Source organism: Macaca fascicularis, chromosome 9 (genome assembly GCF_037993035.2).
Source record: "Macaca fascicularis isolate 582-1 chromosome 9, T2T-MFA8v1.1".
Classification (NCBI taxonomy): Eukaryota; Metazoa; Chordata; class Mammalia; order Primates; family Cercopithecidae; genus Macaca; species Macaca fascicularis.
Window position 1 is genome coordinate 31,066,313 of NC_088383.1, and position 72,089 is coordinate 31,138,401.

Here is a 72,089-nt window from a genome sequence, read left to right on the forward strand (position 1 = left end):
TTACAAAGTAATAAACAGTGCACACTTGAGGGCAAACCACATATTGAGCTAATGAAGACATCACCATGATTAGAATTTGATCAAACATAATAGCAGAACATAAGCCAATTTTACCTGAATTCTGTAATGAATGTACATGCTGCAATAACATTAAAAAAGCATGGCGGCCTATTCCAAACCCAAGAATAGTTTTGTGCAAATAGTGAGTCTTTGCGTGTTTGAATTCCCACCATGTAAGGGCAAACTCAATATGCATTCTCATGACCTACAATTATCAAATTAAAAAAGAAAAATGCTAAGGGATGCCAGAGTGAACATCAGGGAAAGACCCACTCTCCTTTAATTTTTTACAAATAAATGTAAACTATACATTAGAAACACAAACAATCATGAGTGGCTCTAAGGTTCGAATGAAGTAAATGAATTGTGTAGGAGATTAACCCCATCACTTTTTTTTCTTTTTTAATTTCTTGGCCAGCTCTTAGATGATGGTGATGTTTAGCTCCCTGTTCTTGGCAGCCTGAAAAGAATGGCATGAAGGGGTTGCTGTCCAAGTCTGGGTGCTCCTGGGGGTCCTGCATCTCAGGAAGCAGCTGCATGAGCTGCTGTGCAGTGGGGTCGTCGTGGGGACAAACCTCCCTGGCCACTCCTGGTGCAGGCTCCAGGCTGTCAGCTCACCTCACAAAAATCTTCGGAGAGAGGAGAGTGGGCATCTGAGTGCAGTGGAACCTCCCCTGCTCCTGCCTGCCCGCCCCGCCTGAGGCCTCTACTCACCCTGCTGCTTGTCAGCAGCCCCAGGCTCCGGGGGGCTTGGGCACCTGGAGCGCAATCATCAGCAGGGTTCTGGGCAGCGGCCAGGAATTTGCCATGCCCCTCGTTGTGGTTGCCACCAAGCCGCAACACCAGATCCTGCAGCTCCAGCAGTTTCACCTGAAGGGAGGGGTGCTCAGCTGCACGCCGGTGCCAGTGTCCTCGCCCACGCCCATGCCCACGCCTACCCCCGCAGAGATGCTGCACACCCTACCTTCATCTCCTCCTTGTCCTGGGCCAGCCTGATGATGTCCCCCTCCTGGTGCTGCATCTTTGGCACTGCCCTCTGGCTCTCCTATGTTGTGATGTACTTTCCTGCAGGAGGACAGGGCTCAGATGCTGGGGCCCCTCCAATGGCCTTGCAGCTCCCCCTGCCTTCCCTGGCCTCTCACTCACTGATGGTGTCTGTCTTTCTCGCTAGGTGGACAAATCGAAGCTCTAATTTCTCCACCCGCTCCTTCACGTCCGCCTTCTCCTTCAGGAGGTCCATAAAGCCACTCTGGGGCCAAAATAATGGGGTCACATCTTGAGAGCAACCTTCTCTGCCCTGCCCCCACCCTTCTTGGCCCATGTCAGGACTCACTCACCTGCAGCTTCTCCATGGCCCCCTGCAGGGCCTGGTGGGTCTGCCCACACACAGACTCACCCTCAGTCCCTGGAGCTGGGGCCACTGCCTTGGGCTCCTTCTGGGCCAAGGCCACAAGGTGAGTCAGGCACTGGCACCACACCCTTTGCTCCTTCAGCTGCCCGCATAGCTGTGCCTGTTTCTCCTGGGCACTGGCTCCAGTGGAGTTGAAAAATGCCACCTGAAGGCAAGAGGTGAGTATTGTTGTAGGGGCATCTACAGAAAAAACGGGGCAGGGAGGTGGAGCGCAGCCCCTTCCCTTGGGGCCTTGGAGAGTGCACCTGTTGGTGAAATGCACAGGTGAAATGATGTCTGACCACTGGCACCCAGAAGGTGTGAGGGCCCACAAAAATCAGAAGGTGGGGAAACCAAGAGCATAAAGGGGTCTGGGAGGGACCACAGAGGAAGGTGGCAAAGCGAGAGCAGGGGGAGTCAGTCTCACCATTACCTCCCGGCTCTCCAGGTCCTCCAGGATGCTCAGCATGGGCCGAGGCACCTCCTCTTCCTCATTGTCCAGATGTCCTCCTCCATCTCCTGTGGAGGGCGGACGGAGGGGTCCTCAGACAACCCGACAAGGGAGGTACTGCGAGCCCACCTCTGCCTTCACCCTCACTGTGTAACCCTGAACCAGCCCCTCCCCAGAAGGGAATGAGCTGCTGTTCTTTATTTTTACTTTTAAGAACCAAGATCTTGCTATACGGCCCAGGCACAGTCCCACTACTGTCGGTGTGGCAGTTCTGACCTGCTCCCTTTCTGACCTGGACCAGTTCACCCATCTTTAGGCAACCTGGTGGCCCCCCAATCCTAGGAGGTCACACTATTGATGCCGAACTTAGTGCAGACATCTGGTGAGCATAATGACCAGCTGTTCTAAAGGTCTCTTCCAACTCCTCAATCCTATGCTGCTAACAGTCCCCCTTTCCTTCTGGGGCTCTCTCCTCTTCCTCTGAGCAGTCTCCTGTACCTTGCCCAGGGAGTGCCGTGAGGCTCAACTGAGCCTGAAGCTGCTGGTTCTGCCGGCTGGTAGCTTCCAGGCGCTCCTAAGGGGTGAGGAACGAGAGTGAGAAGGCACGGAGGTTGCCAGGTCATCCCCCTCAAGGCCTCATCCTCAGCAGTTCCCTCTCCTGGGTCTCCTGCAACTTTCGGCGGGCCATCTCAGCCACCACTTTGCCCTGAGCTTCATGCTGCTGCAGCTGGTCCATGAGCTGGGTCTGCAGCAGTAACTGCCTGCGCAGCGCCTCCTTCTCAGAGACCAGCTGCTGACAGGCAGCCACATACTGCTGCAGGTGACCCAGGAACTGGTCTCCCTGCTGCTGCAGACTCTGAGCCTCTTGGTTCTTCAACTTCACCTGCAGGAAGACCGTGGGCGTAAGGGTACGTGGTGGCTGGCTTCCAGATTCTGGGCCCATTAATAGGGTATTGAGGACTCTGTGGGGCTCTGTCACCCACCCAGGCCCCTGGCCCCTTGCTCCAGGCCTAAGTGACTGCCTCCCTTTCCTAGAACCCCATGCCTCCTTTGCCAGCCTCAAATCTTACACACTTCTTCCCACCATTTAAACTGTAGGCCACAGGCTGGTAGAAAAGCAGAGGGAGCCAACCACCATCTGCTAAGTGTGCTTACATGCCTAATGCTTTCCATGTATTACCTCATCTAATCCTCAGCACCTCAGCAAGGAAAATGCTAACTTCCTTTTGAAGTTAAAGGAACAGAGATTTAGAGATGTAAAGTAGTTGAATGGTGACTAGTGGAACCGAAGCCAGAATCCAGTTTGAATCTAAGGAGACTTTTTTGTTTTTGTTTTGTTTTCTTTTGAGACAGAATGTCACTCTGGCCCAGGCTGGAGTGCAGTGGTGCAATCTTAGCTCACTGCAACCTCCACTTCCTGGGCTCAAGCGATTCTCATGCCTCAGCCTCCTGAGTAGCTAGGATTACAGGCATGTACCACCATGCCTGGCTAATCTGTATGTGTGTGTGTGTGTGTGTGTGTGTGTGTGTGTGTGTGTGTGTGTGTGATTTTAGTAGAGATGAGGTTTTGCCATGTTGTCAGGGCTGGTCTCAAACTCCAGACCCCAAGTGATTCTCCAGCCTCAGCTTCCCAGTGTTAGGATTACAGGTGTGAGCCACTGCGCCTGAAATAAGGAGCTTCTTATACCACTGACTCTTCCCCTATGATTGGGGAGCTCCATGCCTAGCTGGGATGATGATGTCCACACCTGGGAGGAGCCCAAGGCTACCCATCTCTAAAAGTCAGAGGGCAGGAAGCAAGAAACAGTCACAGGACTGCCCTGGAGGGCGCTGGGGTCACCTGTCCCCAGGCTGGAGCTGCCTTTGGCCTTGCACCTCCCCTCCCCAGAGGCTGGTGCTCACCTCCCAGCCCTTCTTGGATGGGTCAGAGGTTACCCTCTCCTTCAGCTTGCTCAGCTTCTCCTGCAGCTCCTTTACTTGCTGCTGCAACTGCAGTGCACTCTTATTCTGGTTGTTCTGGACAGAGAGAAGCAATCAGCGGCCACCCACCGCAGCTGGAGACCCCAGAACTTGGTGTCTACCTCCCATGGCACCAGGAATCATGGAGGCAGGTGCCTTTAGAGTTACCATTTCAAGTGAGGGCTACACTTCCCCATTTTACAGGAGGGGAATCAAAGGCCTGGAGGGTTAAGGAGGAGGGCAGGCACCCCAGGTGGGGCAATGCACCAGCTCCTCAAAGCTGCTCTGTGGCTCAGCCAGCTGCTCATGGAGCTCTTGGTTCTGAGAGAGTGCGCAGTTGATGGGGGTGCGATTCTGAAAGGTTTGCATGCGTGTCTCTGCCTGCTCCTCCCAGAGCCTGGCTTTCTGCTCCAGCTCCAGCAGCCTCTCCTCCCGCTCCCGCAGCCTCTCCTCCCGCTCCCACAGCCTTTCCTGTTCCAGCAGCCGAGTCTCCTTCTGCTCCCAGTTCAGGTGACTCAAGCCTTGACTGTTTTGCACCTGAGCCTGGAGCTGTCCTGCCAGACTCTCCAGCTCCTTCCTCATGTGCTCGGCCTCAGCTTGTAGGTGCTGTTCCACCACAGAGGGCCCTGCTGGGGGCTCCGGGGGTGGGGTTCAGCTGAGAAAGGAAGCAGACAACAAGGTCCTCTGGATTCTCAGAAACAAAACAACAAATACAAGCCCTTCTCTTGGTGCACAGCTCCTCTCAGGCTCCCCAAACTTGGCCTCACTGCTAATTATTCCTCGCACTCGGATGGTAGCCCATCTTCCAGGCCACTTTCAGATAGAGAGCCCTGTGGGTGGCTGACAATGGGCACTCCTCCCTGTTTACTGATGGGGACACTGAGGCTCACGGAGATTACAAGACTTGCCGTCTCCTGGCACAGACCTCTTTCCCTCTGCCTCAAAGCCCTTCCATCCACCCACCTCCCTGGGGCATTCTAAGCCACCCCCACAACCCTCTGATGCCAGTCCTGCTCCCAGGCCATGACAGCCCATCTTACCCATCTAGTTTATGAGTTCGGCCAAGCTCCCCTCCAGCTCCTGTACCCGATGCGTGTCATGTTTCTTCTCCTCCTTCAATGTGCAAACCTGTCCAAAGCACAGGGGGAAAGGGTCCTGGAGAGAGGGGCTGGTGGCTGGACAGGCTACCATCTCCCTCTCTGCCTCCACCTCCACAAAGCCCAGACCCATGACCGTACTGGCTGTACTATTCCCATTTTACAGATGTCTAGAAAGATCCAGTGACCTATCTAAGGTGGGGGGCTTAAGGGTCAGACCTCACCTCCTCTGACATTTTCCATACTCTCTGCTGCCACCGGGCCCTCTCTCCTTTTAGATGTTGAGCATATTCATCTCTCTCTAGCTGGGCTTGTTTAAGCGATTCCCTTATCTGCAACCATGGGCACAGAAGTTAGGAAGAGCTGTCCCTGATCCTCACCTGCTTCTGGCCACCTGGGGTCATCTTTCTTCCACATACCACCCTGTGCAAAGCCTCACCTGTGTCGTGTGTGCTTCCAGCTGTGCCCGTGCCTTTATGGACTGCTGTAACTGCCGCTCGAGGACTGCTTCACAGTGGCTTGAGGACTGGATGGTGAAGAGTGAGAAGTTTCTGTCTGGGGAGCCCGGGCTGTTCTACCCAGTGCCCCTTAAAAGGGCTAGGGCTAGGCTCAATATACAACTTGGTCAGTAAAGGGTCAAGGCATTTCTAAGCCCATGGCCTGGTTTTTAAAAGAACTCAGTACAGTTGGAAGGGACAGGGAAAAAGATTAAATTTACAGCTGGCTGACAGAGGCCCAGAGAGAACAGATAATATTGCTATTGTTCTTACTGTTATTACTACCACTGTTTGAACCATTATTGAGTGCTTCACCAGGCACCATGCTAACGATCCCATTGAATCCTCACAACCACCATATGAGATAGTTACTATGATTACCTCTATTGTGTAGATGAAAAACATGGAGTATTAGAGGTTAAGTGCTTGCCTAAGATCACTTAGACAGAGCTGGGATTTGAATACCCAGATCTATCCTATTCTCTAAGCCCATTTTACTTGCTGGGGGTGGGGGCACAGATAGGAGGAAATTAATCTTTTGCTCACTTTTTGAAAGGATGATACACTCACATAGTCCAAAACTCAGAAGATACAGAAGGGAAGTATCTCTCAGCCACCCTGTTGCTCTCTGCTGAATTGTTTTACAAATCCTTGCAGATATGTTTTATGTATATTATCATAGTATGTGCACACAAACACACACACGTTCCCCCTCTCTACACAAATGGTAACGTACTAAAGGTACTCTTCCGTACCTTCACAGTACAAGTACCCAATCTCCCACCTAGGACTTGGTCAAGGCCACAGCCAGGTAAGGGCAGGGTGGGCACTTGGCTTCCAAGCTCTGCATCCAGTGCTCACTCCCACAGTGCCCCCCAACTAACCCACAGCAGTTGACTCAGCCCCAGGCTGCCTCTAACAACCACACACAAAAGCAGCAAGAAATGGCCATGCTGCCTTCTGGGCAGGACTCCATCCTGCAGCAAAGAGGGCAGTAACAGAAGAGCCGTGCTGCACTCTGTGCTCTGGGGTCCCTCCAGGTGAGGCCTGGGCACCCCAGCTCCCCATTTGCCCTTGGCACTAGGGGCCCCCATGCCCTTTCTTCAGGACCCCAAGGGGAAACTGAAGCCCAGGATTAGTAGCATGGAATCAGGGGATGCCACTGGACTCTTAGCAATGACTCAGTGTTTTCATTGACTTGACCGATTGTTGTGGAGCTCGAGTCCAGGGCTACTGCTAGTTCTTGGTACTGGTTCTGAGGCGCATGCAGAGAGGAGAAATTGGAGGAGGATTGTGGGGAGAGGTAGAGAGAACAGTCATTATGGCTGGGATGTGTGTGGGCTGTCTCAACTGGCAGAGGGGCACCCAGCCCCCACTGTGGGAGGAGGTTGGGGGGCTGGCCTACAGGGTCACTGCACCTTGGCCCAGGGCCTCTTACCTCCAGATCCTTCAGAGTAGCAGATGATGCAGGGGTAATAAAAATAAGAAATTAAAAAAAAAAAAAAACTTACATGGGAAACAATTATGGCTATAGAGAAAGTATAAAAACAGCAAGGGGCCGGGCACAGTGGCTCATGCATGTAATCCCAGCACTTTGGGAGGCTGAGGTAGGTGAATCACTTGAGGCCAGGAGTTTGAGACCAGCCTGGGCAACATGGTGAAACCCCGTCTCCACTAAAAATACAAACAAATTAACCAGGCATGATGGTGCTTGTCTGTTTTCCGAGCTACTGGGAAGACTGAGGCACGAGCATCACTTGAACTTGGGAGGCGGAGGCAGTAGGGAGCCAAAATTGCACCACTGCATTCCAGGAGAGAGAGTGAGACTCTATCTCAAAAACAAAAATGAAAACAAAAACAAAACAGCAAGAAGGAAATATGGGGATCTGGGCCTTTGTTTCCAGAACCTGGGCTGGGCATGGCTGCAGGATTCCTCTAGGCCTGTGCTCCCCACCGTATCATTCAGTGTCTCTTCTGAGCCAGCAAGGTGAGTCACAGCACCTGGACAGACCTGACCTACTGGGGGTAACAGGTGTGATGACTGAACAACTCTCTAACAGCAGCCAAGAGTGCTCTGTCAGTCTCCCTCCCCATGCCCATATCCAGCAGGATCGGCCTCCACTCTTGCCCTGCTCCTTTGGCTTGGCAGGAGTCTCCCAGGCAAGTTAGATATGGAGGAAATGCCAAATCACAGCCAGAGGAGGTCATCTCCAAGCCCCATGTGTCCCTATGCCCTGCCTTCTACCAGGCTCTTTGTGCTCCTGAAAGGTGCTCTGTGAGTTCATAATCATGGCCATGACCTCACTGCTCCCCCTGCCTCCCCCACTCCCCATATGGATGCATGTTACCCACCTTTAATCTTCCAGCCAACCTCAAATGTCACCTCCTCCACCCTTGAGTCCATTCAGAACCAACCTCACCCTGAGCTGAGCATTTGGAATGTTCCATATTTCTCTCTTGCCTCCTTCAGAGGAGTCTGCCTCCCTCAGTCTGCACCCTACATTGTTCAGCTATTCTCTCCACTGTTTATTTAGCAAAGTGCCTTCATTGTCAAAAGCCCAGTAAATATGGTAAGTGCCCATTTGATTTTCAAGAGATTAGGGTCTTGGTCACTCATCTGTTTGGTTAACCTCACATCTTTTACGGTTAATTCCTCTGAAAAAATAGCTTCAACCCTTCCAACTATAATATGAACTCATTTTCTCTTAACCCTATGTTCCCTATTCTTAAACCAAAATGAGTTAATGCAAAATAAGCACAAACATTTATGTGGTCTATAGATCCTTGCCTTTAGGGCAAAACCTAAAGGTTGTTTTTTTGTTGTTGTGTTGTTGTTGTTTTTTCATCTCTCTTAGTCTAAGAGTACCACACTGGGCATTCAAAAGCCCAAGTCCCAGGCCGGGCATGATGGCTCATGCCTGTAATCCCAGCACTTTGGGAGGTGGGGGCAAGTGGATCACTTGAAGTCAGGAGTTCAAGCCAGCCTGGCCAACATGGTGAAACCCTTTAGTAGAGGTGAAACCCTCTACTAAAAATACAAAGATTAGTTGGGCATGGTGGCAGGTGCCTGTAATCCCAACTACTCAGGAGGCTTGCCTTAGTCTGAGAATCACTTGAACCCGGGAGGCAGAGGTTGCAGTAAGCTGAGATCACACCACTACACTCCAGTTTGGGTGAGAGAGTGAGACCCTGTCTCAAAAAAAAAAAAAAAAAAAAAAAAAAAAAGCCACAAATCCTACATGCCTGCTCTGTACATTATTCCCAAATTACTTTTAAACTTTAAGGCATATCTCACCTTCTCCAAGATGGTAAAAGATGCAGGGAAGAAAAAAACTCAATCGAGCAGGTGAAGAAGCAGACATAAACAGGCTGAAGGTTAATGGCAGCAACATAAAATAAACCAAAGTATCCCCCAAAGCAGAGAAGCCTCAGGGGCATGCACAGCTGGAGAGAACAAGCCAGAGAGGTGTCTCAGCACTGCTTCGCCTTGCATTTGTCCAATAGGAGAGCGCTACCCCATTGGAATGGTTAAGGATGAACACCAGCACCTTCAGAATGTCCTGAATCTGCAGGAGGTAAAAAGGGAAAACAAGGGCAGGGGGAGAAAGACAGAAGTGGCTTAGAGAGAAGCAAGAAAGTCAGGGAAGGAGGAAAACGTGGGTTCAGGGAAACGAACGGCCGAAGCAGAGCCGAGATCAAAACCACGGCCTGTGCCATTCTTCCAAACGGCCACCCGCTGCCTTGCCGGGGCAGGAACAAATGGATGGAAGAGTCTCCTGAGCAATGCAGTCAGAGTGGAGTCACCTGACCAATGCAGCTCTTAATCTGCTCACTAGACCCCTCTCCTCAGGCCCAGGACCTGGGCGATGAATCTAGTAGAGCTCCACACCACCACCTGCATTTAAAAAAAACAGACTTTTGAGTAAAGGGTTCACTTGAACAAAGGGGGCTCCAACTAAAAAACAAGATTTAAAGACATTGATCTTATCCAGTATCTTCTTACAGAGGAGGAAACTGAAGCCCATGGGAAGAAGTGTTTATTTTTCTATGGTCACCCAGCAATCTGGTGGTAAGTTAGATCTTCTCTTAATTCTAGTGCCTGGGGCCCTCCTTACCACATCCTGGGGCCCTTTCAGTGACTTCTAAAGGGACAGCCTGATGGCAAGTGGCTGTTCTCATTGGCCTGGCTTCCCCTTGAGACTGGGGATGAGAAAAATCAAACAACAACAACCATTTCCTGGCTGTCCTGGGTGTTTACAGCAGGCCATGTACTAGGGATTAACATAAAAACAACAGGAATTACAAATCTCATTTACACTTCACAAATGGAAGTCAAGCAACACCATTCTATTTTACAGATGTGAAAAGAGAGGCCCAAAGAGCTCAAGCAACTTGCCCTAAATCATATCCCTAGCAGATGGAGAGGTAGGATTCAAACCCAGAATTCTTAATCAGTACCCAGCAGTTCTTCCACAGTCTTAACAATTACCCTCTACTGCCCCTTGGGCCCACTATCCCCAGGAGCCTGGCCAGCCAAGACTCATATCCCCAGGTGAGTGGCAACCACCAGGAGTGGTTGTCTCAGAGCTACTGTGATTTTTTTTCTTTTTTCTCTTCACTCCTGCTGGAACACCAGGGCTGTTCCTCTGCTGTTATTCTTTTTTTTTTTTTTTTTTTTTTTTGAGACGGAGTCTCACTGTGTCTCCCAGGCTGGAGTGCAGTGGCGTGATCTCGGCTCACTGCAAGCTCCGCCTCCCGGGTTCACGCCATTCTCCCACCTCAGCCTCCCAAGTAGCTGAGACTACAGGCGCCCGCCACCACGTCCGGCTAGTTTTTTGTATTTTTACTAGAGACGGGGTTTCACCATGTTAGCCAGGATAGTCTCGATCTCCTGACCTCGTGATCCACCCGCTTCGGCCTCCCAAAGTGCTGGGATTACAGGCTTGAGCCACCGCGCCCGGCCGTCTGCTGTTATTCTTTTAACTGTGGGAAAGAAGAGCAGTAACACTCATGAGAACTACAAGCCCCTACAGTCACATCCTCCTTTACAGGTTTTACAAAATAATCTTATACACCATCTGATTTAATGCCAACAACAACTGTACAAAGTGTTGCCACAATCACTTAGTGATTGAGAGGGATTGATATCATGGCTAAAAAAAAAAAAAAAAGGGCAATACTGGAACTTAAACTCAGTCTTCTGACTCCAAGCTCTGGGGTTTTGCCATGAATCAGCAGCTGCCAGGGACCAAAACCAGAGGTAGAGGTAGAAAAGTAAACATTAAGTGGGCAGGGACTCTACACTGCGTGGTTTAGAGTCATATATCCTCACATGTCTGTTAGTGTTAAGAAGTGCACCAGTACCTCTCAAACTTTTATATCAATGTGTCCTCATGGCAGAAGGCAGCCTTTCTGTTAAATCTAGGAATTTATCAGAAAGAGAACAACCTAAGCCTCATTTCAGAGAGGTCTGGTATACTCTTAGAAACCTATGTGACTGTCATCCGTAAGTACACTAATGTTTTTTTCTCTCTCAAGAGAATCAAGGGAAACTGATGCTTCAGAAAGATGTCCCACATTTATCCTGTGGCACTCAAAGCATTCCAGGTTGAGATGATATGAGGAAGATTCAAGCTGTCAAGTTCAGTTTCTCAAGATCTGTTACACAGAAGATGAGCAGATCGCACTCCAGAGACCACTGACTGAAGGGCAATCTGGTCCCAGAACCATGGAGAATTAGAATATGAGGTGGAAAACTCAGAAAAAATTGTAAAGTCTTTCTGGAGAGTAGAAGCTTGGGAGAAAACCAAACCAAACCCGTTCTCCTGTTGCCACCCAGAGACACTGTTAACGTTTTGAGTTCATGGAGGAAGTGTAGGCTTTTCACACTGTCAATGTCTATGTTAAGGGAGTAAGGCAGCCTGAAAACTCTTGCTCCCAGGTCCCATAGTCCCCATTCCCCTTCCAGCTGGAAATTTGTGCTGCAACCAGAGGAACCAGAAATGGGGTGAGAATGCTGGGTCCTAAGATCAAAGGCTGGTCTTGGAGCAGTAATGACAGTTCCTAGGGGCACTGTGACATCACTACATTCCATTCCTCCTGAGGAGGAGAACACATCAGCATGATGGCTGAGTCACCACTCCATGATGTGGGAGGGGAATGCAGGGCTGGGACCCAGGTCCTTGGAGATGCCAGCCCAAAGAGCCCAGGGAAGTTGGGCTTGGGGCAGCAGAAGGCAGAGTCTGCAGCAGGAAGCCCTAGGAGTCACCAGCCCAACGTCACTCAGAGTGACTGACGAGGGCAGAGGCTTGGGCAGGGGACCCAGGGCCTTGGAGATGTGAGCCCAAAGAACCCAGGGAGGTCAGGCTTGGGGCAGCAGGTGAGGGCCGAGTATGGACCAGGGAGCTCCAGGAGTCACCCGCCCAAAGTCACCCTGGGGTGACTGGCGAGGGCAGGGGCTGGGCTGCTTGCCAGAGGGGTAGGGCTGACTGACAAGACTTTGGTTGGGGAACCCCAGAGGTCCTGGGTTTGGGGGGCCAAGCCTGGTGTGCCTCAGGAGTTGTATGGTCTTGGTAGTGGTTTTGCCATTGGAGGGGATTTGTGGCTGGGTTGGGGGGCCACGACCTGGTGTGTTTTACCTTTTTCTTGGCTGTGGCCTGTTTACTTTGTCAAGTTTCTTCCAACATCGTGGGGTGGGGAGGGAGGCAGTGTTGGGGCCACATCAGTGAAATCCCAGCAATGACCACAAAATACCTCCCGTCACCTACCAGGCAGCTGTGCAACTGAGCCAGAGGAGGTGTAACCAGGGCACCACTAGAACTCAGAATAGGGGCGTGGCCTTAATGATCCAAGCCCATTGGTCAATGAGAAAGATGAATGTGAAAGGAGGTGTGGCCAGGCAGTAGCATGTCCAGAGGGACCTGTGGTGTCACAAGGAAAGCTGTCCATGCAACCACTGACCCCGCCCACTCTGGGAGAGGGGAGGGGCTGCCCACTCCAGGAGAGGGGAGGGGGTCGACTTTTGCTTTAAAAGCTTTAAAACTTTAAAAAAGAAACTTAAAAAAAAGTGTGTATACTTTATAAATATGTGTCTATGTGTGTGTATCTGTGTGTTCCTCCAGAGCTGTCTTCATTATCCAGCTTCTATGCAATGAGTTTGGCCTATATTTTTCATCTTCAAATGGAGTACAAGAATTACCAGTATTACCTCAATTGAGATACAAATCCTATAAAAATGGAAAATCTATAGCATGCTTGATGATTAATAAAGCAGACTATATTACTCAACATTCCAATAAGATAAAATAATCACAGTGATTTCCCTGTTTTAGAAAAATGTTTCTCTTATTCTCCTACATTATTGTTAAGATATTTTTGAAACAAGAAACATGCCTACTATCTTTAAAAACACTAAGCATTTGGGCCTGGTGCGGTGGCTTATGCCTGTAATCCCAGCACTTTGAGAGGCCAAGGGAGTGGATCACCTGAGGTCCGTAGTTCAAGACCAGCCTGGCCAACGTGGTGAAACCCCATCTCTACTAAAAATACAAAAACTATCCAGGCATGGTGGTAGATGCCTGTAATCCCAGCCACTCGTGAGGCTGAGGCAGGAGAATTACTTGAACCCAGGAGGCATAGGTTGCAGTGAGCCAAGATCATGCCACTGTACTCCAGCCTGGGTGACAGAGCAAGACTCCATCTCAAAAAATAAAATAAAATAAAAAATAAATGAAAACACAAAGCTTTCAATTTAATAAGCACTCAAAGCTCTTTACCAGTTTAAAACAAATACACGGTCCATTTTTCGAGAATCACCTGGCCTCTCTAAGCTTTGCGAATGATACTGAATTTCTCACTTGATACTTGGCTATGATTCGCAATCATGAAGACCAAGAATTGTGTTATGTCACTGTGTATTGCTTGTTACCTGAATTCCACAGTAGGCTGGGATCAAGGGTTGAATCTTTCATGATTTGCTCCATAACCTGTGTGCTTCTTATCCCAGACCAAACTAAGCTTTTCTCTAGAGTTCTACAATTTACAGTTAGTAGACAAGAGTGGTTCTCAAAGATGTAGTCTCTGGACGAGCAGCACCAACAGCACCTGAGAACTTTTTATAAGTGCAAATTCTCAGGCCTCGCCCCAGACCTGATGAATCAGAAACTCCGGAGTAGGGCTCAGCAATCTGTGCTGCAGTAATCCCTCCAGGTGTTGAAGAACCTCTGGCATACAGCAGGTAGAAAAATGTGTTTCTTTCTGTAGGTTCAAAGCCAGGGATACTATATGTTCTCTCTTGATATGAAACAATGACATGCAATTAAAAGACATAAATCTCCTTCCTACTCCCATCCTGCATCCAATGTGTTTTATTTTTATGAGTTAAATAAGAAAACAAGTGGCAATCAGAGATTTCATCTAAAAAGTTTTATAAGTATCAGTTCTCATCCAGTCTGATCTCATACAATACCATTTGCATCCTCTTACATCTCAAGTTTTAAAAAAGTGTCTTCACAATGTAAGTCTCAGGCACACTAGGAGTTCTATAATAAAACACCAAGGCTGGGCGCGGTAGCTCACGCCTGTAATCCCAACACTTTGGGAGGCCGAGGCAGGTGGATCACCTGAGGTCAGGAGTTTGAGGCCAGCCTGACCAACACGGAGAAACTCCGTCTCCACTAAAAATTCAAAATTAGCCGGGTGTGGTGGCACATGCCTGTAATCCCAGCTACTTGGGAGGCTGAGGCTGCAGAATCACTTGAACCTGGGAAACAGAGGTTGTGGTGAGCCAAGATCACACCATTGCACTCCAACCTGGGCAACAAGAGCAAAACTCCATCTCAAAAAATAAAATAAAATAAAATAAAATAAAATTTAAAAAGTAAAATAAAATAAAAATAACACAGCAAGCAGATCAGAATGTCCAAACTTACTAGAGAAGAAAAGTGGAATCATTGGCTATATTTTCAAATTGCATTCAACAGGAAATGTAAGTTTTGAATTCTTTTCATCTTCCTACTTCCAAGTTAATAGAATTAAACCAGAATACTCCATTCTTTCAAAGCCTCTAGCCAGGCAAAATTTTACTGTCTTACTTCTTGCTTTCAATGGATAGAAAGCAGAGTCCTGGTAGGCACATTTTGTATACCTGCAAAAATGCAGAACTAAACAGTTCCATCTGTTCAATATTAAAACAAAAGTCCTGTAAACCTCAGATGGTGAGTGTAATACTTTAGCACCAGCATCAAAGCCTCAAACATGAAAGGATACCAAGAACACCACTAGCAAACAAAAGTGAGCTCTTAGCTGGGAGCAATAGTTCATGCCTGTAATTCCAGCACTTCGCCAAGCCAAGGTGAGAAGATTACTTGAAGTCAGGAGTTTAAGACCAGCCTGGGCAGCATAGCAAATTCGCATCTCTACAAAAAAATTTAAAAATTAGCTGGGCGTGGTGGCACACGCCTGTAGTCATAGGTACTTGGGAGGCTAAGGTAGGTAAATTGCTTGAGCTCAGGAGTTCAAGGCTGCAGTAGCTATGATCATGTCTCTGCACTCCAGCCTGGATGACAGAGCGAGACCTAGATAATTACAGTCTGTCCTGCTCCTGTTTACATTAAAATCACCAAGTTAAAATGCTTTCAATCAGCAGGATAAAAATTAAGTGAAATGTGACTTTGGAGTCTAGCCAGAAAATAGGCAATGGAAAAACAGCCACTTCCCACAAGAATAAAAATCAGGGAGAAGTATTGTTTTCATTTATTTATATTTAAATTTCCTTTCTTTTCCCTATTTTTTCTCATGTATGTATCACATGTAGTCTAGAGAGCTTGAATCCCTGCCTTTTAAGGTAAATCAGCCCATTTCTGTCTCTATAAATTTGCCTTTTTTGGACATTTCAAATCAATGGAATTATACAACATCTGGTCTCATGTCTGGCTTTTTTACTTAGCTAATGTTTTTGAGGTTGTTCTAGGACACACAACATGTTTTGGTAGTTTGTTCCTTTCATTATTGAGTAGAAATCCACTGATGGATATATCACATTTTGTCAGTAGAGAGCCTTTTAAACTCAGATTCCAACTTCCTGTGGTCTAAATGAAACCCTCCAAACACAGGACTTACAGGGGAAGCTGCTGTGCATGTCAAAATAGCTACTTATCAGAACCAGCTTTGTCATCAGGACCCTGAATTGCTGCAGAAATTTTTATTATTTTGCAACCTCTTTTTTACAAGGAACTTTTGTGCTACTACACATCAGGATTTTGAAGCATCTGATACATCCATTTAATAAGTACAAGCATGTATCTGAGTGGACAAGAAAGTGAAACCATCCATCATACACTGCATACTTTTTCCTTTTTTTTTTTTTTTTTTGAGACGGAGAGTCTCGCTCTGTCGCCCAGCCCAGGCTGGAGTGCAGTGGCACGATCTCGGCTCACTGCAAGCTCCGCCTCCCGGGTTCACGCCATTCTCCTGCCTCAGCCTCCCGAGTAGCTGGGACTACAGGCACCCACAACCGCGCCCAGCTAATTTTTTGTAATTTTTAGTAGAGACGGGGTTTCACCGTGGTCTCGATCTCCTGACCTTGTGATCCGCCCGCCTCGGCCTCCCAAAGTGCTGGGATTACAGGCGTGAGCCACCACGCCCGGCCTTTCCTTTTTTTTTTATTTTTTCCTCCTCCAGACTGGACCAGGGAATCTCTCAACTTTCTAGAGTATCCTGTCTCCATGTACAAAGTCAAACAGTATTAAAGATCCTGCTACCTTTGTTAGGCAGATTTGGAGGGGAGGCCCAATAGCAAGGGTGGAGAGGAAAAAGAGAGTGGAACTTGTGGAACAGGAAGCCCCGGGGGTCTGTACTTGGCTCCCAGCTGTTGAGGATGTTGTGGATGGTGAGGTGCTGATGGTGTCCTGAGGCAGCCTAGCACCTCCAGTAGACCCAGAAGGTCTTGATTTGGACCCTTACCCATGTCACAAGTGTTTAAAAGCTGTTTTTGCTTTTGTTATTTTCCTACATAATCATTACTTGGTAGTTAGTTATTAATCTTTCTTTGGGAGAGAGACGGGGCTTTAAAACTGAAGGACATAATTTTCATTAAAATATCAAAAATGGAAAAAGATTACTTTGTAAACAATTTGCTATATAAACCAAATGGCAGCTGTTGAGAATCTCAATAAAATGTTAAATGCATGTGCTGCTTTTAGAAGAAACAAAGAAGAAAATGCATTTGCTGGCAGTGGTACCTTTTGCCTAAGGTTGGGTCACTGTGTCATCATACTGTGGTGGGGAGTATGTGTGGTGTATACGTGTGAAACTTTTCATCTCAGGATGGATCATAATTTTAGTTGCATTTTTCCTTCCAAATAGGGTTACAAAGTAGTAAAACATGGGCTTGGAAGTGACAGACCTGAATGAATCAGGACAACTTAAAAATCCAATAAAACCAATTTTTAATAATCCTGAGGTTGGTTTGTGAAACAATAGATACAATTATTTATTCTAAGCATCTGGTTATAATTTTGAATCAGCAATACATACTGTCTCCACCTTTTTTTTTTATGGAAACAAAGTTTTCATCCAGAAAACCCCAAAACAGTGACTTTTTTTTGTAAGACAAGGTCTCACTCTGTCACCCAGGCTGGAGTGGAGTGGTAGATCTCAGCTCGCTACAGCCTTGACCTCCCACCTCAGCCTCCTGAGTAGCTGGGACCACAGGTGCCACCGCGCCTGGCTAATTTATTGTAGTTTTTGTAGAGATGGGGTTTTGCCATGTTACCCAGGCTGGTCTCAAACTTCTAGGCTCAAGCCGTTCACCCACTTCTGCCTCCCAAAGTGCTATGACTACAGGCGTGAGCCACTGTGCCTGGCCTGAAGGGACTTTTTAAAATGTAAGTTCAACCATCTCATCTGAACTCTTTTAATTGGAGGTATCTCTTCTCTCATTCTCCTCATCTTTGATGTTCTCCTGAGTTCACTGCTGCCTGGGATGTACAACATATATTTCAAAGTCAAGGCTGGGTGCAGTGGCTCACGCCTATAATCCCAGCACTTTGGGAGTCCAGGGCAGGCAGATTGTGTGAGCCCAGGAGTTCTAGACCAGCCTGGGCAACATGGCGAAACCCTGTTTTTGTTAAAAACACAAAAAATTGGGAGTTTCCTAGAGCGCTGCCTGGAGTTGGTGTTCGCTGCTTTCGGCATGGCGGCTTTTTCCAGCCCGGCTGGGCCAATCCTGTTGCTGAACCTGCAGGTTTCAGAAGGAAGTGGCGCAGGTTCACAAGCGCGTAACCGGGCCAAAAAAAAAAAACGAGAACAACTTTCTCCTGGAGTAGTCTATGTGCGCCACCCACCTAACCTACTTAAGGAAACCCAGATCCTTTCCTATTTCTCCCAGTGTGGCACTGTTACGAAGGTCAGACTGTCCAGAAAGAAAAGGACTGGATATAGCAAAGGCTATGCATTTGTGGAGTTTGAGTCTGAGGATGTTGCCAAGATAGTTGCTGAAACAATGAACAACTACCTGTTTGGTGAAAGACCCTTGGAGTGTCATTTCATGTCACCTGAAAAAGTATAGAAAGAACTCTTTAAAGACTGGAATATTCCATTTAAGCAGCCATCATATCCATGAGTGAAATAGTATAATCAGAATCGGCACTTAACACAAAATCTACGAATGGAGGAGCGATTTTGAAAAAAAGAAAGATTACTCGGGAAGAAATTAGCTTACAAAGGAATTGATTATGATTTTCCTTCTTTGATTTTACAGAAAACGGAAAGTATTTCAAAAATGAATCGTCGGACGTCTACAAAAGGCCAGGTTTTATGTTAGAAGAAGCAAAAGGTTTTAGGCACTCCTGACACTCCTGAGAAGACTGTGGATAGCCATGGCCCCACACCGGTTTGTACATCAACATTTTTGGAGAGATGAAAATCTGAAGTGGCTGAAATGAATGATGATGATAAAGATAAGGAAATAGTTTTCAAACAGCCTGTATCCTGTGTAAAAGAAGAAATACAAGCAACTCAAACACCTACACATTCACAGAAAAAAAGTCATAGAAAAAGCAATCAGTATTTTTCAATGTATTATATATATTTCTTTTGAAAAAGATAATATTTTTATGATAAAAAATACAAAAAATTAGCTGGGTGTGGTGGCTTATGCCTGTAGTCCCAGCTACCTGGGAGGCTGAAGTGTGAGGATCACCTGAGCCCAGGAAGTTGAGGCTGCAGTGAGCCATGATCACCGCACTGCACTCCTGCCAAGTCAAGTCATTACATTTATCTTAACCTGTTCTAGGCTGGTTTATGAGAGATTTGTATTAAGAACACAATAGGCAATCTCACAGACATCTAAGTACAGAACTCAAAATATAACCCCACCATGGAAGGACTGGGCTGGGAGGTTTTTTTCTCTCCTGCGTGCCTTCACTCTGGACTTCTGCTCCATACTTGTGCTTTGCTCTGCAGATGGACATTCAGCACGTGCTCCAGGTTTCTCCAATCTCTGAGGCTTTGGCCTGCCCTGGCAGCACCCCTGGTCCCAGTGTTACTGGACCTTTCCTTACAGATGCTCCTCTGCAAAAATACCTATCGAACACTCTCTGTTTAATTTTCAGTTAGCAAGACAGAGAATCTGATCTGTCTAGCAGTGGGGGTGGGGGTTCGCTGGTTGTCCCTGGATTTGTAGTGCTGCCCTTTCCAAAGACTTGAGGAGGGACCAGATATCCAAAAAGTGGGTGTGGGTGGAAAATCAGTAATACAGTCTACTTCAACAAGAAAGCATAAAGTAGAGGCGGTGGCTCACGCCTATAATCCCAGCACTTTAGGAAACCCAGGCAGGTGGATCACTTGAGTTCAGGAGTTCCAGACCAGACTGAGCAACATGGCAAAACCCCATCTCTACTAAAAATACAAAAAATTAGCTGGGTGTGGTGGCGCATGCCTGTAGTTCCAGCTACTTAGGAGGCTGAGGTGGGAGGACTGCTTGAGCCCAGGAAGTCAAGGCTGCAGTGAGCCAAGATCACTATGTCACTGCACCCCAGCCTGGGTGACAGAGCGAGACCCCATCTCAAAAAAAAAAAAAAATGTATAAAGTGAAGCATCTGTATGCATGATTGAAGTCATGCTTTCCATATATTTTTTCCCCACTGTATCTTAAGCTTTTGCCTATGTTATCAAGTACTCACAAGCATTATTTTAATGGTTGTATCAGAATCCATTATCTGGACTCATTATCATTTATCCATCTACAGTTGCTGGAGATACTGCCCTTTCTGCCACACTCAGTCACCCTTACTGACCTTGCTCTGTGTCCACTTATCTACTAATATACATACTGCTATTTAGGAATTAAAGTTAAGAATAAATAGTTATCATAGTTCGTAACACTTCAAAAAAAATGTATCTTCCTAAAAATAGAATGACTTGGTGGTTAAGATAATTTTAAAGTAAAATAGATAAATTGATATTGAAATTAACATTGTGCTTTCTTCTTGTATCTATTCTTCACTTCTCTGTCATTTTGATGGGTAAAGTTTCATTTGGAAGGATTTTTATTTCAAAATAGAAATAGCATATGACATAAGAGTGGGAACTCTGAAAGGTTCAACTTTCTAGTCACTAGTTTCCTAAGATTTTCACAAAAGCTATGGATAGTCAATCATGATTGGCCTGTATTGAAAGTGAGTTGACATTATGTACAACTTACGCATATACTTTCTATCAGATATAGAAAAATAGGTGGTGTGTTTGGAAAAGTATTGGGCTAGGAGTCAGGAAGCTTGACTGCTGGTCCCAACCCTGCTTCTTCAGTTGAGCACCCCTAGACAGTCATTCAGCAGCTATTTCTTAAATACCTAATGAATTTCAGATTTTGTAGTTGGGCTGGGAATATAGACAGTCATGCACTCATGATTCTCCAAGTCTTCCTTTCTCATCCAAGCTCACTGTGAGCTTTCTTATGCATTGTGTAAATTTGTCTCCTAACAAGCGCCAACTCTCTCTCCAACTGGCTTCCCAGGGCAGTTGTGTGGATCAAATGAGAGAGAATATGTGTGAAAGCAAATTGTAAGTGATTTTAAAATGCAATAAAAATATGACCCATGGAAAATTATTTAAAGATCCTTAGAATTTTAAATAAACAGTACATTAACCTGAGTTCTCTATGGTTTTTATTTTAAATAGATATGAAAGTTTTACAATGGACCATAGATATGGTTGAAAATCTTGGCTTGATTATTCTCCAAGAAAATGATACAGTGGTTTGTGTGATTAATTTTCTAAAATCACCAGCCAAAAAAAAAAATCATTTTTGAGTTGTATCAGTCAAAGGAACGTTGACTGTATAATGGAGAAATGTTTTCTGTGTTCACTAACAGCTTGCCTTTGTTTGATTCCAGCTGCAGCATATCATGAGTGATGAGATCCGTGTGCAGGTGACTGACCTTTACCCGGCAGAAAATAATAATGGGGCCACCGGAGGCCAGCTGAACACACAGAACTCAAGGAGCCTCCTGGAGTCAACGTGTCAGCGGAAAGTCGAACAGCTAATGTCAGATGAGAATTGCTTTAAGGAGAGAGTTGCTCATGTAGTCAAAGACCTTGCTGGTGACATTGTAAGTTGTTAGGATTCTCTGAACCAGAAGTTAAAGCCAGGGTACTTTGACCCTGTGATTCTACTCCTGGAACTTTTTAGAGTTCCTAATGAACTCACCAGAGAAATACAAAGGGGAAGTAACTATCTTCCTGGACAATCTACTTTGTTTCTTTCTTGCCTTTAAAAAAAAAACAAACTAGTTATATACGATTTTTACAAATTTGTATTCTTCATTTTCTCTGAACAGTTTTCATAGTATACTTTGTAAGTATTATCGTTAGAAAAATGTTGGTACATTAAATCCATGGTCATGGTCATTACAGAAAAGAAAACATAGGCCTGGCACACATGGCTCACACTTGTAATCCCAGCAATCTGGGAGGCCAAGGTGGGCGGATCACTTGGGACCAGCTTGGGCAACATGGCAAAACCCCATTTTTGCAAAAAATACAAGAATACAGAAATTAGGCAGGTATAGTGGTGTGCGCCTGTAGTCCCAGCTACTCAGGAGACTGAGGTGGGAGGATCGCTTAAGCCTGGGAGGTTGAGGCTGCAGTGAGCCCTGATCGCATCACTGCACTCCAGCCTGGGTGACATAGCAAGACCCTATCTCAAAAAAGAAAAAGAAAAAAAAAATGTAGATAACCAAAAAAAGTCACCTTAGAATTCTTCCCTGAAATTACCATTGATGACATTTCTAGACTTTTCTATGCTTGAGTATATGTTTGAAAGAATTTATACTGGACAAATGATCTTTAATTTTTTTCTTTTCTTTTCTTTTCTTTTTTTTGAGACAGGATCACACTCTGTTGCCCAGGCTGGAGTGCAGTGGTGCGATCTTGGCTCACTGCAACCTCTGCCTCCTGGGTTCAAGTGATCACTGTGCTTCAGCCACCCTAGTAGCTGGAATTACAGACATGTGCGACCACACCGGCTAATTTGTGCATTTAGTAGAGATGTGTGTCAGGTCCCAGGATCCAGGTCCAGCCCATGCTGAAGTCTGAGGGGAGTGGGTGGGTGATCAGAAAGAATACTCGGGGGGCCATAGGCAGATGAAAGATAGCTCTATTCAGCAGCAGCTCTCATTAACAGCTTTCTTACACTAGCTCTCTTATTATCAGCTTCGTCTTACACTGTTCGCCATGTATCAGCTGCCTGGGCCAGCTGCCCCCCCAACAGCTGTGCAGCTGGCTCTCCCTTGCTTTCAGGGTCAGCAGCTTAACTCTTCTCTCTCTGGGAACGAGCAAGGCCAGCTGTGTCCTGGGTCCCCTCCCGTCCATCTGCAAGAGAGAACTTTGGCTCTCTCTCTTTCTCCGGGCACCAGTGCACTCATATGTCAAGCCATTTGGAGTAGAGCCGAGCCAAGCCCCCAAGAGCCATGTATCTTATGCACAGCATCAACAGGGCAGTTATACCTTTTACAGACAATAGTGGCATAAAGTCAAGTATGAACTTACACAAACAGGTTATATTACAAGCAGAGGTGTGCACTTGCCCACCAAACTCGTGAGTCACCCAGGCCTGGATATCCGCCTCAGTCTACTCCTTGACCAAAGCACATCATGTACCTTATAATGTGGTTTTGCCATGTTGGCCAGACTGGTCTCAAACTCCTGGACTCAAATGATCTGCCCGCTTCAGTCTCCCAAAGTGCTGGGATTACAGGTGTGAGCCACTGCATCTGACCTGAAATGGTGTATTTTTGCTGAATTAGCAACACTTTTGAATATTTAATGTCTTTCCTATGGCTATTTGATATTCATTTCACAGAGAATTAATGCCTGTATTGTTGGACATTTAGGTCGTTTCCAATTTTTCACCATTATAATGGATAATTATAAAAGCAAATAGTTGGAAACAACCTAGATGTCCAACCCACTGTGGGGATTGGTTAATGACATCCTATTGTGAATACTGGAGGCATATTTTGCAATTCTTAAAAATATAAGTTGTAAAAATGCAGCGTCCATCCCCCCACCAATCTATTTTGGAAATAGCTGTATTTGTGTGTATACATTATGTTATTGTCAGGTTGTAAGCTTTACTAGCAGAGGGGAATTTTGAAGGCTTTAAAAGAACACTGAGCTAGATCTAGCTTCTGGCTCTGTGTATTTATTGACTAGTAGTGTGCCTTGAGAAACTAGAACTCTCTGAATTTCAGTTTTGTCTCTGTGTAAAATGAAGAAGTTTGAAATAAAAAAATTCTCAGTCGGGCACGGTGGCTCACGCCTGTAATCCCAACACTTTGGGAGGCTGAGGCAGGTGGATCACGAGGTCATGAGATCAAGACCATCCTGGCTAATACGGTGAAACCCCGTCTCTACTAAAAATACAAAAAAATTAGCCAGGCATGGTGGCAGGCGCCTGTAGTCCCAGCTGCTCGGGAGGCTGAGGCAGGAGAATGGCGTGAACCCGGGAGGCGGACTTTGCAGTGAGCCGAGATCAGAGATCACGCCACTACACTCCAGCCTGGGCGACAGAGCAAGACCCCATATCAAAAAATCTCAAGTTTCCTTCCAGGCTCTGATCTTCTCCATGTGATTCTGATAGTCACCTTGTCTGCAGAAAGCCCTTAATTTCAGGGTTCTGAAAGGGGAGATCCACGTGCTATCACCATTGATTGTTGTTTTGTGCAAAACATGGGTTGCTTGCCTCTATTGGTGTGTTGCTTTTAAGTATGGATTTTTTTTTAAATCACACAAATAATATTAATGGAACTCAGAATTTCAGGAACTACGTATACACTTGGTGCCATTATAACAACACTTTTCTTGTTTTGTTTTTGAGAAAGGGTCTAACTCTGTTGCCTGGGCTGGAGTGCAGTGGTTTGCAGGAATGCCATCAGTTTTTAGCCAATACAACAGATCCCTGGAGGTCAAGGCATCCAGGATATCACTCTACTGTTCCTACCAATTAAGTTAATTGCATCCGCTTTGTTGTTGATGGTGAAGTGCCACCACCTGGCATCTGCTGTGCTGGCCTTCCACCATTCCCACTGACACCAGGACGCCTGGTCTCATGGCAGCATCTCCTGTTATCAATCCTGGCCTACAAAGGATAGTGCCACTGAGTCTCTCAAATATTCAGGTGCCCTTCTCACTAGTGCCTTCCTTGTTAACCCAGAGAGGAGAGTTCCTGTGAGCCCTCCAGGGCACATAGTCAAGTGGTAGATTTTGAATCTGCTGGCATATAATGAACCATTCTAACATTCCGACTTCCCTGTACTTTCCGGCTTCTTTGATGCTTTATGAATGCAGTTGTATATTCTCCACCTAATTCACTGCGGCGACTGTTATGTCTACATTTCAAGGAGCCACTCCAGCAGTGTGTTAGAGCCCCAGGTGTCCTTGCCAAGCCGTTCAATCCTGAGAGTGTGTCCAGGTCAGTGTATTCTCTCGTACACAGCCTTTAGTGTCCTTCTGGTCCAACACCCTTATGTCCACTCTTCCACCGCCTCTCCCAGATTCTGCCAGTACACGCTAGGCAGCTCCAGAAACATTTTTGGCAAAAAAAAAAAAAAAAAGAAAGAAAAGAAAAGAAAAGAAAAAAAAATCATCCTCCCAGAGCAGATTGTGCTTGTGACCTTGGGCCATGATGAGGAATGACCATAGCCTGGTGTCAATGTGGGGCAGCAGTGACGACACACCTCATCCTGCTGTGAGGCCGTGTTGGAGGCTCTCTGCCTAGTCTCCAGGCAAGGAACAGCCGCCCTTCTCTTAGTAAGGAAAGGGGGTTACTTCTTTTAGCCCAGAGCATTCAGTGGAAACTGGAAGCTCAAAGTTCTCAGATGTATCCGCTTAAGTTTTCCCATACCAGAGCAGGATCCCATTTCATTCCTCCCCTCCCCTCCCCTCCCCTCCCCTCCCCTCCCCTCCCCTCCCCTTCCCTCCCCTCCCCTCCTCTCCCCTTCCCTCCCCTCCCCTCCCATTTTCTCTTTCTGTGTCTTTTTCTCTATTTCTTTCTTTTTGAGATGAGATCTCACTCTGTCGCCCAGGCTGGAGTACAGTGACACGATCTCGGCTCACTGCAGACTCCACCGCCCAGGCTCAAGCGATCCTCCCACCTCAGTCTCCCAGGTAGCTGGGACCACAGGCACACGCTACCACATCTGGCTAATTTCTGTATTTTTTTTTTTTACAGAGATGAGGTTTCACCATGTTGCTCAGGCTGGTCTTGAACTTCTGGGCTCAAGTGATCCTCCTGCCTCAGCCTCCCAAAGTGCTGGGATTACAGGCATGAGCCACCGCACTCAGCTCTCCTTTTCCTTAAGTAAGTCTAAACAAAAACAAGACTAAATCATCAAATAAAATCTGTGGATTTTTTTCAGGGAAATGACACAAAACTTCCATAACAGCTGAAATTATTATTTATTATTATTATTATTATTATTTTTTTTTTTTTTGAGACAGAGTCTCACTCTGTAGCCCAGGCTGGAGTGCAGTGGGGCAATCTCGGCTCACTGCAAGCTCTGCCTCCCGGGTTCAAGCCATCCTTCTGCCTCCACCTCCTGAATAGCTGGGACTACAGGCACCCGCCACCACGCCTGGCTAATTTTTTGTATTGTTAGTAGAGATGGGGTTTCACCGTGTTTGCCAAGAACGTCTCGATCTCCTGACCTCATGATCCACCCGCCTCGGCCTCCCAAAGTGCTGGGATTACAGGCGTGAGCCACCGCGCCCGGCCAACAGCTGAAATTCTGGTAGTTTATTTCTAGATTTTGTGCTGTGCGTGTGTGTGTGCTCACATGTGCACACTTGGCATTGGTTGATGCCCTATGTGTGTACTTGCTGTAGCTACGGGGTCAATCTGCACAATGTCTGACCACACAATTTCCAGCAAACAAAAGCTCTACACAGCCTAATTTTCAAGCAGTCGAGACTGAAGCAGCAACCTCCTTCTGGGTTTAATTTGAATTTAACCGCCAGGCTGTACTTGTGCAGGAAACTGACAATTTTCAGCAAGAAATTTCTAGGGGAGGCCTGTCACCCTCCAGTGTCACTCTAGGCCCTGCTTGGCAGGGGGACTGGCTTTGGCTGGAGACAGGGTCAAAAGGGCTCTCCTGGAATGGCACATTCCCATCCCAGGGAGGGAGCTCTGTTGGGAGCATGAGATGGACCAAGAAGATCCATCCATTAGGAAGGTGGCCCTTGGTCTGTCCAGTTTTAACGGAGGAGGGTGCTTGGTGCAATGACCACTTCTGATGGGGAAACTAGTCGGAGACATGGGCATTCATTGTCTTTCCCACGTGTGCCCCACAAACTTGAGGGGTGGAAAGTTCCAGGAGACAGATCAAGAGGGGTGTAAATGTCATGGCTGCCCAGGCTGGGATCCTCCCACCACCCCTCGGTCCTACCCTCTGGAACCCTGGGCAGGCTGGCAGGAGCCCTTTTTGTGGTCTGGGCTTCTGGTCAGGATGCCTACGGCTTCCTAACACCTACTTGGTGCAGTCTAGTCTGAAGATCCTGAAAGTAGGAGAAGAGCAGTTGATCAAGTGAACCCAAGATGTAACTAAAACTGTCTCTGATGGCAAAGCCTTTGATGCTGAAGAGTCTGGCCCACAGAAAGATGGCCCTGAGCATGGCACCTCTGGTCAAATCCCTCAGGCTGACCTACTGAGCATATGAGCCCAGCCTTGCTCACAGTCGGGGCTGGAGGAGGACCTCATGGAGGCCACTCGATAACTGCACTTCCTGTCACAGCTGATTTCACCCACACCGTCCTCTGCCCCAGCCAGCCCAGCCCCATCATGCCCTGCCATTGCAGTCAGGGCTCTTTGGGGTGAGTAACAGAAAATCCACTCGAGTTGGCTTAGGCAAGAAGGGAAGTTCATTAAGTTAGCCACAGGCAGGGCAGGGAACAGTTGGGCCTCAGGAATACCTGGACTCAGAGACACCAGCGCTATCAGGATTTGCCAGCTTCTTTCCCTGTCTCTGTCTCCACCTCAGGCTGCAGATCAGTTTTGTGCTCTCAGAGCAACTTTCCCCACAAGGTTGGGATCAGACTGTTGGCAGCACGAGGCTTCCGTCTTCCTGGCTTTGGCCCAAGAAAGGATGAGGCTCCCCTCCATTAGTTCCTGTTCAGAAAATTCCAGAAGAAAGCTTCTGTTTGGTCTGGTCTGGGTTGGCTGGGTAGCGGGGACACTAAACCTTCCAAGCCCTCTAGCGGCATGTGGTGGAAGTAAGGTGGGGAGACGTATTAGTCAGCTCAGGGTGCCTTGCCAAAATACCACAGACTGGGTGGCTTAAACCACAAACATTGATTTCTCACAGTTCTGGAGGCTGGGAAAACCAAGATCAAAGTGCCACCAAGGTAGGTTTCATTCTTAGGCCTCTCCTCTTGGCCTGTAGGTGGCCGCCATATTGTGTGCTCATGTGGCCTCTTCTTTGCATTTGTGCGGAGAGAGAGTGAGTGCACTCTCTGGTGTCTCATCTTATACAGACACTAATCCTATGGAATCAGAGCCCCACCCTTAAGACCTCATTTAACCTTAATGACTCCCTGAGAAGCCTCATCTCCACATACAGCCACACAGAGGGTTAGGGCTTCAACGTATGAATTTGGAGGAGAAAGAGACATTCAGTCCATGGTGGGAAGAAAAACTATTCACAAGAAAAGGGGTGCAGTGGCCAGAAAAGGGGGCAGACAAAACTATGGCTGCTCTCCCCATTTCCCCCAATACATAACACACACACAGACACACACACGGCCCTGACTTTGCTCCTTCCCCACAAGGCCACTCTCCACCCCATGTTTATTTACCTCCCTCCTATCTTGCTCTCTGGAGTTTCCCCTTCCCCTAAGTTGTCCTGTTGCTCACTGAACGGTACACAGAGGTAGGTGCTTGTAAATGTAACCCGAGACTACATGGTCCTCCTGGACCATGTGTGTTCTGAGCCCCAGCATGGGACGGGGCAGGAAGTAGGTATCACCCATGTCTATTGTCCTCAGGCAGAGCCTAGCCCTGGGACATGAGCTCAGTGGGTGCTGGAGCTTTGTTGGATTCACCTCAAGCCCTCTTACTCCCAATCCACTTATAAGGTTCCCAGGGCTTTGATACCTCTGTGCTTGGAAGAAAAGAATGTGATTACCTAGCTCACACAAACCTGCTGGTGGCTTCCTGTAATAAAAGGACATAATTTTCTAGTTCAAAAGAGTCTATCAAGTGACTAGCACAGTGAGTGAAGACCTACAACAAGGCACATCATTGGGAAATTCCAGAAAACCAAGAATAGAGAGAAAATCCTAAAATCTTCCAGAGAGAAAAGACAGGCCACATATAAAGAGCCAAGACTCCACATGATACTGCCTTCTTCCCAACAACACTGGGAGCTAGAAAATAATAGAGCAATATTTCCCAATGTGAGGAGAAGCTACATTTAAATTAGAGCATCATATCCAGCCAAATTATTAATCAGGAGTTGGGGTAGAACAATGACATTTTAAAATATGCAGAGGTCAGAGAGCTTGGCTTCCATTCACTCTTTCTCAGGAAGCCACTGAAAGATGTACTGCAACACAGTAAGAGGGTAAACCTGTGGGGAAAAGAAAGAAAGATCAGCCTGTTACTGTGTCTGTATAGAAAGAAGTAGACATAAGAGACTCCATTTTGTTCTGTATTTGAGATGCTGTTAATCTGTGACCCCTACCCCCAACCTCGTCCTTGCAAGAGACATGTGCTGTGGTGACTCAAGGTTTAATGGATTTTGGGCTGTGCAGGATATGTCTTTGTTAAACAAGTGCCTGAAGGCAGCTTGCTGGTTAAAAATCCTGCCCATCCCTGGGCAATGGAACATCTCGTGTGAGACTGGATTGTATGCTCTGTTTACTGAGATAGGAGAAAACGGCCTTACGGCATAAGGTGGGACCTGCTGGCGGGACTTGCTGGCGCAATGCTGCAAAAAGGTTTATGGAGATGTTTGCATATGCATATCAAGGCACAGCATTTTCCTTTGAACTTATTCATGTCACAGAGATCTTCATCCATATGTCTTACTGCTAATTTTCTGCCTTCAGTGATCCTATTGTCCTGCCACTCCCTTATCTTTAAGATGGTAAAGATAATTATCAATAAATACTAAGGGAACTCAGAGACCGGTGCCGGCGTGGGTCCTCTGTGTGCTGAGCGCTGGTCCCCTGGGCCCACTTTTTCTTTCTCTATACTTTGTCTCTGTGTCTCATTTCTTTTCTCAAGTCTCTCGTTCCACCTAAAGAGAAATGCCCACAGGTGTGGAGGGGCAGGCCACACCTTCATAAACCAAGGAAAAAGAAGATATGGGGCCAGGGAACGGGAGATGCACAGAGAAGAGGAAGCAGAAAATTCAGAGAAATGCCAGGATGCCAGCCGTGCCACGGGCTGAGAGAGCTGAGTCCAGTTTGGAGCATAAGGATGGAGGGCAAGGGAGAAAGGGATGCCTCCTGGAAAGTAACAGGGCTGATAGAGTATCTGGTGTATCTTAGTTTTTGGATGATTATTACTAGGCATTTCACAGATCAGTTGGAGCATCTGGAAAAGAAAAGGTAGTTAATTGGTACAAAAACATATAAGCAAATGAAGACAAACAATCTGAAGCAATTATTAACTCCAGGGGAAATAAAGGAAATAAATGAAACAATTTCAGGGCAGGACTTGGCTTAAGAAACAAAATTTAGATATCTACAAGAATGTAAATGCATTTGATTTCATAAGATTGTGATCCAGTCAAATTGGTAGAATGGAGGCAAGGAAATTGTTAAGACCTCATAAGGGAGGTAAGCCCTATACTCTGTTATGCCAGGAAGTCGACAGATACTGAGGAAAACAAATCAAGAAATAGCAACCTAAGCATTATTTAGAAATATGATGATACCAGAGGAAGTAGCAAAATGAGTTTAAAGTGATGGCCTCTGGGAATTAGGACTCAAAAGCAAGAAAGGAAAGGGCAGAGGAAATGCTTTCTGATATAAGCCTTTTATTACCATTTTGGTCTTTTTTTTCTTTTTTTTTTTTATTTTACTGAGGATTTCTTGCTCCAGATACCATTTTGTTCTTAACTCTGTGGATCTAGTACTTTGATTGGAATCAAATACAATGTTATAAGTTCTGGAGATCTGTTGTACAGAATGATGACTATAGTTAATAATAATGTATACTTGAAAATTGCTAAGAGAGAAGAATTTTTTGCTTTTATTCTTATTTTTTAATTGACACAAGAATTGTACATATTTTGGGGGTACAGCATAATATTTTCATACAATGTGTAATGATCCAATCAGCATAATTAGCATCTCCACCACCTCAAACATTTATCTTTTCTTTGTTCTGGGAGTATTCAAAATGCACTCTTCTAGCTATTTGAAAATATATAATAAATTGTCATCAATTATCATTACCCCATAGTGCTAAAGAACACTAGAACTACTCCTCCTATTTAGCTGTTTTGTTTTTTTTCCAGGCAGGGTCTCACTCTGCCCCCTAGGCTAAAGCACAGTGGTGCGATCATAACTCACTGCAGCCTTGACCTCTCGGGCCCAAGTGATCCTCCCACCTCAGCCTCCAGAGTAGCTGGGACCGCAGGCATGCACCAACATGCCTGGGTAGTTTTTAAAATTTTTTAAAGAGAGGCATCTCCCTATGTTGCCCAAGCTGGTCTCAAACTCCTGAGTTCAAGTGATCCTCCCACCCCAGTCTCCTAAAGTGCTAGGATTATAGGCATAAGCCACCAAACTCAACCATGTACTCTTGTATCTATTAACCTGTTAGCCAACCTTTGGCTACCCCCTCCCCCTTACCCTTCCTCGCCTCTAGTAAACACTATTCTAAGCAAATAGGTCTTACATATTCTTACCACAATAATAATAATAATAATAATAATAATAATAATAAAAGTATGTGAGGTGATGAAAATGTTAATTAACTTTATTTAACCACTTCACAACACATGCATATATCAAAACATCACATTGAACACTGTAAATATACACAATTTTTATTTACCAATTATACTTTAATGAAGATGAAGAATTGAATATAACATTAAAACAAAAAACAATTGCAGACTGAGTACGGTGGCTCACGCCTGTAATCCCAGCACGTTGGGAGGCCGAGGTGGGCAGATCACCTGAGGTCGGGAGTTCAAGATGAGCCTGGCCAGCATGGTGAAACCCCATCTCTACGAAAAACACAAAAATTATCTGGGTGTGGTGGCAGGCACCTGTAATCCTTGCTACTCGGGAGGCTGAGGCAGGAGGATTTGCAGTAAGCCGAGTTCGTGCCACTGCACTCCAACTGGGCAACAGAGTGAGACTCTGTTTAAACACACACACACACACACACACGCACACACACACACAACATCAACAACAACAAAAAAATTGCAAAACCTAAAGAAAATCATTGATCTAGTCCAGACCAGTCTTTCACGGATGAGTTCACTGAAGTGCGGAGAGGCGAACTGACTTGTCTAATCTTACACAGCAAGTCACTGGCAAAACTTGACCTGAAATCTAAAGCCAAGCGTTTTCTATGACCTCCAGGTTTTTCAGTCCAGCCCTCCCGGGGCTCTGCTTTGGGAATTGGTATTGGTGACAAAGGGAATAGAGAGGAACATGCATAGAGCTCTCCATTTAGATTGACATTCTCACACTGTGCCAGATCATCGGCAAGAAACAGCGCGAGTTCCAAGAATGCTTGCCCCGACCCTTTTTCCCCTCCCCAACCTCTCTCATTACCAACTTCAGCTGAAAGGTCTGAGAAGAAACGGGAATCTTAGATGACTCTCACTAGGGTGTAAATGACTCCCACCATGATTTTTATTTTATCGAGTCATAACTCCAAAAGCAGTGGAGTTTTGAAGGATGTGTTGAAGGAGTTTTGAAGGAGTTTTGAAGGATGATAAATCTTTTGAAGGATGTTTAGGAGACTGTTAAGTGTCCCAAACATAGGATGGTTAGGATGAGATAGGATGTCATGAAGAAGGTGAAGGCACTGAGGCCCTGAGTAATTTCATAAAGAACACCTTAGAAAATGTCCAGCACCATGGTTTCTTACCTTCACTTAGCACCCACAAGGCCCCACATTCTGACAGATTTTGTTTATCAGACAAATTGCACTCAGTCAGTCCTCATCCATTTTCTTCGGAGAGTTCCCAGGTTACACAGAACTGCAATAATCTCCTGGCTCACCGTCACCCCCACGAAGACACTCCATGTTTTGGTTGCAATACAGTCTTATATGGATCAATATAAAACTCTCTTGGTGTTCTTTGCATTTTGCAACTATTGCTCAAGCTGGAGACCCAAAAAGAGCCCTAGCTTTAGAGTCAAAGACCCCTAGGTTCCAATTTCAGCTGAGATACTGTGAGCACATCACTAGCGCACTCTGATCCCGTATCCCGGTTGTATAATCACCTATCTCCCATCAATTGCGAGGCTGGAAATAAAAGTGCCTACTCTGCCCGGTACACAGTAGGAGCTTAGTAAGCTTAAGTTCTCTTGCTTCCCCAGTATCCTAATGTATTAAGGGAAAGACAGAGATGTGGGGAATGGCACCTGGGAGGTTCCAGCTGTATGCTTCACAATCCTACCAATGAAAATTCTGAATTAGGCTTCAGTTTCCCCTCTACAAAATGAGACAGGAGAGGACTGGGTAGGAAGAGGAAGAGCTTGGCTCTGTTGATTTAAGCTGGGCCCGTCTGATTCTGTAACGCAGGCTTCACTGCGGGGTGCAGCCCACTCCCCAGCCAGGGCTTCGCGTGCTCTGAATGTCTTTTGGCCAAGTCCAAGGCTATCCAGGATCGAGGTGGGGAGGCGGGGTGGTGGGTAGTGAGGTGGAGAGAAGCAGTTCCCCCATATAACCTGCAGGTGGCACCAGAGCAACGTGGGAGCCCAGGGTTCCGCTCCAGCCTTCCCGGAGACTCAGCCGGCCACTGCGAGGTAGGGCGAAGCAGAGGTGGTGCACACCGCTCAGCTGGGCAGCGGCATGAGCGCGGCTGTGGATCAGTCCACATCGTTTGAAATCGACACATGGGTCTTCTGGCTGGCTACTTTCCTCTCTTTGGTAGGGTGATCATATGATTTATCATCGAAATCCGTGCACTATTATAATTGCACCGGGACAGCAGACATAACCTTAGCTGTATTTTGCAAACCAGAACATATGGTCACCCTACCCTCAGGTCACTTCTTCTTCTTTCTTGTTTCCATTCTTTCTTTTGATTTTTTTTTTCTTTTAAAACACACAGCATTCTTTTTCCCTGCGCACCATTGTCTTTGAAAATGCCTTTGCATTCGGGATATTTTCCACCATGCAACATCTGCTTTTGCATCTTGAGTCTGGACAGTCTCTCTGAAGTCACCCCAAAGGCCAGTTTTAGCTTCCAGTCAGATGACTCTGTTCCCTGGCTTACCATCCCCATGACTCAAGAATTAAAGATGTGAGACGTGGAACAGTGGTCCTTCTCTCAACTTTGGTGCCTCTTTGCTAAATTTATTCCTGTGATTTTGTTCTGAGTGCTCTTGTCCTTTATGTCTTCGAATTTACACATATTAGTTTATTGAATTGCAAGTAGACAAGCCCCATTAAGCAAGATTCTTATATGTCCAAGATCATCCCATTACTCCATTCAACCCCAAGTTAGCATGCCATTTATCCCCTTGTTTCTGAACCCTCTTCACTTAATAGTCTCATAAACATTCATCCATTGCAAAAAGGATTCAAACTGTTCTCACTTCCATTTTTAGTTGATTCATTGCTAGCCAAGTAATGATTTGTCTGGGAGAGTCATTAATAGAGAATTGTGCCCTTAAATTTATTTTTATAGTTGGATTCTGCTAGTTAATATCTCTCTTTCTGTCATTCTCACATTACAACAAACGACTATGTCTTAACCTAAAATCTAGGTTAGAAATTTGATCTTATCTGAATAAGATATTAATGGATGATGTGAGATTTTTTTTTTTTAATTTACTGAAACTTTTCTCAGCTAAGAAGGATCATCACAAATATGTTTGTAAGCAAGTGGAAAATTGGGCTGTAAATATATAAACTCTTAAAATATCATGTTTAGAGACAAGATTTTCCTTTTCTTTTTTAGTGAAGTAAATTTGCTATGGTTGGAATGTTTGTGTCTCCTCCAAAATTCATGTGGGAACTCAAACCCCAATGTGATAGTATTAAGAAGTGGAGTCCTTTTCTTTTCTTTTTTTTTTTTTTTTTTTTTGGACGGAGTCTTGCTCTGTCACCAGGCTGCTGGAGTGCAGTGGCATGATTTCGACTCACTGCAACCTCTGCCTCCCGGGTTCAAGTGATTCCCCTGCCTTAGCTTCCCGAGGAGCTGGGACTACAGGTGTGCCACGCCTGGCTGATTTTTTGTATTTTAGTAGAGATGAAGTTTCACCATGTTGGCCAGGATGGTCTAAAGCTCCTGACCTCATGATCTGCCTGCCTTGGCCTCCCAAAGTGCTGGGATTAAAGGCATGAGCCACTGCGCCTGGCCCAGGTAGAGTTTTTAGGAGATAATTAAGTGGTGAGGGAAGAGCCCCCTCATGAATGGGATTAGTGACCTTATGAAAGGGCTTGAGGGAGCTGCCTAGCTCGGTTTCCTTCTTTTGCTTTTCTGTCCTTTCCACCATGTTGGGACACAGCATTCCTCATCTCTGGAGGACTCAGCACTTAAAGTGCCATCTTGGAAGCAGAGAGCAGCCCTCACTAGACCACAAACTTGCTGGCACCTTGATCTTGGTCTTCCCACCCACCAGATCTGTGAGGAATAAAGTTTTGTTCTTTACACATTACCTAGTCTCAGATATTTTGTTATAGCAGCACCAATGGACTAAGACAGTATCTTACATATAGTGAGGTGCATATACCTTAAATTACCACTCCATACTATTTACAAATGTGCACATTCATGTGACCACCACTCAGCTCAAGATATGGAATGCTTCCATCACCACAGAGGGCTCCCTCTTGCCCCTTCTCAGTTGCTGTCCTCAAAGTTAACCACGATCCTGACCTCTGTCACCCTGGATGAGTTTTGCCTGTTCTTGAACTTCATATAAATGGAATCATACAGTATGTGCACGTTTGTAGGCTGGCTTCTTTCATTCAACACAATCCTATGAGATTTAGCCATGTTTTGGATACTGGTAGTTGTTTATTTTTCTGGTTGTGTAGTTTTGCATATTTCATTTATTACTCTTCTTTTTTTTCTTTTTTCTTTTCTTTTCTTTTTTTTTTTTTTGAGACAGAGTCTCACTCTGTCATCCAGGCTGGAATGCAGTGGCATGATCTCGGCTCACTGCAACCTCCACCACCTGGGGTCAAGTGATTCTCCTGCCTCAGCCTCCTGAGTAGCTGGGATTACAGGTGTGTGCCAGCATGCCCAGATAATTTTTGTATTTTTAGTAGAGATGCGGTTTTACCATGCTGGCCAAACTCCTGACCTCATGATCCCCCCATCTCGGCCTCTCAAAGTGCTGGGATTACAGGCGTAAGCCACCGCATCCGGCTATTTATTACCCTTTTATTTTTATATTTAACTCAGTGTCTTGTGGGGTCTATTGGTCCTTTTTAGCTAGACTGATATTAAAAATCTTCTTATCAATGGAGCTTGGGACATTTTTAGAAAGAAAGAAGCCCAATAAACCCAAGCCCTCCAATCTTAAGCCAGGTTTGCTTCTCACGCCTGCTTCAGTTGCTCTTCTTCGTGTGGTATATTTTTCCTCACACAGCTGATGGAAAATGGAGGAACTCAGAAGTTCTTCATCATGTTATCAGCTCAGGGACGCTTGCCATCAGAATAACAGGGTAGATATTTATAATCTGAAATGTTAAAATAACAATAGCAAACACTTACATAGCATTAACTGCTGTTCAAAGTGCTTTTTATATCTTCTTTTCCTCAAAACAACTCTGTGAAATAGATACTAGTATTGTCATCCCTACACTTTAGATGGGGAAACTGAATCAGAGAGCTGTAACTTTCCCAGGAGGGTAAAGCCAGGACTTGAAACTGTATTTTCTTGTTTTAGAGCTTGCACAGTTCACCACCACACCATATTGTGTAGCATACTTCATGTGGTTAAAGTATTTTCTCCTATTAGCTTGGGAGCATTTTCTGAATAATTCAAATCTTATAAACCTGCTTCAAAGAATATAAGTGAATAGAAATGGATGATCTCATGTAGAATGTGTGGCATTCATGAATGCATTATAGGACACTCCAGTTTTACATAACAATTATTTGCTTATCTTGTGACTTTTGTCAGTCAGGGCTGTAATGTGCTCGCCTCGTTTTCCTTCTCTTCGATAGGAGGAGATGGACTCAGAGACGGGCACAATTTATCATAAAATCTCATCACACTTTCCCTCACCATCTGGAAGCTGGAGATAGGTTTGTGAAATCTTTGTTGAGAAAGAGTGGAATGACAGTTGTAGCATTTAGTGAGTTTAAGAAACATGGTTTTACTTGCCAGTTCTGTTGCACAGGGTCCTGCAAGTTTTGGCAATTAACATATGTGACCAACAGTTTTCTCACAAAGATTATCAGGGTTCTAGAGGAAATTATCCTCCAGTTTTATTCTGCTGCTAATGTGCTATATTTCTTTATAAATTCTTGGCCACTTGTTTTTCATTAGACATTTTTCTGCCTCTTTATGCTGTGCTTTATGTCTCTTTATGCCCAGCCCCAGGTTTTTCCTTCTAACTGCAACAGGAAGATTATTGAAATTTTCTCTTTCTCAAACTCCCAGGCTCAAGTGATCCTCCCCCGTCTGCCTCCTCTGTAGCTGGCATTACAGGTGTGCGGCACTGCACTCTGCTGATTTTCTCTTTAACCTTCCCCCTGAGCATATATACACACACACAAACATGAATACAGACACCCAGACATACACATGTATACACAAACACACAGAGACATACACATATCTACACATACTTATTAGATATACATTTACACACACACATATACACACCTTCCTTCTATCTTCTTCTCAGGACTCAGGGTTCTCAGAGAATGGAAAGAGTATTGCACCACGAGTCAAAGATAGACTGTGCAATTTTGCCCAAGTGTCTTTCCTTTAGAGATCTCGTTTACAATAATAAACATCCTTACCCACTAATTAGGGTTATTGTGAAGATAAAACAGAAAGGAAGAATAACAGAATGATGGCATGTTGTATAGTAAAAAAAAAAAAAAAAAAAAAAGATTTAACCTTGACCAAAAAGAGGTCTGGCCTTTGTCCTTGACTCCTTATCTCCAACACATAATGCCTGATAGGAATATTTTTGCCTGGGGATCTTGGGTCACGATGGAGAGTCTAATAATAAGATTTAGGGTGGGGACTAACCAGGCCAGGAAAACTGACTATGTGATTTAGAGTCCTGGCTTTAGGTCACCCCTGAAAGGACTGGAGACTGGAAACAGAGAGCAGCCACATGGACAATCAAGCATGCCTCCGTGATGAAGTTCTGGTAAAAACCCTGAACACTGAGGCTTGAGGGAGCCTCACTGGCTGCAATACTCCATGTGTATTGGCACATATCAAAGCCGGGAGGGTAATGCACTCTGACTGCATGGGGAAGGGATAATGGACATTTCATATCTGGTGCCCTCCTGGACTCAGCCCTACGCTTTTCTTCCCCTGGCTGATTTTAATCTATATCTTTTCCCTATAATCAAACCATAACTGTGAGTATAGCAGCTTTCTGTGAGTTGTGTAGTTCTTAGAGGTTCTTAGAGGTAAGCAGAGTTCATCTACTGCCTGCTGAAAAAACTATTTTAAAATTCCTAAACCGAAGAAGGCCAGAGCTCTCCTGAAACTCATCCAGCAGATTTTGAAGCCAAAGCTGAGGGCATTTGAAGCCAAAGCCAGGCCAGACAGAGATGAGGCTCCTGGGAGGAAACAGGTTCAGTCCTGCCCAGGCTGCAGTGTCCCTTGGCTATACAGCTGGACAAGGACTCCCTCTGGGTCACAGCTTCTAGGGACAGAGTTTGGGGCAGGTCGACTGTCTGATTTGTAGGACTCTGGTGATGATCTCAACTGGGAAACTGTGTGGTAATGAAGAGAGAATGGTTTTTGCTTTTCCAACCCATCCACCCACTGCATGCTTTGATCCACATTGGAACTCAGTGTGGAAACTGCCTTTGAACAGCCTAAGCCTGAACTCTGGGTTGTGTGTCCAGTTTCCTGGCCTCCAGCTTTGTTCGCTCCTTACCCCTACCCATCACTGATGCCAGATCCATCCTCCTAAATATCCTATTCATCATGTTAGTCTCCCCACCACCTCATGGCACCTTCTACACAATAGGAAATGTCTCCAACCTCAGCCTGGCATTCAAGGTTCTTTCTGATGTGGCCCACCTCTCACCACTCCACCACATCTTCCCGTGGGCCCTGCCAAACTGGATCAACTTTTTCTGTTCATAAGCTGAATTTTCCCACCTCCAAACTGTTGCTTACACTGAGTCCTTCCTCTGAATGTTCTGTTTCTCCTTCTCCCCAAGTCCAAATGCTATAGACTGAATTGTGTCTCCCCAAAATTCATATGTTGGAACCCTAACCCTCTATGTGATTGTATTTGGAATTAGGGCTCTTAGGCGGTAAAGTTAAGTGAGGTAGGAGGGGCAGAGCAAGATGGCTGAATAGCAACTTCCACCAATGATTGTCCTTGCAGGAAAATCAAATTTAACAGCTCTCTACACCAAAAAGGCATCTTCATAAGAACCAAAAACCAGGTGAGGGTTCACAGTACCTGGCTCTAACTTCATAACACTAAAAGAGGCACTGAGGAGGGCAGGAAAGACAGTCTTGAAACACCGAGACCACTCCTCTCTCATCCCCTAGCAGTGGCTACTGTGGTGCTGAGAGAGAATCTGTGCACTTGGGGGAGGGAGAGTGCAGCAATTGTGGGACTTTGCATTGAACTCAGTGCTGCCCTGTCACAGCAGAAAGCAAAACCATGGGGAACTCAGGTGACACCTGACTGTGGAGGGAGTATTTAGACCACCCCTACCCAGAGGACTTTACCCATTCTAGCAGTTAGAAGATTTGAGGCTTGAGTTTTGATAAGCCTTGCCATAGCAAGCTATTGTGTTCTGGGGCTCTAAGTAAACTGGAAAGGCAGTCTAGACCATAAAGACTTCAATTCCCAGGCAAGTCCTAATGCCAAGCTAGGCTTAGAGCCAGTGGACTCAGGGGGCACACGACCTAGTGAGACACCAGCCAGGGCAGCCAACGGAGTGCTTCTACCACCCCTTCCCCAACCCAAGCACTGCAGCATACAGCAACAAAAGTGGCTTCTTCCTTTTGCTTGAGGAGAGGAGAGGAAAGAGTAAAGAGGACTTTGTCTTACAAATTGGATACCAGCTCAGCCACAGCAGGATAGAGCACCAGTCAGAGTCAAGAGACCCCCATTCCAGGATCTAGCTCCTGAATGACATTTCTAGATATACCCTGGGCCAGAAGGGAATCTGCTGCCTTAAAGAAAAGAAGCCAGTCCTGGCAGGAGTCATCACCTGCTGATTCAAGAGCCCTTGGGCCCTGAATAGCCAACAGTGATACCCAGGGCCTGTAGTAAGACTCTGAGACTGAGACGTGCTGGCTTCAGGTGAGACCCAGCACATTCCCGGCTGTGGTGAGAGATTTCTTCTGCTTCAGAAAAGCAGAGGAAAGGTAAAAGGGACTTTGTCATGCAGCTTAGGTACCTGCCTGGCCACCATGGGGTAGAGCACCAAATGGGCTCTTGTGGTCACTGATTCTAGGCCTTGGCTCTTAGACAGCATTTCTGGACATGCACATGCCCCAGGCCAAAGGGGAGCCCACTGCCCGGAAGGGTGAGTCCCAGGCCTGGAAAACCACCACAAGTGATTTAAGAGCACTTGGGCCCTAAGTGAACATCGACCGTAGCCTGGCAGTATTCCCTGTGGGCCTGTGGTGGTGGCCGCAGGGTGAGTTTCCGCTGCCTGTGGAAAGGGAAAGGCAGAGTGGAAATGACTTTGTCTTGTGGCTTCAGTGTCAGCTCAGCCGCCTTAGAATAAAGAACCAGGTAAATTTCTAAGGGTTTTTACTCCAGTCCCTGCTCCTACACAGCATCTCTGGACCCTGAGGGAACTCGTTGCCCTGAAGGGAAAGACACAAGCCTGGCTGGCTTTGCCACCTGCTGAATGCAGAGCCCTAGGGCCTTGAATGAACTTCGGTGATAGCCAGGTAGTGTTTACGGTGGGCTTTGAGTGAGACCCAGTGCTTTACTGACTTTAGGTCTGACCCAGTGCATTCTAAGTGGTGGTAGCCATAGGGATGTTGTGTCAGCCCACCCCCAGCTCCGAGTGGCTCAGCAGAGAGAGAGAGACAACAAAAAGAGAGACTGAGACTGTTTGGGAGAAATTACAGGTAGAGAATAAGAGTCTCTGCCTGGTAGTCCAGAGAATTCTTCCAGATCTTATCTGAGACCGCCAAGGTGTACCTCTATGAGTCTGCAAGCACCATAGCATTACTGGGCTTGGAATGTCCCCTAATCAGATACAGTTTAGATCACAACACCCACATCCTTTCAAATACCTGCAAAACCTTCCCAAGGATGAGTACAAACAAGCCCAGACTGAGAAGAGTACAATAAACACCTAATTTGTCAATGCCCAGGCACTGAAGAACGTCCACAAGCATCAAGCCCATCCAGGGAAACATGACCTCATCAAACAAACTAATTAAGGCACCAGGGACCAACCCTAGAGAAACAGAGATATGTAACCTTCCAGACAGAGAATTCAAAATAGTGGTTTTGAGGAAACTCAAAGAAATTCAAGATAACACAGAGAAAGGACTCAAAATTCTATCAGATAAATTTAACAACAAGATTGAAATAATTAGAATCAAGCAGAAATTCTGTAGTTGAAAAATGCAAATGACACAATGAAGAATGCATCAGAGTCTCTTAATAGTGAAATTGATCAAGCAGAAGAAAAAATTAGTGAGCTTGAAGACAAGCTATTTGAAAATACACAGTTAGCGGAGACAAAAAAATTAAAAAAGAGTGAAGCATTCCTACAAGATCTAGAAAATAACCTCAAAGGGCAAAGCTAAGAGTTATTGGCCTTAAAGAGAAAGTAGAGAAATAGAGGTAGAACGTTTATTCAAAGGGATAATGACAGAGAACTTTTCAAACCTAGAGAAAGATGTAAATATTCAAGTAAAAGAAGGTTATAGAACACCAAGCAGATTTAACCTAAAGAAAACTACCTCAAGGCATTTAATATTCAAACTCCCAAAGGTCAAGGATAAAGAAAGGATCCTAAAGCAGCAGGACAAAAGCAATAAATGACATATGATGGAGCTCTAATATGTCTGGCAGCAGACTTTCAGTGTAAATCTTACAGGCCAGGAGGGAGTATCATAACATATTTTAAGTGCTGAAGAAAATAATCTTTTACCCTAGAATAATATATCCAGCAAAAATACCCTTCAAACTTGAAGGAGAAATAAAGTTTCCCAGACAAACAAAAGTTGAGGGATTTCATCAACACCAGACCTGTGCTACAAGAAATGCTAAAGGAAGGCCTTCAATCAGAACAAAAGGACATTAGTGAGCAATAAGACATCATCTGAAGGTACAAAACTCACTGGTAATAGTAAGCACACAGAAAACATAGAATATTGTAACACTGTAGTTATTGTGTGTAAATGACTCTCATCTTAAGTAGAAAGACAAAAAGATGGACCAAATAAAAATAATAGCTACAACAACTTTTCAAGACATAGACAATACAATAAGATGTAAATAGAAGCAACAAAATGTTAAAAAGCTGAGGGACAAAGTTAAAGTGTAAAGTTTTTATGTTTTCTTTTTGCTTGTTTATTTGTTTGTTTCTTTTTCCAGGCAATATAAAGTTGTCATCAGTTTAAAATAATGAGTTATAAGAGTATTTGCAAGCCTCATGGTAACTTCAAATCAAAAAACATACAATGAACACACACACAAAAAACCAAGAAATTAAATTTTACAACCAGAAAAAATCACCTTCACCAAAAAGAAGAAAGGAAGGAAGGAAAGAAGAAAAAGAAGACCGTAACAATCAGAAAACAAATAACAAAAGGGCAAGAGTAAGTCCTTACTCCCTGTGGGCCTGATCAATAATAATATTGAATGTTAATGGACTAAACTCTCCAATCAAAGACAGAGTAGCTGAATGGATTAAAAAAAAAAAAAAACAAGACCCAATGATCTATTGCCTGTAAGAAACACACTTTACCTACAAAGACACACATAGATTGAAAATAAAGGGATGGAAAAAGATATTCCATGCCAATGGAAACTAATAAGGAGCAGGAGTGGATACAGTTATATCAGAATGAATAGACTTCAAGACAAGCACTATAAGAAGAGAGAAAGAAGGTCATTATATAATGATAAAGAGATCAATTCAAAAAAAGGATATAACAATTTTAAATAGATATACACCCACCACTAGAGCACCCACATATATAAACCAAAGACTATTAGAGCTAAAGAGAGAGATAGACTCAATACAATAATAGCTGGAGACCTTAACATCCTACTTTCAGCATTGAACAGATCTTCTGCACTGAAAATCAACAAAGAAACATTGGACTTACTCTTCACAGTAGATAAATGGACCTAATAGATATTTACAGAACATTTTATCCAATGGCTACAGAATACACATTCTTTTCCTCAGCACATGGATCATTCTCAAGAAGAGACCATATCTTAGGTCACACAACAAGTCTTAAAACACTAAAAAAATTGAAATAATATCAAGCATCTTCTCTGGCCACAATGGAATAAAACTAGAAATTAATAACAAGAGAAAACTTTGAAACTATACAAACACGTGAAGATTAAATAATATGCTCTGGGTCAATGAAGAAATTAAGAAGAAAATTAAACATTTCTTGGAATAAATGATAATGGAAACACAACCTGCCAAAATTTATGGGATACAACCAAAGCATTACTAAGAGGAAAGTTTATGGCTATAAACACCTACTTTTAAAAAGTAGAGAAACCATCAAATAAACAACCCAATGATGCATCTTAAAGAAATAGAAAAGCAAGAGCAAACCAAACCCAAAATTAGTAGAAGGAAAGAAATAATAAAAATCAGAGCAGAAATAAATGAAATTGAAATGAAGAAAACAATACGAAACATCAATGAAATGAAAAGTTGATTTTTTGAAAAGATTAACACTGACAAACTTTTAGCCTAACTAAGACTAAGAAAAAAAAAGACAAGACCCAAATAAATAAAATCAGATATGAAAAAGGAAACATCACAAATGATACCACAGAAATTCAAAGGATCATTAGTGGCTATTTTAAGCAATTATATGCATATAAAGTGGAAACATCCTGCCTACCAAGGTTGAAACATGATGCAATCCAAAACCAATAACATAATGAGATTGAAGCAGTAATAAAAATTATCCCAGCAAAGAAAAACCTGAGATCTGATGGCTTCACTGCTGAATTCTACCAAACATTTAAAGAACTAATACCACCCTTACCCAAACTATTCCAAAAATGGAGGAGGAGGGAATACTTCCAAACTCATTCTACAATGGTAGCATTACCCTGATACCAAAACTGAAGACACATCAAAAAAAGAAAACTACAGACCAATATCCCTGATGAATATAGATGCAAAAATCCTCAACAAAATATTAGCAAATTGAATTCCACAACACATAAAAAAGATCATTCATCATGACCAAGTGGGATTCAGTCCAGGGACGCAAGGATAGTTGAACATATGCAAATCAATCAATGTGATACATCATATCAACAGAATGAAGGACAAAACTACATGATCATTTCAATGAAAGCTGAAAAAGCATTTGATAAAATTCCACATCCCTTCATGATTAAAACCCCCTTGAAAAACTGAGTATAGAAAGCACATGCCTCAAAATAATGAAACCCATATGCAACAGACCCACAGCTAGTTTCATACTGAATGGGAGAAAACTGAGAGCCTCTTCTCTAAGATCTGAAACATAAAAGGATACCACTTTCATCACTGTTAATCAACATAGTTTTGGAAATCTTAGCTAGAGCAATCAGACAAGAAAAAAAAATAAAGGGCATCCTAATTGGAAGGGAAGAAGTCAAATTATTCTTATTTGCAGATGATATAATCTTGTATTTGGAAAACCCTAAAGACTCCACACACAGAAACACTATTAGAACTGATAACCAATTCAGTAAAGTTGCAAGATACAAAATCAACATACAAAAATCAGTGGCATTTCTATTTGTCAATGGAGAGCAATCTGAAAAAGAAATCAAGAAAGCAATTCCATTTACAATAGCTACAAATAAAATAAAATACTTAGGAATTAACTTAGTCAAAGAAGTAAAAGATCTCTACAATGAAAACTATACACTGATACAAGAAATTAAAGAGGACACAAATGAAATGAAAAGATATTCCATGTTCATGGATGGAAGAATCAATGTTAAAATGTCCATACTACCCAAAGCAATCTACAGACTCAATGCAATGTCTATCAAAACCTCAGTAGCATTCTTCACAGAAACAGAAAGAAAATCCTAAAATTTATATGAAACTACAAAAAGACCCAGCATAGCCAAAGCTATCCTAAATAAAAAGAATGAAACTAGAGTAATCACATTACCTGACTTCAAATTATACTAGAGAGCTAAGTAGTCAAAACGACATAGTACTGGCATAAAAACAGATGCCAAGAATACACATTGTGGAAAGAACAGTCTCTTCAGTAAATGATGCTGAGAAAATTGGATTTTTTAATATGGCAAGAGATAGGGGCTTGACTTCATTCTTCTGCATATGGATATTCAATTTTCCTAGAACCATTTATTGAAGAGACTGTCCTTTTCACAATGCGTATTCTTGTCACTTTTGTCAAAAATAAGTTCACTCTAGATATATGGATTTATTTTCGGATTCTCTATTCTATTTCATTGGTCTATGTGTTAATTGCAACAACATGAATGAAACTGGAAGTCATTATGTTAAGTGAACTAAGCCAGGTACAGAAAGACAAACTTCACATGTTCTCACTTATTTGCAGAAGCTAAAAGTTAAAATATTTGAACTCATGGAGATAAAGAGTGGAAAGATGGTTCCCAGAGGCTGGGGAGGGTAGTGGGGAGATGATAAGGAAGTGTAGGTTGTTAATGGTACAAAAATTAGTTAGAAAGAATGAATAAGACCTAGTATTTAATAGCACCAACAGGGTGACTATAGTCAATACTAATTTACTTACACATTTTAAAATAACTGAAAATGTAATTGAATTGTTTGGATAAATGCTTGAGGTTATGGATACCCCATTTCCAGATGTAATTGTTAGGCACTGCATGCTTGTATCAAAATATCTCATATGACCCATAAGCATATGTACCTACTGTGTACTCACAAAAATTAAAAATTAAAAAAATAGGTCATAAGGGTGGGCTCAAAATCTGATAGGATGAGTGGCCTTATGAGAAGGTTCACGTACCAAGGAAAGATTGTGTGAGCACAAAATGAGAAGGTGGCCACCTGCAACCCAAGAAGAGAGCCCTCATCAGACACCGACCCTGCCGGCATCTTTATCTTAGACTTTCCAGCTTTCAGAACTACAAGAAAATACATTTCTGTTGTTTCAGCCACCCAGTCTATGGTTTTTTGTTATGGCAGCCTGAGCTGACTGACACATCAGGCTATATCTATCCTTCAAGGACCTTGCTTAAATACTAGGTTCCCAGAAAGAAGATTCTTTCTCTCTTTTTTGTCACCCCCCAACTGTACTGGCCCTCTATGTGACTTACCTTGGACATTTTTTATAACCAACTTTGCATTAGAATTCCAATCAACTAAATTGGAAGTTCCTTTGGGTCAGGAACCTTGTCTGTTTGGCTTTGTAACCGTATACCACCCAGCACACCATAGGTACTGTGATGGTTAATATTAGGTGTCAACTTGATTGGATTGAAGGATGCCTGGTACAGTATTGTTTCTGGGTATGTCTGTGAGGGTGTTGCCAGAGGAGGTTGACATTTGAGTCAGTGGACTAGGAGAGGAAGTCCCACCCTCAGTGTGGGTGGGCACCATCCAGCTGGCTGCCAGCATGTCTAGAACAAAGCAGGTGGAAGAAGGTGGGATACGCTGGCTTGCTGAGTCTTCTGGCTTTCATGTTTCTCCAGTGCTGGATGCTCCCTTCTGTTCTTCCTGCCCTTGGACATCAGACTCCGGGTTCTTTGACTTTGCATTCTTAGACTTACACCAGTGGTTGTCCAGGGGCTCTCAGGCCTTTGACCACAGGCTGAAGGCTGCACTTTTGGCTTCCCTGCTTTTGACGCTTTTGGACACTTTTGGACTCAGATGGAGCCACTACTGGCTTCTTTCTTTCCCAGCTTGCAGATGGCCTATTGTGGGACTTTGCCTTGTGATCATGTGAGCCAATTTTCCCTAATAAACTCCATTTCATATATACATATATCCCATTAATTGTGTCCTTCTGGAGAACCCTGACTAATACAGATTTTGGTACTTGGAGTGGGGCATTGCTATAAAGATACCTGAAAATGTGGAAGTGACTTTGGAAGTGGATAACAGGCAGATGTTGGAACAGTTTGGAGAGCTCAGAAGAAGACAGGAAGATAAGCGAAAGTTTGGAACTTCCTAGAGACTTGTTGAATGGTTATGACCAAAATGCTCATAGTGATATGGACAATGAAGTCCAGGCTGATGAGGACTCCAATGCAGATGAGGAACTCATTAGGAAATGGAGTAAAGATCACTCTTGCTATGCTTTAACAAAGAGATTAGTGGCATTGTGCCCCTGCTCTAAGGATCTGTTGAACATTGAGCTTGATTTAGGGTTTTTGGCAGAAGAAATTTTTAAGCAACCAAGCGGTGAAGATGTGGCCTGGCTGCTTCTAATAGCCTACATTTATACACATGAGCAAAGAGATTATCTGAAACTGGAAATTATATTTAAAGGGAAGCAGAGCATAAAAGTTTAGAAAATTTGCAGCCTGATCATGTGGTAGAAAAGAAAAACACATTTTCTGGGGAGAAATTCAAGGCTGCAGAAATTTACATAGGTAAAGAGGAGCCAAATATAAATAGCCAAGACAATAGGGAAAATGCCTCCAAGGTATTTCAGAGACCTCCTTTGGCAGCCCCTCCCATCACAAGCCTGGAGGTCTAGGAGGGAAAAGTGGTTTTGTAGGTCAGACCCAGGGCCCTGCTGCTCTGTGCAGCCTCGGGACATGGCCCCCTGTGTCCTAGTCACTCCAGCACCAGCTGTGGCTAAAAGGGATCTAGATACATCTCAGGTCACTGCATCAGAGGGTGCAAGCTGGAAGCCATCAAGGCTTCTACATGGTGTTAAGTCTGCAGGTGTCAGAGGTCACGAGTTTAGGCTTGGGAGCCTCTGCCTAGATTTCAAAGGATGTAGGGAAATGCCTGGATGTTCAGGGAGAAGTCAGCTTCAGCGATAAAGCCCTTATGGAGAACCTCTACTAGGGCAGTACAGAGAAGAAATGTGAAGTAGGGGCCCCTACACAGAGTCCCCACTGGGGCAGTCTTTAGTGGAGCTGTGAGAAGAGGGCAACCATCCTCCAGACCCTAGAATGGTAGATCCACTGACAGCTTGTGCTGTGCACCCAGAAAAGCTGCAGGCACTCAATGTCAGTCCACAAAAGCAGCTGAGGGGGGTGTACCCTGCAGAGCCATAGAGGCAGAGCTGCCCAAGGCCTTGGGAGCCCACCCCTTGCATCAGCATGTCTTGGATATGAGACATGAAGTCAAAGGAGATTATTTTGGAGCTTTAAGATTTAATGACTGCCTTGGTGAGTTTCAGACTTGTGTGGGGCCTGCAACCCCTTTGTTTTGGCCAATTTCTCCCTTCTGGAAAGAGAGTATTTACCCAATGCCTGTACCCCTATTTTATCTTGGAAGTAACCAACTTGTTTTTTATTTTACAGATTCATAGGTGGAGGGGACTTGCCTTGTCTCAGATGAGACTTTGAACTTGGACTTTTGAGTTAATGTTAGAATTATTTAAAACTTTGGGGGACTGTTGGGAAGGGATGATTGTGTTTTGAAAGGTGAGAAGGACATGAGATTTGGGAGGGGTCAGGGGTGGAATGATAGGGTTTGGCTCTGTGTCCCTACCCAAATCTCATGTTGAATTGTAATTCCTATTGTTGGAGGAGGGGCCTGGTGGGAGGTGATTGACTCATGGAGGCAGACATCCCCCTTGCTGTTCTCATGATAGAGTTCTCATGAGATCTGGTTGTTGTAAAATGTGTGGCACTTGCCCTTTTGCTCTCTTTTCCTTTTGCTCCAGCCATGTAGGACATGCTGGCTTCTCCTTCCCCTTCTGCTGTGATTGTAAGTTTCCTGAGGGCTCCCTAGCCATGCTTCCTGTACAGCCTCCAGAACCATGAGCCAATTAAACCTCTTTTCTTTAAAAATTACCCAGTTTCAGGTATTTCTTTATAGCAGTTGAGCACAGACTAATACAGGTACTCGATAACTCGAGTAGATATAAGAATGAATAAATGAGGAGAAACAAGAATGAATAAATGAAGAGAAACAGATAATAAGTACTATGGGAGATCAGAGGAGAGGACTTACTCCTGGAAGTCATCATCAGGGATGGCCTTCCTGAGAGGCCTTTGAAGGACGGGGAGGATCTGGACAGGCAGAGGAGGGAGACAGAAGTATCTCAGAAGTGGTAACCTAAATTGTCCCCATAAAAGGGGACAATGAAGATGCAGTCTGGTCAAAGAAGAGGATCTCCCAGAGAGACAAGAAATGGTCATATTTGCAAACTGGAGAGAAAGATTTGGTACTGTCGGTCCTAAAGGGAGGGGGAATGGACTTGATGACATTTCAAAATGATTCAAAACCAAATGGCAAATGCCTAGTTTTTACAATGAAAGGTCCAGAACTGGCCCCTTGAAGGTGAAGCCTTGGGTTGAAAAGTGATGGTGCCGAGCCACTGTGACTAATAGAACAGTGTCTAAGATAGGTGTGTACTCACTTGTGCATGCTAGAGAAGGAAGGGCTCTTAAATATGACCTGGTCAAACTCTCTTATTTGGCAGAAGGAGAAATGGAAACAAAGAGAAGGGAAGGCTGCCAGGTAGAGGTGGAGGCAGCACTTGAATTTGGAGTTCTGTGAGATGTGCTGCCCTGTGCTACCAGCTGACTCCTTCTCCCCAGGGCAGCCAGGAAGGCCCTTTGCATTTCTCAGTTCAGCTGTTCCCAAGGAGATGGGCCAACCCAGACCGCACAGTCCCTCTGGCAAACACTGAAGGTATTTTGTGAGTTTCAGCCCTATGGGCAGTATTCTGTGAATCTAGAATGTGTCTGACCTACAGTCACAGTGAGATCAGAGAAGGCCTTGAGTGCCTGCCAAGAGCTGGAGCTTCATCAGACAGAGGAAGGTCTCTGGGAAGAAGGAGAAATGCTGGTGCACCCTGCTGGTGAGGAAGCTGGCCTGTGGCAGGTGGTCTGGGGGCTCTCTCTTTGCACATCCAGCTGGGCCTAAAAGTGGTACGTCCCATCTGATTTTTGTCCAAGGAGAGTTTGATTTCCTTTCCCAGCACTGAGCTTGTTTCTGCTTGACACAGTGACAAAATTGTGTTTCTTTTACCTGGGGCTGGAGATCAGTCAGCATCAGGAGCCGCAATTTAAGAAGAAAGGCTGGTGAAGGAAGTATAGCACTGAAATATCTGAAGGCCAAAATACTTTTTGTGACCTTCAAGGCCCCTGGTGTCTGGCTGAAAAAGAGAGCACAAAGACACGCGGCTGAAGAGCTGCGCTTCCATCGCATCTCTGCTATCAAGCTACTATGTGCAAACACTCAACCTCTCTGAACCTCAGTTTCCTCATCTGTAAATTGAGGAGAATATCACCACCCTCCCTGGGCCTATGGGAGGTTCAAATCAAGTTCAGCTCTACATAGATATTTGACACTGATTTGCAGTCTTCCTCAACTGCCCCCTGCAAGCTCTCTGTTCCTTATCTGCTGGAGCTGGAGGTAAAAGGATCAACCGGGAGGCAACTGAGGCATTCTGCAGAAGAGCCCCTGGGTAGCAGAATCAGAATATAATCAAAAAAGGATCTTCAGTGACAAAGAAGAATGACAGAAAGGAGGTGAGAAAAGGAAGGAAGGTGGGCTTGGGGGTGGGATGCAAAAACTGTTCACTCATCTCTCATTTATTTGTGCCTATCATGTGCCAAGCACCATGCTGGGCCCTGGGAACTCAGATGAACAAGACTCTCATTCATTCATTCACTCATTCACTGTACAGTTATTAAGGGACTTCTATGAAGCTGCCAGGTTCTGGCATAGAGAGGGGGTCAGGCAAGCAAATGAGCAATTGAAATGCAGGCTGGTGAGTAGCCTAAGAGAAGATGTAGAAAGGGAGGCAAAGGGCATTCCAGATGGAGGGAGGTCTCCTATTCTGAGGCTGCAAGGAATTCCTCAAGGCTGGAAGGGACAGTATGTGTTGTGGTGAGAGGGGAGGCTGAAAAGGCCAAGAAAGATCCTGAATGCCACCAACAGTTTGGACCACATGTACACAGAAAGACACTGAGCACCTTCGCAAAGGGAAATGCCAGGCTCAGATTCTGATTTGGCTGCAGTGTGGCCAAGTGGAATGAAATTGGGGGATGAAGCAAAGAGGAGGGGAAGAAGGAAGAGATGAGACTCTGGAGATGGTTGAGAGGACTGGGTGACCGGTCTTTAGCAGGTAGGGAGAGGGGACAGGCAGCCCATGCGACCTGTATTCACTGAATGGAAGCAAAGCAGGGTGTGGGGGAACTTACTAACCACACGGGTTCCTAAGCCCACCCCAGGTGCACTGAATCCGAATCTCTGGAGTGGGGCCCAGCAATGTGTATACTGTATCTCAGTGTTCCTGGTCTTGGTGGTTGTATAGAGGCTTCCTAAGACCAGCCACAAGCTCAATGATTTGCTATAAGGACTCAAAGACTTAGAAAAGCCATTATAATCTTAGTTATGGTTCATTACAGTGAAAAGATACAGATTAAAATCAGCAAAAGGAAAAGGGACAAAGTCCAGGAAAAATCAGGCACCAGCTTCCAGTTATCCTTTCCCAGTGGAGTTGGACAGACAGTGGTTAATTCTCCCAGCAATAATGTGTGACAGCACGTGCTAAGGGTTGTCTACCAGGGAAGCCCACCCAAGCAACCCTTAGTGTGCAGGGTTTTTCTTGGGGGGTCAATCGTGCAGGCATGTAGCTCCTGGGTGATTGACCCCAGCTTCTCAGGCTTCAGTCCCTAGAGAAGTCATATTGATACAGTAAAGCCCAAAGCCTCAGGCATACAAAAACATTCTTAGAAGGCAGAATATTCGGCCGGGTGCAGCAGTTCACCCCTATAATCCCAGCACTTTGTGAGGCTGAGACGGGCAGATCAACTGAGGTCAGGAGTTTGAGACTACTCTGGCCAACATGGCGAAACCCCATCTCTACTGAAAATAGAAAAAAATTAGCTGGGCGTGGTGGTGGGTGCCTGTAATCCCAGCTACTTGGGAGGCTAAGGCTGGAGAATCACTTGAACCTAGGAGGCGGAGGTTGCAGTGAGCCGAGATCATGCCATTGCACTCCAGCCTGGGTGATACAGCAAGATTCCACCTCGGAAAAAATAAAAATGAAGGCAGAATATTCAAAGGGCTCAGAAGTTATCTCCCCAGAGGTGGTCAAGGGCCAGTCCTTTTTTTGGAATGTGCAGGGTTGGAGTGACCCAAGGCTGCTGAGGAAACTAACACTTTACTGTCCAGTGGTCTATATTAGAATGCCCTGAGAAGCTTTCAGAATGCTCTACGGCCAGGCTGCACTCAGACCAATTACTGAGAGTTTCTAGAGGGTCTGTCCAAAGTCAAGACCCACTGCCATAGATAGTAATTGATACCAAAGAAAGGAGTGAGCTCATCCTACAGGGAATGAGGAGAGAGTGGTCACAGGTGGAAGAGATGGCCAAGAACAGTGGACTAAGGAGCAGCAGAGGCTGCAGACTGCAGAAGGGACAGTATACAGGGAAGGAGTGGCTAGAGAAAGGGCAGAGAACCAGGGTCTAGACAGCAAAGAGAGAGAGAGAGCAGGCAGTCAAGTCTTATAGTGGCCTGGTGCCTTATTCAGTTCAGGCTGCTATTCAAATTATAAAAAATTACTAGGTGGCTTCGACAGTCATTTATTTTTCATAGTTCTAGAGGCTGGAAAGTCAGAGATCAGACTGCCAGCATGGTTTGGATTGGGTGAGGACTCTTTTCTTGGTTTCTCCTATGGACACCTCCTTACTATATCCTCACTTGGCAGAGAGAGAGAGAGACAGAGAGCATGTTTGCTTATGTTTCTTCCTATAAGGGCATTAATCCCATCATGCAGGATACATTGAGTGCATAGCACCTGGGAAGGCTCAGTTAGGTCCAGGGGAAGGACAAGGTGCCAGGAAGAGCAAAAATTTCGTCAATCTAGCACTCTCTTTCCCCTTCCCCTCCCCTTCCTCCTCCTGCTCCTCCTCCTCCTTCTGATCCCCTCCCTTCTCCTCTGCAGCTCTCTGCTCCCTTCCTAGACTGACTTTCTTCTTTCTTTCTTTCTTTCTTTCTTTCTTTCTTTCTTTCTTTCTTTCTTTCTTTCTTTCTTTCTTTCTTTCTTTCTTTCTTTCTTTCTTCCCTCCCTCCCTCCCTCCCTCCCTCCCTCCCTCCCTCCCTCCTTCCTTCCTTCCTTCCTTCCTTCCTTCCTTCCTTCCTTCCTTCCTTCATTATACTTTAAGTTCTAGGTTACATATGAACAATGTGCAGGTTTGTCACATAGGTATACATGAGCCATGTTGGTTTGCTGCACCCATCAACTTGTCATTTACATTAGGCATTACATATGGCTAGCCAGATTTCCCAGCACAATTTATTAATGCTATCCCTCCCCCAGTCCCCCACTCCCTGACAGGCCCTTGTGTGTGATGTTCCCTGCCCTGTGTCCAAGTGTTCTCATTGTTCAATTCCCACCTATGAGTGAGAACATGTGGTGTTTGGTTTTCTGTCCTTGTGATAGTTTGCTGAGAATGATGGTTTCCAGCTTCATCCATGTCCCTGCAAAGGACATGAACTCATCCTTTTTTATGGCTGCATAGTATTCCATGATGTATATGTGTCACATTTTCTTAATCCAGTCTATCATCAATGGACATTTAGGTTGGTTCCAAGTGTTTACTTTTGTGAACAGTGCCTCAATAAACATACGTGTGCATGTGTCTTTATAGTAGCATGATTTATAATCCTTTGGGTATATACCCAGTAATGGGATCGCTGGGTCAAATAGTGTTTCTTGTTCTAGATCCTTGAGGAATCCCCACACTGTCTTCCATAATGGTTGAACGAATTTACACTCCCACCAACAGTGTAAAGGTGTCCCTATTTCTCCAGATCCTCTCCAGTGTCTGTTGTTTCCTGACTTTTTAATGATCACCATTCTAACTGGTGTGAGATGGTATCTCATTTTGGTTTTGATTTGCATTTCTCTGATGACCAGTGATGATGAGCATTTTTTTCATGTGTCTGTTGGCTGTATGAATGTCTTCTTTTGAGAAGTATCTGTTCATATCCTTTGCCCATTTTTTTGATTGGGTTTTTTTTTCTTATAAATTTGTTTAAGTTCTTTGTAGATTCTGGATATTAGCCCTTTGTCAGATGGGTAGATTGAAAAAATTTTCTCCCATTCTGTAGGTTGCCTGTTCACCCCGATGGTAGTTTCTTTTGCTGTGCAGAAGCTCTTTAGTTTAATTAGATCCCATTTGTCTATTTTGGCTTTTGTTGCCATTGCTTTTGTTGTTTTAGTCATGAAGTCCTTGCCCATGCCTGCGTCCTGAATGGTAGTGCCTAGGTTTTCTTCTAGAGTTTTTATGGTTTTAGGTCTAACATTTAAATCTTTAATCCATCTTGAATTAATTTTTGTGTAAGGTGTAAGGAAGGGATCCAGTTTCAGCTTTCTACATATGACTGGCCAGTTTTCCCACCACCATTTATTAAATAGGGAATTCTTTCCCCATTTCTTGTTTTTGTCAGGTTTGTCAAAGATCAGATGGTTGTAGATGTGTGGTATTATTTCTGAGGGCTCTGTTCTGTTCCCTTGGTCTATATATCTGTTTAGGTAGCAGTACCATCCTGTTTTGGTTACTGCCGCCTTGTAGTATAGTTTGAAGTCAGGTAGCGTGATGCCTCTAGCTTTGTTCTTTTTGCTTAGGATTGTCTTGGCAATGTGGGCTCTTTTTTGGTTCCATATGAACTTTAAAGTAGTTTTTTCCAATTCTGTGAAGAAAGTCATTGGTAGCTCGATGGGGATGGCATTGAATCTATAAATTGCCTTGGGCAGTTTGGCCATTTTCACCATATTGATTCTTCCTATCCATGAGCATGGAGTGTTCTTCCATTTTTTTGTGTCCTCTTTTATTTCACTGAGCAGTGGTTTGTAGTTCTCCTTGGTCCTTCACATCCCTTTTAAGTTGGATTCTTAGGTATTTTATTCTCTTTATAGCAATTGTGAATGGGAGTTCACTCATGATTTGGCTCTCTGTTTGTCTGATATTGGTGTATAGAAATGCTTGTGATTTTTGCACATTGATTTTGTACCCTGAGAATTTGCTGAAGTTGCTTATCAGCTTAAGGAGATTTGGGGCTGAGATGATGGAGTTTTCTAAATATACAATCATGTCATCTGCAAACAGGGACAATTTGACTTCCTCCTTTCCTAATTGAATACCCTTTATTTCTTTCTCTTGCCTGAATGCCCTGGTTTTTTGAAAAGATCAACAAAATTGATAGACCGCTAGCAAGACTAATAAAGAAGAAAAGAGAGAAGAATCAAATAGATGCAATAAAAAATGATAAAGGGGATATCACCACAGATCCCACAGAAATACAAACTACCATCAGAGAATACTATAAACACCTCTATGCAAATAAACTAGAAAATCTAGAAGAAATGGATGAATTCCTGGACACATACACCCTCCCAGGACTAAACCAAGAAGAAGCTGAATCTCTGAATAGACCAATAACAGGCTCTGAAACTGAGGCAATAATTAATAGCCTACCAAGCAGAAAAAGTCCAGGACCAGACGGATTCACAGCTGAATTCCACCAGAGGTACAAAGAGGAGCTGGTACCATTCCTTCTGAAACTATTCCAAACAGTAGAAAAAGAGGGAGTCCTCTCTAACTCATTTTATGAGGCCAACATCATCCTGATAACAAAGCCTGGCAGAGACACAACAAAAAAAGAAATTTAGACCAATATCTCTGATGAAAATTGGTGCAAAAATCCTCAATAAAATACTGGCAAACCAAATCCAGCAGCACATCAAAAAGCTTATCCACCATGATCAAGTTGGCTTCATCCCTGGGATGCAAGGCTGGTTCAACATATGCAAATCAATAAACGTGATCCAGCATATAAACAGAACCAAAGACAAAAGCCACACGATTATCTCAAGAGAGGCAGAAAAGGCCTTCGACAAAATCCAACAGTGCTTCATGCTAAAAATTCTCAACAAACTAGGTATTGATGGAACGTATCTCAAATATTAAGAGATGAACATATCTCAAAATAATAAGAGCTACTTATGACAAACCCACAGCCAATATCATACTGAATGGGCAAAAACTGGAAGCATTCCCTTTGAAAACAGGCACAAGACAAGGATGCTCTCTCTCACCTATTCAACATAGTGTTGGAAGTTCTGGCCAGGACTTTCTTCATAGAATCAGAAGGGGATGCCTGAATTGGCCTGGACTGCCCAGCCTGTACAGTTCTGGGAGTGGGGTGGGGTAGATGGAGTGAACTCAGCAGGCCCCTCCAGCTCTGCTCTTCTGTGGTTGTGACTGGAACTCCAGAAGGGACTTTGACTTTTCCAGGTCTAAGCACTGAAGATGCTTTGGTGCTTCTCTGCAGGGGAGAAAATTCAAACTAAAAACAAAACCATAAACCATGCAGCACAACTTTTATATGGATGCTAAAAATAAAATGATTTTTTTTTTTCTTAACGTTTCCAATGGCAAAAGTCTGAATATATGGAAGCTGAACCTCCTTTGCCCTCTTTTGGAGGATGTACTGGTGTTGTTGTCACCCCAAACCTGCCTCGGTTTACCTATGTACTGGATCACCCAGCCCTGTGGACCTTTTGAGTCTCAAGCCCATGCACACCAGGCCAAAGGCTTTTGGAGCCCTAGTATTCTTCCTGGGGTGGGGGACACAGTGACTCCTCTGCATTGTCTCCCTCATCCCCACCCTAATGGGTCTGCAGGGGAGAAGGACTTTAATACATTATTTAGGGATCTTCCGGTCCAGCTCTCCACTGATTCCCAACACGTTACCCACTATGAGCTGGAGCTCAGCTGAGCTCAGGGGAGACCTAGGTAAACAGAAGCCATCAGGCCTGGACTGGGAGCAGGGGGAGGGTGCAGGACTCTGATCAGCATCAGTTTTGCCAGGCAGGGGCCCAGAAGCTCAGGGATTCTAGGGATGCCTTGGCCTGAGGCTCTAGGATCCTCCAAGATGGGTGTCCAGGAAGAGGGGAACATGAGCTACTGAAGCTGTAGCAGAGACCCAGGCCATGGCACATGATGGTATGATAGGATTCCTGGGACGGGGCCTATGCCTGGCATGTGGCAAGAGCTCAAAAACTAATGGTGGGATCAAGTTCCCACCAGCAGAGCCCATCCAGGGTCACCAAAGAGCCTCCTGCCACCCTGGCCTGTCTCACGGGTTCTGCCTTCCTGAAGCTGCTTACAGGAAGCAGTCGGTAGCCTTCTCCCAGCCTGGTCCTTCCTGACCCCAGGCCATGTACCACTTCCAGGAAGCCCTTGTCCACTGCAATGTGGCTTCCTCTGCTCTGAGTGTGGATCTGGTGGGAGCTTCCCATTGGAAGTGGCTCAGCTGGATTCAGACTCTAGGTCCCAGTACGGCAAAGTCACTCATTAACCGTGTGGTCTCAGGCAAGCGACTTAACCCCTCTGAGCCGTGATTTCCTCCTGCATAAATGAAAACTAATACTAGTCCCTATTATCAGAGCTCACAGAGTGAAGTGCAAAGCACAGTGCCTGGCATATGAGAAGCACTAAGCATGTGTTAACTGGATGAAAGAATGAGGAAATGAAGGAAGTGGGGTCTGCCCAGGGATTGACCTAGGGAAGGGTCTCCTGCCTTCTTCCCTATAAGGATCTGGACGAAGCCCTCCGCATCACTCAGAAGGCCTCAGGGGCTAGCAGGTGACAGGGGAGGAGAGAGTGACAGTGAGAGGGACACCTCCAGACCTGGGAGGGTCCTGTGGGGGCCCTTCCTGGCACCAGGAGATGAGACAGAAAAGGATTAAAGGCAGGAGCTTTCCCAGGACTAATCAAGTCATTATAGGATTGGTTTGTAGATGCTCAGTTTACATGATAAAGCTCCTTTTGGAAGGGGTGGAAATAACATTGGTTTTAAGAAATGATTTAGCTTCTATGAAACGACTGCAAAGGGCAGAAATACATGTGAATGCCTAATCCAAATTCAGTCCTCTCCAAAAAGCATCCAACTCTCTGAAAGCTGGTTTTGAAGGAAGCTTCTTCCCTCTTCCCACCCAGACCCTGCCCCTAAAAGGTGAGGTGTCCAATCAACTGGAAGGGGAAACAGCTTCATTTCTGCCCAGCCCTGGTTGTTCTTAACGAAAGAACAACGCGGTTTTTTAATTAACTCTTTGTTTTGTGATCTTTGTCACTCCATCTCTTTTCAAAAGCTGTAGGTTTTTGTTTTTGTTTTTTTGAGACAGGGTCTCACTCTGTCACCCAGGCTGGAGCACAGTGGTGTGATCTCAGCTCACTGCAGCTTCTGCCTCCCAGGCTCAAGCAACCCTCCCACCTCAGCTTCCTGAGTAGCTGGGACTCTAGGTGCATGCCACCATGCCTGGCTAATTTTTGTGTTTTTTATTGTAGTGATGGGGTCTCGCCATGTTGCCCAGGTTGGTCCCAAACTCCTGGACTCAAGCAATCCTCCTGCCTTGGCCTCCCAAAGTGCTGGGATTACAGGCATGAGCCGCCTTGGCTGGCAAAAGCTGTGATCTTTATATGTCAGGGGGAACATCAAGAAAGTAGAAGCTTGCTTGGCTGGCCAGATCTTGGGAGATTTTGTTGGCATCCTAGGTCTTGGGCCTCTCTCACCTGGAGCTGCAGCAGACATTTCAGTCACATCTCACAATCCTAATTTCAGCTCTGCCCTCTCCCACTACATGACAGCCAGGAGCTTTAATAGAAAGCCTTAGCCTGACATTGTGACCTTTACCACGCATTGGGGTAAAGAACTAGATAGAAAAAAAGGTCTACCTAGTCCAAAATGTCACAGAGACCAGGTGCAGTGGCTCATGCATGCCTATAATCCCAGAATTTTGGGAGGCTGAGGCAGGCGGGTCACCTGAGGTCAAGAGTTTGAGACCAGCCTGGCCAACATGGTGAAACCCCATCTCTACTAAAAATACAAAAATTAGCTGGGCGTGGTGGTGCATGCCTGTAGTCCCAACTACCTGGGAGGCTGAGGCAGGAGGATCACCTGAACCCCGTAGGCGGAGGGTGCAGTGAGCCAAGATTGTGCCATTGCCCTCCAGTCTGGATGACGGAGGAAGGCTCCGTCCCAAAAAAAAAGAAAATTAATAATAATAATAATAAAAGAAAGAAAGTAGAGCCAGAGAGCAAGCTCATGAGGAAGGAGCACTAAGTTAAGAGTTAGAAGCCTAGACACACACAAATTACCTAACCTTGACACACACAAAAAATGTAACGTAGTCAGAATTTAAGCATTTGAGTGTCTCATTCAAAACTTCCAGTAGTATTTGCTTGTGGGTTAAGTAGTAGTATTCCTGTTTCACAGACTTTAACTACTTTTCGCAGTTTATTCTCATTTTACAGAAGAGGAAAATGAACGAGGCTCAGAAGTTAGACCCCAAGTCTACTTCCAATGTACTTGTTTTGTCCTCTACAAAAGATGGGATTTGAATACAAAAATGTTACCATCCTTATAGGTTTGGATGCATATACAATGATTAATATAACTGGCTCAGTTTTGCATTTGTCTTTTTTTCCCCCTCTCCTGCACAATTTCTCCATATGTTTCTAGGAAGCATTACTAACTGAACTGACTACATTCCGTCACTCCAACTCATAAAAGAGGAAAGTTCTAAGCAATTTGTATCAATGCTGGTAATCCCAGCATTTTGGGAGGCTGAGGCAAGTAGATGACCTGAGGTCAGGAGTTTGAGACCAACCTGGCCAACATGGTGAGACCCCATCTCTACTAAAAATACAAAAATTAGCTGGGTGTGGTGGCACATACCTGTAGTCCCAGCTACTCGGGAGGCTGAGGCAGGAGACTCACTTGAGCCCAGGAGGTGGAGGTTGCAGTGAGCCGAGATTGTGCCCGGGCGACAGAGCGAGACTCTGTCTTAATAAATAAATAAATAAATAAATAAATAAATAAAATGGCATCAGGAAAAATAATTGAACAAGGATTATGATTTAAAAATAAATATGGAACCTGATTTCTAGAAATCCTTTGAATAATTCCAAAGAAAAGATAACTTTCTAGCGTTTGTGTCATTATTTACAATACTGGAGCCTTGAGGGCCGGTGGCGGGGGGTGGTAAAGTATTTGTGCAGTGTCTTCTGTGATAACTTAGAGTATAATAAGTGAGGTAACCCCTCCCCCACTTTTTTAAACCAGGCACGGGTTCTGAGTGCTTTAGGTATACTGGCTTTTTTAAACCTTACAACCCTGTAAGGGAGAAACTATTGTTCTCCTCTGTTTGTTTGTTAGGAAACTATATGGCACAGAGAAGTTAAGTAACATTCCTAAAGTTACACAGGCAGTCAGGAGCAGAGATGGGAATTAAACCTATGCTTTCTGGTACAGGGTTTCTTTTTCTTTTTTTTTTCTTTCTTCTTTTTTTTAAATTATACTTTAAGTTCTAGGGTACATGTGCACAACGTGCAGTTTGTTACATATGTATACTTGTGCCATGTTGGTGCGCTGCACCCATCAACTCGTCAGCACCCATCAACTCGTCATTTACATCAGGTATAACTCCCAATGGCATCCTTCCCCCCTCCCCATAATAGGCCCCAGTGTGTGATGTTCCCCTTCCAGAGTCCAAGTGATCTCATTGATCAATTCCCACCTATGAGTGAGAACATGCGGTGTTTGGTTTTCTGTTCTTGCGATAGTTTGCTGAGAATGATGGTTTCTATCTGCATCATGTCCCTACAAAGGACACGAACTCATCCTTTTTTATGGCTGGGGTTTCTTTTTCTTATTACTTTTTTGTAACAGTTTTATTGAGACTTAGTTCATATATTGTACAATTCACCTACTTAAGGTGTACTACATTCAGTGGTTTGTAGTATATTCAGAGTTGTGCAAAAATCACCACAATCATTTCTAAGACATTTTCAACAACTCCAAAAGAAAACCTGTGTCCTTTAGCTGTTACCACCCACCCACAATGACCCCATTCCCTCCAGCCCTGAGCAACTGCTTATCTACTCTCTGTCTCTACGGAATTGCCTATTTTGGACATCTCATATAAATAAAGTCATACTATATGTGGTCTTTCACAATTGGCGTCTTTCATTTAGCATAATAATTTCAAAGTTCATCCATGTTATGGTGTGTTTAGCACTTTATTCCTTTCTATGACTGAATAATATTCCATTGTTTTATGTTTTATTTTATTTTATTTTATTTTATTATTTATTTATTTATCTACTTTTTGAGACGGAGTCTTGCTCTGTGCCCAGGCTGGAGTGCAGTGACTTGATCTCGGCTCACTGCAAGCTCTGCCTCCCAGGTTCATGCCATTCTTCTGCCTCAGCCTCCCTAGTAGCTGGGACTACAGGCTCCCAGCTAATTTTTTGTATTTTTGGTAGAGACGGGGTTTCACCATGTTACCCAGGATGGTCTCAATCTCCTGACCTCATGATCTGCCCACCTTGGCCTCCCAAAGTGCTGGGATTACAGGTGTGAGCCACCGCGCCCAGCCTATTTTTAATTTAATTTAATTTAATTTTATTTTTTTGAGAAGGAGTCTGACTTTGTGGCCCAGGCTGGCCTTGAACTCCTGGGCTCAAGTGATCCTCCCACTTTGGCCTCCCAAAGTGCAGGATTACAGGCGTGAGTCAGCATGCCAGGCCATATTCCATTATATTGCTATATATCACATATGGTTATCTGTTCATCAGTTAATAGGCATCTGGGTTGTTTTCACAACTGGATGGTGGGTACATGGCAAAGGTGTAATCTGTAGCAAAGGGGGCCAAAAAGATCTGGGCATGCTTTTTGACCAAGGCCTGTTGGTCAGGAGGCAGAGAGAGCTGGTGCAGAATGAGGGCCAAGAAGTCATGAGCAGCAGCCAGGTCCCACTTGAGCTTCCCCAGGACCATCACCTCCCAGTCCGGCAACTGGTCGGTGTAGATGCATATTTTCTCGATGGTCCTGGCCCTGGTCTTGCGCAGCTTTGAGGCCAGCAGCATGCAGACAGCATCCAAGAGCTGCAACTGCGCCTTTCGGGTGGGTGGGGATGCAGGACAGGTAGCGACGCAGGTGGCTCAGGGTCAGGGGAAAGACTTCCTCCTCACAGCGCTGCTCGTCACACACCTCCAGCATCCAGTAAACCAGCATCTTCCGCATGTGCGGCTTGCTGTCCCTTAGCACGCACTGGAAGTAGGAGGCGCGGTGCACGTAGCACTACTCCAAGCGGAGCAAGGTCTGCAGGACACGCTGGTTCCCTGGAGGCTGCGGGTCCTGGTGCCTTCGCAGCACAGCAGCTCCATACGCGGGCAGCGCACAGGCAGCGTGGGAGGGCGGGCTCGTGCCCATCATTTGTTTCTAAGTATTGTCATTCTTTGTGATACTATTATAAATAGAATTATATTCTCTGTTTCGTTTTGGGGTTATTCATTGCACATGTACAGAAATTGAGTTAATTTTTGTATATTGATCTCATAGTCTACAACCTTGCTGACTCAGTTATTAGTTCTAATAGGGTTTTTTTTGTAAATTCTTTAGGATTTTCTATATACAAGATTGATATGGCGGGGCATAGTGGCTCACACCTGTAATTCCAACATTTTGGGAGGCCGAGGCTGGCAGATCACCTGAGGTCAGGAGTTTGAGACCAACCTTGCCAACGTGGCGAAACCCCGTCTCTACTAAAAATACAAAAATTGGTTCACACCTGTAATCCCAGTACCTTGGGAGGCCAAGGCAGGTGGATCACGAGGTCAGGAGATCAAGACCATCCTGGCTAACATCGTCAAACTCCGTCTCTACTAAAAATACAAAAAATTAGCGTGGTGGTGGGCACCTGTAGTCCCAGCTACTCAGGAGGCTGAGGCAGGAGAATGGCTTGAACCTGGGAGGTGGAGCTTGCAGTGAGCCAAGATTCCCCCCTGCACTCCAGCCTGGGTGACAGAGCAAGACTCTGTCTCAAAAAACAAACAAACAAACCAAAAAACAAAAATTAGCTGGGTATGGTGGCAGGTGCCTATAATTTCAGGTACTCAGGAGTCTGAGGCAGAAGAATTGTTTGAACCCAGAAGGCGGAAGTTGCAGTGAGCCGAGATCACACACCACTGCATTCCAGCCCAGATAACAGAGTGGGACTCTGCCTCAAAAAAAAAAAAAAAAAAAAAAAAAAAAAAAAAAAAAAAACAGAAGAAGAAAAAAATTGATGTGGTTTGACTGTGTCTCCACCCAAATTTCATCTTGAATTGTAGCTCCCATAATTCCCATGTGTTGTGGGAGGAACACAGTGGGAGATAATTGAATCGTAAGGGCGTTTCCCCCATACTGTTCCCCTGGTAGTGAATAAGTCTCTCAAGATCTGATGATTTCATAAGGGGTTTCCCTCTGGCTTGGCTCTCATGCTCTTCTTGCCTGCCACCATGTGAAACGTTCCTTGCTCTTCTGCCATGATTGTGAGGCCTCCCCAGCCATGGGGAACTGTGAGTCAAACATCTTTCCTTTATAAATTATCCAGTCTTGGGTATGTTTTTATAAGCAGCATGAGAACAGACTAATACAATGATCATGTCATCTGCAAATGAAGATAATTTTACTTTTTCTTTTTTAATCTGGGAACTTTTGTTTCACTTTCTTGCCTAATTACCTTGGCTAGCACCTCTAGTACAATGCTGAATAGAAGTGGTTGGAATGCAGCTCCTTGTATTGTACCTGACCTTAAAAGAAAAGCATTCAGCCTTTCACCATTACACATGATGTTAGCTGGGGTGATCTGTAGATGCCCTTTTCCAGGTTGAAGAAGTTCCTTCTTTTCTGTTTGTTAAGAATTTTTATCATGAAATTTTGGCAATATGTTCAGCTTACACTGAGATGATCATATGGTTTTGTCCGTTATTCTGTTAATAAAATGTATTATATTGGTTAATTTTCAGATGTTAAACCAATCTTGCCTTCCTGGGATTAATCCCAATTGGTCATGATATATCACCTTTTCATATGTTGCTGCATTCAGCTTACTTATATTTCTGTCGTAACTTCTTAACTGGTTTGCATCTCTATCCCATGCTTCTTATATTCTAGTCTCAGCACACTGGCTAGAGTTTTGTGATCATGCCACACATCTTTTTTATACCTTCCAGGGGCTTATTTCCCACTTGAGTAAAAGATAAATTCTTTTCTTTTTTTCTTATTTTTCTTTCTTTTTTTTTCTTTCTTTCTTTTTTTTTTTTTTTTTTGAAACAGTGTTTCCCTCTGTCACCCAGGATGAAGTGCAGTGGTGTAATCTCGGCTCACTGCAGCCTCCAGCTCCTGGGCTTATGAAATTCTCCCACCCCAGCCTCCCGAGTAGCTGGAGCTACAGATGTGCACCACCACACTCAGCTAATTTTTGAATTTTTTTTAGAGATGGGATTTTGTCATGTTACCCAGGCTTACAAGCTAAATGCTTGCAAACCCAAATGTGAACACGCTTCCTACATCCTTTCTAGCACATTTCCTGGAACTCTCTGCCTCAACTACTTTGCTCTTGCTATACTAATTTCCTTTCTATTTCTCAAACATCCAAGAAAATTTCCACCTCAGGATATTAGCGCTTACTGTATTCCCTTCCTGGACATGTACTCTCCTGTATGGCTTACTGCCTTTCTTCCTTCAGGCCTCAGTTCAAATGTTGCCTTATTAGAGAAGCATTTTCTGATCACTCTATAAAATAGCAACCCTTTTACCTGTAAGCATGGCATGATGTTCTCCATTCTCCTAACTGCTCTTTTTCCATAGAATGCATTACTATGACATTCTATATATTTTTACATGTTTGTTTGCTGTCTGTCTTTCCTCAAGCAGAATATAAGCATAAATTAATTCATTTAACTATATATGGGACAACTATTACTCATTTATCAGGCAGGCATGGTGGCTCATGCCTGTAACCCAGGCACTTTGGGAAGCCACGTTGGGTAGATAGATCACTTGAGCCCAGGTGTTCGAGACCAGCCTGGGCAACATGGTGATGAAACCCTGTCTCTACCAAAACTACAAAAATTAGCCCAGCATGATGGTGCATGCTTCTTTTCCCAGCTACTCGGGAAGTTGAAGCAGGAAAAATCACTTGAGCCAGAGAGGTGGAGGTTGCAGTGAGACACGATCATGGAACTGCGCTTCAGCCTGGGCAACAGGGCGAGACCGTGTCTCAACAACCATGACAAATTTATTACTATTGGCAATGCTGTAGATTCTGGGAATACAACGATGAAAAAAAAAAACCAATAAAATCCTTCTTCTTATAGAGCTTAACCTATAGTGAAGAGAGAAATTCAATAAACAAATCGAAGTAAAATATATAGTATGTCAGTAGTGATAAGTGCTATAGAGAAATTGGTGCAAGAAATGTAGAGATTGGGGTGGGGAGGAAATGGGGAGATGTAGGTCAAAAGATACAAACAAGCAGGCCGGGGGAAGTGGCTCACGCCTGTAATCCCAGAAATTTGGGAAGCTGAGGTGGGTGGATCACTTGAAGTCAGGAGTTTGAGACCAGCCCGGCCAACATGGTTAAACCCTGTCTCTACAAAAAATACAAGAAATTAGCCAGGCATGGTGGCACGTGCCTGCAGTCACAGTTACTTGGGAGGCTGAGACAGGAGAATAGCTTGAAACCAGGAGGCAGAGGTTGCAGTAAGCCAAGATCGCACCACTGCACTCCAGCCTGGGTGACAGAGAAAGAGACTCCATCTCAAAAAGAAAAAAAAAAAAAAAAAAAAAAAAAGATACAAACAAGCAGATATGTAGGATAAACTAGAGATCTAATGTACAGCAAGCACTACAGTTAGTAAAATTAGGGACTTTTGTTAAATAAGCAAATTTTAGCTGCTCTTGCCACAAAAGAAGGAATTGTGAGATGGTAGATGTGTTAATTTGCTTCACTATAGTAAGCATTTCACTGTCTATATGTATCCTAGTACATACAGACTTAGTAGAGTCAGGGTTTCCCCGTGTTGGCCAGGCCGTTCTGGAACTCATGGCCTCAAGCGATCCACCTGCCTTGGCCTCCCAAAGTGGTGGGATTTGAGGTTGTAAACCTAAATATACACAATAAAATTTATTTTAAAAAAAGAAATATAAGGCCGGGCGTGGTGGCTCACGCCTGTAATCCCAGCACTTTGGGAGGCCGAGGTGGGCGGATCACAAGGTCAGGAGATCGAGACCACGGTGAAACCCCGTCTCTACTAAAAATAGAAAAAATTAGCCGGGCGCAGGGGCGGGCGCCTGTAGTCCCAGCTACTCGGGAGGCTGAGGCAGGAGAATGGCGTGAACCCGGGAGGCGGAGCTTGCAGTGAGCCGAGATCGCGCCACTGCACTCCAGCCTGGGCGACAGAGCGAGACTCCGTCTCAAAAAAAAAAAAAAAAAAAAAAAAAAAAAAAAAAAAAAAAAGAAATATAGAAGTCACTGTTGTTCTTTTTTAAAATAAATAAATAAATACATTTTTTGTAGAGATGGGTCTCACCATGTTGCCCAGGCTGGTCTCCAACTCCTGGCTTCAAGTGATCTTCCCACCTCAGCCTCCCGAAGTGCTGGGATTACAGGCATGAGCAACCACCAGCAGCCTCTGATTTTTTGTTTTTTGTTTGCTTGTTTGTTTGTTTTTATTGTGTAGGAGACTGAAGTTTTATTATTACTCAAATCAGTCTCCCCAAGCATTTGGGGATCAGAGTTTTTAAGGACAACTTGCTGGGTGGGGGAAGCCAGTGGGCCAGGAGTGCTGATTGACTAGGTAGGAGATGAAATCATAGGGAATTGAAGCTGTCCTCTTGCTCTGAGTCATTTCCTGGGTGTGATGTTCTTAATAAGAACATTTTTGATGGAGAAATGGGCATTTAAGCCTTACTGGAGTAGATTCAAATACAAATGAAAGGAGAGAAATTAAAACAGAGCACTGAAAATGATTTTAGGGATCTTACTATAAAGGTGAATAAAGAAATGGGGTGTGAGGAAACACCATGTTTGTATGTTGATCAAAATGATCCAGGATAAATAGAAAATAAGTGATATCGAAGAGAGAAGAGAAAGCTGCTGAGCTATGTCTTTGTGTAAGTCTTGGAAAGAGATGGAGTCTAGTTCCCAAGTAGAGGAAATGGACTTGATGTAAGGCCTAAATGGGATGATTAGGCAGGTGGTATATTTGTTAAATGAATCACTCACAGTTCATCATAATAGTAAAGTATTTGCCCAAGGAAATTCCACCCGATGGCATAGCATCATAGGACTTCCCCTCATCTTCTTTTTAAAAAGAGTCCATTTTTGTATGGCACATACTCAACAGGGTTGTAGTCTATAATCAAAAATTAAAGTTCAGTTTCAACTGCTGACTTGTTATGATTCCCTGAAGACTATTGCAACAGTTATTTTACTTGGGACCAAAAAATTTTTTTATTTTAATTTTTTTTTATTTTTATGAGACGGAGCCTTGCTGTGTCGCCCAGGCTGGAATGCAGTGGTGCGATCTTGGCGCATGCAACCTCCGCCTCCCAGGTTCAAGCAATTCTCCTGCCTCAGCCTCCCAAGCAGCTGGTATCACAGGCACCCGTCACCATGCCTGGCTAATTTTCGTATTTTTAGTATAGATGGAGTTTCACCATGTTGGCCAGGCTAGTCTCGAACTCCTGACCTCAGGTGATTCACCTGCCTTGGCCTCCCAGAGTGCTGGGATTACAGGTGTGAGCCACTGTGTATGGCCTACTTGGGACCATTTTTAATGTGATATACTAGGAAGCCACCGAAAATCTTGTAAATTTTGTTTTTTGCTTGTTTGTTTGTTTTGAGAGTGTCTCGCTCTGTCACCCAGGCTGGAGTTCAGTGGCACAATCTCGGCTCACTGCAACCTTCTCCTCCTGGGTTCAAGCGATTCTCCTGCCTCAGCCTCCCAAGTAGCTGGGATTACAGTTGCCTGCCACCATGCCCGCCTAGGTTTTTTTTAAAAATGGGATCTGGCTCTGTCCCCAGGCTGAAGTACAGTGGCACAATCTCGGCTCACTACAACCTCTGCCTCCCAGACTCAAGTGATCCTCCCACCTCATCTGCCTGAGTATCTGGGACTACAGGCACAGGCCACCATATTCGGCTAATTTTGGCATTTTTGGTAAAGATGGGGTTTCGCCTGTGTTGCCCAGGCTGGTCTTGAACTCCTGGGCTCGAGCAATCCTCCCACCTCGGCCTTCCAAGGTGCTGAGATTACAGATGTGAGCCACCTCACCTGGCCTCTAAACCATGTAAATTTTAAATACATATTCATGCCTTTTATCTAACATTTCCATTTCTAGGAATTCACCTTATAGACAGACTTTCACAAGCATGCAGTGGCATATGTAGAAGGATGTTCATTGCAGCATTTTTTTTTTGTGATGGCAGAAGAATGGAAACAATTGAAACATAAGTGATTCACTATATAAACTTTCGTACAGACCTGTTACAGAACTCTCTTCCCTATTCTAAGGAGGGATGTACTTGTCTAGAGAGTACTTGTGGCATGGGAAGACTTTAAATTTTTTACTTCATATAAGTCTGAATTATAAATATTTTTAAAACAAGCATGTAGCAATATATTATTTTTGCCATTAAAAATAAATATAAGGCTGGACACGGTGGCTCACAGCTGGAATCCCAGCACTTTGGGAGGCGAAGGAGGGTGGATCACTTGAGGTCAGGAGTTTGAAACCAGCCTGGCCAACATAGTGAAACCCTGTATCTACTAAAAATAAAAAAACTAGCTGGGCATCGTGGCTTGTGCCTGTAATCCTAGCTACTCAAGGTCTGAGGCGGGAGAATCACTTGAACCCGGAAGACAAATGTTGCAGTGAGCTGAGATCGTGCCACTGCACTACAGCCTGGGCAACAAAGCAAGACTCTGCCTCAAAAATAAAAATAAATAAATACATAAATATATTGGGCCGGGTACAGTGGCTCACGCCTGTAATTCCAACACTTTCGGAGGCTGAGGCAGGCAGATCACTTGAGGTCAAGAGTTTGAGACCAGCTTGGTCAACATGATTGAAATCCCATCTCTATTGAAAATACAAAAATTAGACAGGTATGGTGGCATACACCTGTAGTCTAAGCTACTTGGGAGGCTGAGACAGGAGAATCACTTGAGCCCTGGAGGCGAAGGTTGCAGTGAGCTGAGATTGCGCCACTGCACTCCAGCCTGGATGACAGAGTGAGGCCCTGTCCCCAAAATAAATAAATAAAAATAAAAGCTAAATACATAAATAAGTAAATATATTGGGCCAGGTACGGTAGCTCACACCTATAATCCCAGCACTTTGGGAGGCAAAGCAGGTCAATTGCTTGAGTCCAGGAGTTTGAGACCAGGCTGGGCAACATGGCAAAACCTCATCTCTCCACAAAAAATACAAAAATTAGCCAGGAGTGGTGGCGGATGCCTGTCATCCCAACTACATGACAGTTTTGAAACACATGAACTATCACAATCTTGCAAATTCTGGGAAACTGTGTTATTTTTAAAATCATGAAAATTTTGCATTTTCTCCATTATTTCTATGTTTGTTACAGTATAACAATGACACTTTTCTTAACTATACAGTTAAATTACTTTACATTTCTCTTCAAATTGGCTGAGTAAAATTGAAAGTCCTACACTCTCATGCCTTCCCCCAGCCCTGACTGCCAGAGATTCCTTCGCTCTTATGTGAGATGCACAGCTCTAATGCTGGGGACTTCTATTTTTCTTTTTTTTTAGATGGATTTTTGCTCTTGTCACTCAGGCTGGAGTGCAATGGCTCGATCTTGGCTCACTGCAACCTCCGCCTCCTGGGTTCAAGCAATTCTCCTGCCTCAGCCTCCCAAGTAGCTGGGATTACAGGTGCATGCCACCACACCCGGCTAATTTTTGTATTTTTAGTAGAGATGGGGTTTCACCATGTTGGTCAGGTTGGTCTCAAACTCTATCCTCGGCCTCCCACAGTGCTGGGACTACAGGCATGAGCCACCGCACCCAGCCAGGACTTCTTGATCTCCTTTGTCAAATGCCTGAGTGTTCAGTGAATGATCGAACATGTCAGAGTCAAATAAAACATAGAGATGAATTTCTACATTTAAAAAGTCTTATTTGGGAAGCAAAAATTGCAATTCGGGCACACAGACCGGGTGCCCTTCAATGTGAAAAACAGGCAGTTACAGCAAGCAGGTTTGCAGAGAATTGCATTCTTGGAGCAATGTTTGGTACCCTGAGTGCTTTTTCACCCCTTGCTTCTCGACTGTTAGTTGGATATAACAAGGATGATCCAATTTGTATGATCAGCTTCCACGAACATTACGTTGTCTAAATAAGGAGAAACTCCTATGGATAAATTGCCCTTAGTAACCAAACAGTTGACTTCACACAGCCATTCAGTTCACACTTAAAAGGAAATCTCACAAACCTCTTTCACTGACTTTAGACCAATACATGCAGAAAGATCTACTTATATATTAGAGAAGCCAAAAAATATGTTTATGTTAATTCCATTCATTTATTCATTGCTTAAGTCCAAGGAGAAAATTTTATAGTTCTGTTCCTTGTGGCTTAGCCTAGCATCTTGAGAAAGGATAATCTGTAAGTATTAAGTAAAGATCAGGGGATCTTCAGGGCATAGTATAAAAGGCACTGGCCTGGGAATCAGAAGAACTGGGTTCTAGTCCTCCCTCTACTAGAAGCCTACCACCTATCATTAGGAAAGAAATTTAATATACTTTTCTTTTTCTTTTTTTTTTTTGAGATGATGTCACCCTCCGTTGCCCAGGCTGGAGTGCAGTGGCACAATCTTGGCTCACTGCAACCCCTGCTCCCTGGGTTCAAGTGATTCTCGTCCCTCAGCCTCCCAAATACCTGGGACTACAGGTGTGCACCACCATGCCTAGCTAATTTTTGTATTTTTAGTAGAGACAGGGTTTCTCCGTGTTGGCCAGGCTGGTCTGGATCTCATGACCTCAAGAGATCCACCTGCCTCGGCCTCCCAAAGTGTTGGGATTACAGGCAGAAGGCACCATGCCCGGCCAAAAGCTTATTTTAAAATCATATTTTCTTTGATGTAATCTTTATGAGTGGATTGTAGAAACCATGGAATTGCTTAAGATTGACATGTTTTCTGAACTAAAATGAGTGAAATGTGTATTCATCATCTGACAAGCCAGTTGTTTAATGTATTCAACATGCTTGTTATGTAATCACTTCTGGTTGTATTTCTAAATTCTGGGCCTCCTAACTTCTCTAGCAGGTCAAGTCAGGAGCCCTTTCATGAACTATATCTCATGAACTACATCAGCATGCCAATCTCAACCATTGACTAAGATTCACTCTTAGATTTTGCTGGGAAATATAAGATACAAATAAAATTGCCAAAGTGACTCCTCATGGTTATATTATGCAGAGAGATAGACTGTTCTTATGTTGTTTCCTTAGAAATCATACAAACTGCTTCACGTGTGTGTGTGTGTCACAATATATTACATGTGTAATATATTATATATGCAATATATTAAAAGATATAGGCCGGTCACTGTGCTCACGCTGTAATCCCAGCACTTTGGAAGGCTGAGGCGGGTGGATCACCTGAGGTCAGGAGTTCAAGAACAGCCTGGCCAACATGGTGAAACCCCATCTCTACTAAAAATACAGAACTTAGCCGGGTGTGGTGGCACACGCCTGTAATCCCAGTTGCTTGGGAGGCTGAGGCAGGAGAATCTCTTGAACACAGGAGGCAGAGGTTGTAATGAGCTGAGATCACACCACTCTCCAGCCTGGGCAAAAGAAAGAGACTCCATCTTTTAAAAAAAAAAAAAAAAAAGGTTTAAAGCAATCACTCAGATCCTCATATACAGATTGGCAGGGCCCATTGTCTCTTTCCTGAACTCTGTCTGTATCAGATTATTCAAGAATCTCATGGCCTGGCGCGGTGGTTCACGCCTGTAATTCCAGCACTTTAGGAGGCCAAGGCGGGCGGATCACCTGAGGTTGGGGGTTGGCGACCAGCCTGACCAACATGGAGAAACCCTGTCTCCACCAAAAATACAAAATTAGCCAGGTGTGGTGGCGCATGCCTGTAATCCCAGCTACTCAGGAGGCTGAGGCAGGAGAATCGCTTGAACCTGGGAGGCGGCGATTGCAGCGAGCCGAGATCGCGCCATTGCACTCCAGCCCGGGCAACAAGAGCGAAACTCTGTCTCAAAAAGAAAAAAAAGAATCTCAGGCACAGGCTTTGGCCATGCAAATGGACAGTCCTGTTAACAAACACCGAAGAAAGAACTGGTAAATCTGGTCATTTCTGACAATACATGCGTTTTCTGCCACTGCTATTTCTATTATGGCCACATGGAGTCACTGTTGAAAACTGATGGTTTCCATAGTCCAGTGCTTTCTCACCAATGCTAGGATGAAGCAATGCCCTGCTCTTTCAAATGTCCTCATAAAAATAGCTTACATTCACTTTGAACATACTGTGTGCCAGTATTG

General features: G+C 44.6%; 1 protein-coding gene and 3 pseudogenes across 1 annotated transcript; 1 reads left to right on the forward strand and 3 right to left on the reverse strand.

Moving 5' to 3' along the window:
- Positions 1–403: 403 nt before the first annotated feature.
- LOC102132234 (golgin subfamily A member 2-like) lies at positions 404–6,548 on the reverse strand. Its single transcript, XM_065520011.1, is given in 15 exon segments — positions 404–524; positions 526–673; positions 765–930; positions 1,025–1,125; positions 1,207–1,309; positions 1,398–1,616; positions 1,878–1,950; positions 2,372–2,477; positions 2,562–2,784; positions 3,837–3,917; positions 4,128–4,508; positions 4,914–4,988; positions 5,182–5,289; positions 5,397–5,531; positions 6,339–6,548. Coding segments are annotated over 15 exon segments (2,172 nt in total). The 3' UTR covers positions 404–481.
- A 4,969-nt stretch (positions 6,549–11,517) lies between these two features.
- Positions 11,518–13,436, reverse strand: LOC123575469 (uncharacterized; annotated as a pseudogene).
- A 4,064-nt stretch (positions 13,437–17,500) lies between these two features.
- On the forward strand, positions 17,501–26,541 carry LOC102128247 (MKI67 FHA domain-interacting nucleolar phosphoprotein-like; annotated as a pseudogene).
- Positions 26,542–61,307: 34,766 nt separating this feature from the next.
- LOC102128646 (G1/S-specific cyclin-D3 pseudogene) lies at positions 61,308–61,898 on the reverse strand (annotated as a pseudogene).
- Positions 61,899–72,089: the final 10,191 nt, after the last annotated feature.